The sequence below is a fragment of the Lupinus angustifolius genome, chromosome LG08 (genome assembly GCF_001865875.1).
Source record: "Lupinus angustifolius cultivar Tanjil chromosome LG08, LupAngTanjil_v1.0, whole genome shotgun sequence".
Lineage (NCBI taxonomy): Eukaryota > Viridiplantae > Streptophyta > Magnoliopsida > Fabales > Fabaceae > Lupinus > Lupinus angustifolius.
The window spans coordinates 7,743,668-7,815,756 of record NC_032016.1 but is presented as its reverse complement, the minus strand read 5'-3'; the positions used below and the strand labels follow the sequence as shown (position 1 = coordinate 7,815,756).

Below are 72,089 nucleotides of genomic sequence, written 5' to 3'. Positions count from 1 at the left end.
TTTGGTTGAATTTTCACCTTAGGTCCATATGATCTTGAGCAATTTTCCCACTCTTAGAAAAAAAAATGAACTTTATGCAATATAAAGATGATAAAAGATGCTGAATTATATACTACAGGTTCTGTTCATCAAATTTTTAAAACCTGCTTTGCATTCAAATACCTATGATACATGCAGTATCCATCAAAGAGGTGCCTCATATTTAATCCTGGTTATAAGGGGAAGAGGAAACCATAGAAGTAATTGCAATAAGAAGAGAAACACACATAACCTGACCCGATAACAACCTTTTTCCCAACCTCAAGAGAACCAAGTTCATCATCCCACAGTACCGACTTTGCACCATTAACTGTAGCCATTTTGAGAATAGTTTCTGCAGGCAATGCTGTTGGGTCTGTAGTTCCATTAGCATAAACTTCCCGTCCTTTGTTAATTAGAGAAGCTAGGTACATTTCATCAACTGCAAATATAACAGGACGCTGTTAACCTGTGTTCTTGGCACAGAACGTTAACAATTAATTTTTTTTATAGTTTATGAATATTCAATATATTGAATGCATCTTACTTTTCATATATCAATTTCTGTTTTTGATTCTTTAACATGTGCAGTAAAGACACACATTAACAAAATCCTATACTTTTTTTATTTATGAATCTATTCAGCCAGTAAACTGTACCTAGCATTTTCAAATGTGTATTGCCCTAAAGGCCTAAAGAAAGAATTCAAAACTTTTGAGTTAAGATGAACCAATGCTCATGCGGTTGTTTGATGGGGCCCCATCAGTTCCCAAAGAGACACAGACGTCAGCATCAAGCATCTCCCTTACAGGTGAAAATCCAAGCATTCGCATTGCAGCAGCAGGACAGTGAGACACTTTGACCTCTGCCCTTGAAAGAAGAGATATCTGAAAATATTGTGAAATAGTAACCACTGTTCATCACACTGATTTCAGGATTAATAACCATTCCAGTAAAATAATTAATATAGTCCAGGAATGGTCAGTCTATCCCTTGGTATATATTGATACTTGTCATTTTTCCACTTCATTCCTTATACCTAACATTTTTAGTCTCTTTTGTTTTTGGTAAAAATATAATTTTACCGATAAAGGCACACTCCTCAAGAAGCTTTGCTTATTCTTGATATAGACTAAACTACCATTTAAAGCTAAAGAAAAATGGCAGAGGGGCCAAAAGCTCATGTTCAGCAGCATGCTGCAGTTTCAAGGGAAAGAAAAAAAGTATGAAATGGCAAAAAATAAAGGGCCATATTCAGAGTTTGAAAATATTGTTCCATAAACCTATACCTAGTTACACCAGCAGAAAAATAATGTACGAGTATCAGCAGTTATCAACAAGAAACACTGCTTTAATGAATCAAGCATATCTATTAATTGTACATGTAAAAATGTGCCAAATTTAAGAGGTGAAAGCATTATTTGGAATAAAATAGGTAGTTAGATCCACTAATCGACAAAGGCCATGTCTACAAATAAACTTTTACACTTGTTTGAGTGTATACCATATCATTATTACCATTAATTAAGTATAAGACGGTAAGGAGTTTCGTAACTGAACTAAGTCTCGTTGAAAGGATAGAGTCATGGTTACAAAGGCCAAAATTTACCTCATTATTATCAATCCAAACTGAGTGAGCTGCTAACAGATTGCTTTGAAGGAAATCTATCTTGTCCAAGTATGTAACAGTTCCATGATTTACTTTATGAACATCCATGACTAGCTGGTTCTCATATGGTATTTCTGCAACATGCTAACGACAAATTAAACTCAATATGTTTCAAACATCACCAAACAGACATGCAAATTATGTAATATAAGATGAAAGTATACAAAAGTTTTATTTTAAACTAAAGGACGTATGAAAAATCTCAAAATGTATTCAATAAGCATATCTTAGTTTGCTTTAAGATGATGTAGTTTGAGTTAAGATGCCAAAATATTCTCATATAGTAACATGAAATATTTGAGGGCATAAAACATAATATCAGATGATTACATAAATAGGTGGGTATGTAGTGCAGTGCTTAGTTTAACATACATATCCTATATCTTGAGTATGAAATATGAATGGCCGCTAATAATTACAGCTTGTCCTGCTCCCCTTATATATGTCACTTTGAACTGTCCAACTAAAATTCACTGTCTGAGAAGTCAATACCTTGTAGTTTTAACATTTTATGTTCCACAAAGGCCCAAACTACTTTGGATCACCAGTTCTATATGATTTAAACAGTGATGAGAACAAAACTGTTGGTCTAAATTTATGTGAACCAATTCCAAAACATGCATTTAGTAAAAAAGTCATAACACAATGACGAAGGGGTAAAAAAGGTGGGGAAAAGGGTAGATGCTTTTGTGTACCATAGATAGCTTATGCTCCGGAAAATAGAAGAAATAGGAGTTGTGCGATAGGTGTTTCACGAAATCTTTGTTACCTTAAAGTCTTAAACTACGTCCAGTTGTTCTAATTAATGGATGTTATTTTTATTTAACCATAAACAATTGTGATATATGGTACTCCATTGATGGGAATAAACACAGCGAAAGGAAGAGCTGAGTAGTGTAATGAGTACCATGTGTATTCCTGTTTTGAGTTGTCTGGCAGCATCTCTAGTTTCAAGTAGTAAGCGTTCAGTGGAGTTCATGATTTGCCTGATTCCAAACCATACTCTGATGCGCCCTTGGGATGTATTGTGGAACTTCTCATAATTATCCTTTTGGGACTGCATCAAAATATATAATTTGTGGAAAAAAATCAATTATTTTTGGTTTCCACCTATAGGTAAGAGACTAATATGTTGAAGTAAGATCATGCACCCAAACGAGGGTGGCGCCTACGTGAGGACACGCCCAACAGTTATAAGAGCGCATTTATGAAACTAACCAAATCAATCACTTATTCATTATGCTTCTACGAAACAATGGATCCCTTCATATATTCATTGAAGCTAGAAAGAGCTTATTTCCCTAAGCTTCTATGATAAGTTTAATGAAATATGTGTGTATACCAGAAATAGTTATTCCTGTAATCTTAAATAAATTCTCTAGTGGATGGTAAGCTACAAGCCTACAATAATAAGGTTGGTGCTTATTAACCATGAGGTAAGAGGTTCAAATCCTGAAAACACTCTCTCAGCTTACTTGTCGGGTAAAGGTTTCCTACATCTACCATCCACGTACCCCACTACCTGAACTGAGAGTATCGTGCACTGGACCGCCCTATATAAACTTTGAAAACGCCCCTTAATTAGATTAATAGATACTAGAGGGACACCTGAAGACAATCATGAGTAGTTCTTGTAGCCCATGAAGATGGCAAACCATGGCCATAATCCATAGTTGACTGAGCTAAACAAGCTCGCAAACCCAATAACTCAACCGCTCTAGCCATCCCTGAAACATGTTGGCCACCAGCTTCAGCAAAACAAGTAACCTGAACAAATATTCAAAAAATTCAAAATTAGAAAACTGAAAATGCAATTAATTCCAAAAATGAAAACACAAACGCAGAGAGACACATACACCAGAATGAATAAGTTCAATTCCACAAAGCAAAGTAGAAAGATAAGAATCATGTTCGTTCATGTTCGATTCATAAGGCCAGATACGATCATGAAGCCACGTCATCAAGTCCACGTCATCAGCTATACCTCTAGCAAGTTGTTGTGAAGTATGAACATGAGTGTTGATTAGACCAGGGAGTAAGATATGGCCAGTGAGATCTAGAATGTGAAGTGCGAGATGAGAAAATTGAGAGAGAATTGAACGAGATTGGTCAATGGCTTTGATTCGATCTTGTTCGATGACGATTGCGCCATTCTTAAACACTCGTTTATCTTTGTCCATTGTTATGATTACTGCACCATGGAGTATAGTCAACACTTTCTTTTCTTTCTCTTCCTCCATTTTCAACACTTGTTTTGTTTCTTTCTCTGATGAGAATGAAAAGGTGAGGAAATTATACTACTACTTGATAACTACTTCATTGCTTCAGAATTTTGGATTATTGAGTAGAAAACTTTTTGTAAGAGTACCCCTCTTCATTCTTTGTTTTTGTTTTATATTTTCAATAGAAAAATGTGATTTCATGCCAAACAAACTAATAAAAGTGTTATTACATGTTGGCCTTTGTGTATTATTGAGTGGTATTTGCCTCTCAATTAACAAGAGGATCCTTACTTGGAACCAATACATCTCAGCTTCATGATTGTCCCGGATAATAAGTATTATTTTTTTCAGAAATTAAACTTTTGACATTTTAATACGTTCACTAGACCAACATCTTTTTGGTGAGTAGAGAACTTTTTTTGTTGTTGAAAGTTTTTGAATAGGTCTTCCTTTTTGTAAAATAAAATAGGTAAAACTAGTGGATTAAGAATATATATTTTTTAAATAAATCTTGACTTTGTCATTCTCATTTGTTCTAACTACATTATTAAAGAACATTTAAATTTTATTCAATGCTATTATTTTTCCTTCTCTTATCTTTTTCTTCTCACTCATTTTCTCCTATGACAAGCTTTTTTACAACAATCATTGCTCCAACTTTCACTTTTGACACACTTTCATCCCTATCTTGTTTTCACAATGGTGATTCTGTGTGGTGGTTTATGGTGGTAATAAAAGTAATGTTTGTGTTTGTGAGATATAGCACAAAACTTGCATGGTCATTGCTGATTATTAATGTTGATTTTGTTCTTTATCTTCCTCCCTATATCTCTAGGCTTTGAGCATGATGTATGGGTTTATGGATTAAATTTACTCCATAATATCTATTAGTATATGTGAAGTTCCAGTTTTCCATCAGTAAAATGTATACGCTAATAACATATGAATTTTATATATTATTATTACATTATTAATTGTTTATATACTGTTAGGAATTTTGATTTGTTAGAGAATAACAGTAGAAAATAACTAAGGAATTGGAAATAACAATAGAATAATCTGGAAATTCTTCATACTCATTCCGCATTCAGGTTCTCTTAATAAAGGCAAAAACAGAAATAATAAAAGATCTAGACCTTACAACTGGCCAAATCCTAGCAACACAAAAGGAAAGATATTTTTAGAGGAGTTCTAATCCTCTACATAGTCTATCATCCAAGGGGGCTTTTGTGTAGCCCTTTTGGGCCTCTCAACAATCTGGGCCTTAACAATACTCTCCTCATCAAGCCAAACCTTGTCCTCAAGGTTAGAAGAAGGGATCCCTAGTGGAATAAAGCCCACAACATCATTATCCAATGCAGCTCCTCCTGTTACTGAACGTGAAGGACACACGTCTTTGACTATGGGAGAGTGGTTGACAGCTGGATGGCATGGAGGGGAAAACTGTGCTGCAGCAGGACGCGTGGCGCACGGAGAGGACGCCAACACCTTTCCTCGAGATACATCCAACGACAGTCCTGGTTGCCGTGTTGGGACCGTGTCCAGTCTATGTGGGGGGCAGGAAACTTTAATGCCATTTCTTGGGTTTGGTGTGTAGCATGTGTCCTGCGGTCCAGATTTGAGATAGGCCAGAGGATCCAACGGTGCCAAAGTGTGTGGCAGATGTAGAGCAGAAACATTATTGTTAGGTGGGAAACCCAACGGTGCTGCAACTTGTCCCTTGGATGAATTTTTTTTTTTAAATTTGGACGGTGTAGAAAGGGCCTTGGTACCAGCCACATGGGAACAAGATATTTGCTTATTTGAAAATTGAACACCCTTATGTGTGTTAGTTGGACCCGTGAGCAGATGTGGAGGTACTTCTATCTCTGTGTTCTCCCCCTTTTTATTTTTTGTTAGTCGTGGATCTCCATTGAGAGACTGAGTGTGAGTTACCTTCTCATCTTCTTTAAACACTGCAGAAGGTAATGTAATAAATTGTGTATGAGGGTCCCCATGGAAACGCCGGAGTAGTGAGACGTGAAACACTGGGTGGACCTTAGCCGTGGGTGGAAGTGTAAGTTCATATGCCACCGTCCCTATGCGACGGGAAACCTGGTATGGACCGAAGTACTTCGGGCCAAGCTTTTGAGAAGGACGTCGAGCCACGGTGACTTGACGGTACGGTTGGAGTTTAAGGAGCACCCAATCACCCTCCGAAAAGGTAACATCTCTTCTTCCGGTATTACTTTGAGCCTGCATTCTTTGTTGCGCACGCAAGAGGTTTTGTTTTAAAACCGTGAACATGTCCTCCCTGTTTTTCAAATTAAAAGCCAAGGTTGGAAGGGGAGATATAGAGGTTGTATAATGTTTAAGAATGGGTGGTTGACGCCCATACAACGCTTTAAATGGAGACACACCGGTAGCCGAGTGTCTATTGGTATTATACCAATATTCAGCCAAAGGAAGATGATGGAACCACCGTGACGGTTGTGCACCACTGAAACAGTGAAGGTAAGTTTGTAAACATCGATTAACTACCTCTGTTTGTCCATCACTTTGAGGATGATAAGCTGAGCTGAAACATAATGTGGTGCCCAGGAGACGAAAAAATTCCTTCCAAAAAGAGCTAAGGAAGATTCTGTCATGGTCCGACACTATGGAGCGTGGGACACCATGAAGCCGGACAATCTCCATCAAAAAACGGTGGGCCAGAGTTTCCGCCGTGAACTTGGAAGGAAGTCCCACAAAGTGAGCATATTTCGAGAGGCGGTCCACCACTACCCAAATAACCGTGTGTCCGTGAGATGGAGGTAAGTGTGTGATAAAATCCATCGAAATATCATCCCAAACATGCTGAGGAATTTTTAAAGGTTGTAACAAACCTTGCTGTTTGGCAGGGATATATTTATTGTACTGACATGTGAGACATCGTCGGATGAACTCCTTAGTGTGTTTGTAGAGCCCGGGCCAATAACATGAACCCGCCAGCCTGGCCAAAGTAGGCTTGAGACCATAATGTCCCGATGTAGGAGTGGAATGATATTCGGTGATCAACACATCCCGAAGGCTTTGGACATCAGGTATATATGTTCTGTTTTCAAACAGTAGTAAGCCATTGGAAAAGGAAAATTGTTGTTTCATATGCTCATCTGATTCTGCTTTTTTGATGAATGCCAGACCCGCAGGAGTGGTGTAGTAGAGCCGGAGTTGGTCCAGCACCGACGGTACTGGTGAAGATAGAGCAAAGAAGATAGCCACATCATCACTTTGGCATCTAGATAAGGCATCAGCTACCCGGTTAGAGGTACTAGTTCTATATTTGATCTCATATTGAAACCCAATAAGTTTAGTAGTCCATTTTTGTTGTTCTGGTGTATGTAATGCCTGGGTCATTAGATATTTCAAACTTTGTTGATCGGTTAGAATACAAATTTTTCTACCAATCAAATATTGACGCCATTTTTTTACTGCCTCTGTCACAGCAAACATTTCACGGACATAGGCGGAGGCGTGCTGCATCCAGGAAGACATTTTCCGACTGAAGTAAGCTAAAGGGTGACCATTCTGAGTCAACACTGCACCAATGGCCACTGCTGATGCATCAGTCTCTACCTCAAAGGGTTGGGAGAAATCTGGAAGACGCAATACCGGAGTTTTTATCATTGCTGATTTTAAGTCTGTAAAGGCCAGCTGAGCCTCTTTATGCCATGTAAATTTATTGTGTTTTAGTAATTCGGTGAGAGGAGCGGCGAGTGTGGCATAGCCGTTAACAAATTTGCGGTAGAAACCAGTGAGGCCTAAAAATCCTCTGAGTGCCGTGAGAGAACGTGGCGGAGGTCAGTCAACCATAGCTTGAATTTTCTCGGGGTCTGGTTGTACCCCCCCAGCAGAGATAATGTGACTCAGATAACCAACAGAGGCAACTCCAAAAATGCATTTAGATAATTTGGCATAAAATTGATTAGTAACTAATAAGTCCAACACAATCTGTAAATGTTGTAAATGAGATTCCAAATCATCACTATAAACTAGGATATCATCAAAGAAAACCAGAACAAACCTTCGTAAGTGCGGCCTCAACAAATCATTCATGGCTGCTTGAAAGGTTGATGGGGCATTTGTAAGCCCAAAGGGCATTACCAGGAACTCGTAATGTCTATCGAATGTGTGGAACGCAGTCTTATGAGTATCATCAGGCTTTAACCTGATTTGATGATAACAAGAACGTATATCAATTTTTGAAAAAATAGTAGCATGTCCAAGTTCGTCCAACAACTCATCGATAGTTGGAATAGGGAAGCGATCCGGTACAGTGATTGCATTAAGGGCACGATAATCAACACAAAATCTCCATGTGCCATCTTTTTTTTGAACCAATAAAACCGGAGATGAAAATGGGCTAGTGCTTGGGATTACAATCCCAGCCTGCAACATCTCCTGAAGTAGGGAGGTCATCGCCTCCTTTTGAGAATGGGGGTAGCGGTATGGTTTGATATTCACTGATGCTGAATTAGGTAGGAGAGGGATGGCATGGTCATGGTGTCTGGGTGGGGGTAATGTGGTGTTGGGGGAAAAGATAGAGTTATAATTATGGAGTAATGTTTGTATGTCTGGGTGGGGGGTATGAGAGGTGGGCATAGGGTCAAGTGGTAAGATAGAGATGGCGTGGTAAGTAGCAATGCTATCTGTATGGAAAAGGCGTGTGAGTTGATGAAGGGAAGAAGAGTGTAAGTTATAGGAACATTCACCAATGAGGGTTATGGTAGTGGTACCAACTGTGAATTTCATGGATGGAACAGAAAAGTCGGAAACAATCGGCCCAAGAGTGCGAAGCCACTCGATACCCAAAACAACATTCGCGCCTTTAATGGGAAGTAAATAGAAGGGAATGACGAATTCCTGATTTTGTAGAGGGGTATCATTGCACAATCCGTTGCAGAAAATATGAGCTTCATTCCCCACCATGACTGGGAAATTGGTGGTTTGAGTGATGGGCAGATGTAGAAAACTCGCAATTCGCGGTTGGAGAATATTGTGAGAACTGCCTGTGTCCACCAAAACTGTCACCTGGTGGCCTCGAATGGAACCAGCGAACTTCAGAGTTTTAGGGGATAAATGACCACCCAAAGCTTGATCCGAAATATGAAAATGCAATAAGTCGTCACTCGGATGAATTGGCTGAGGTTCCTCTGAAAGTTCAGCATCTTCAATAGTCACTAGGTCTTGGTCCCAAAATGGTGAGGAATCATTTTCCAACATTAACAAAAATTTCTTGGGTTGACAACGGTGACCTGGATGATATTTCTCATCACAATGGTAACAAAGTCCCTATGCACGTTGTTCCTGCATTTGGGACAAGGACAGACGACGTATAGGCAATGGTGTCGATTGAGGTGCAACCGGTTGTGAGGGTTTCTGAAAAGTAGGCGAATTGGCAGAATGTGGAAACTTCGTGGGTTTAGGGTATGGGCGACCCACATCCAGTAACTTTGCCTCCACCAGTTTTGCCAAACCCAAGGCTTCAGAAATGGACCGAGGGTGCAATATAGCCAATTCGCGGTGAATCTCATTAGAAAGGCCAGAGATAAAACAATTTAATATTACCTCAGGTGATAAACCCCAGATTCTGTTACACAGCTTCTCGAATCTATGTTGATAGTCTGCCACCGTGCCCATTTGTTTAAGTTTAAACAGTTCGGCTTGATGATTGGTATATGTAGATGGTCCAAAGCGAATTTCCAAAGCACGAGTAAATGAATTCCAATCTGTGAGTTGAGAATTGTGAAACATCCATTGGAACCAATTAGAGCATCTCCTTGCATGTAAAAAGCAATCATAGTAAGGCGCTGGTCAAGGGGCACCATATAGAAATGAAAAAACTGTTCTGCCTGAAAAATCCAGCTAAGAGGATCAGATCCATCAAATGGTATAAGTTGAAGTTTAGGGGGGCGTGGTTGTGAGGGAAGGTGGGACTGGGTTGGGAAAGGAATTGTAGTCTGTGGGTAAGGTGGTGGTGAGTTAATGTTGGGTGTAGGGAATGGGGGGAAAGGGACGTGAGGTTGGGGTTGAGGTTGGGGCTGTTGTGGGGTATTGTGTAGCTGAGAAGAAGATGCTTGAAAGGGGGAACCATGAGGGGGATCAGGTGGTATAGGAGGTAGAATACGACATTCAGTGAGTTTTTCTGTAATTGTGTGGAGAACAGTAGTGATGGCAGCGTGTCTTGCATCTTGCTGTTCTTGATTTTCCTTTAGTTGCTCAATGAGCAATTGAGTGATGGATTCATCTGGTTCTTTGTGAGTGGATTTGGGAGGCATTAGAGAAGAAATGAAAGCACCAAAATGTTAGGAATTTGGATTTGTTAGAGAATAACAGTAGAAAATAACTAAGGAATTGGAAATAACAATAAAATAATCTGGAAATTCTTCATACTCATTCCTCATTCATGTTATCTTAATAAAGGCAAAAACAGAAATAATAAAAGATCTAGACCTTACAACTGGCCAGATCCTAGCAACACAAAAGGAAAGATATTTTTAGAGGAGTTCTAATCCTCTACATAGTCTATCATCCAGGAGGGCTTTTGTGTAGCCCTTTTGGGTCTCTCAACAATCTGGGCCTTAACATATACTACGTATATATAAATATTTACGGTGATAATACATAGATGTTATAGTGTAATAATTAACATGCAATTCATGCCCTCAAATTGTCCTTATAAGAAGCTCAAAGTTGCACCACAATGATTAGTATTGTCCTTGAGAAGGGAACATTTATTAATCTATTTGATTTCTGTCTGCAACAACAATGTTATTTTAGTCTCAAATTTATACTTCAACATGTAAACATTCCTCTTATAAAAAGAAAGTAGAGTCCATGGTTTTCTCTCTTCTTATTTCTAGTTGCCATTTTTCAAAGTTGTCCAAATTTCATGATTAAATAGGATATTCACTAACATTTAAAATAAAAATATATATCACCTTTGAAACAATATAGTAACTACTTTTAGACCATTAACACTTTCTATTATAAGCCGGGCTCTTAAGTCATAACCCACCACACCGGATAGCCTCGTAATATCTAGTTTAAAAATGAACGAAATATTCAAAAATGGTTCTATGGTGTAGTGGTTAGCACTCTGGACTTTGAATCCAGCGACCTGGGTTCGACTCCCGGTAGGACCTTTTTTAATATCTTATTATTTTTTATTAATGTCTAATTACTTTTTTATTAATTTATAATCATTATTTATTTATTAGAATAAATTTCACTAACACTCGTGAGTTTTAGTGAAATTACACAAATTATCCCTCACTTTTTTACACTTACACAAACTTCCCTTAGTTTTTATACTTACTTTCATTACACTGACCAATATATCTTGTTTTGTTTAACTCAATTGCGTTTATCACATTTTTTGTTTAAAATATTATACTTATTTCTTACGTAGGGGGTCAATGTAATGAAAGTATAAAAATTAGGGGAGGTTTGTGTAGGTGTAAAATAGTGAAGGATAGTTTGTGCAATTTCACTAAAACTCAGGGATGTCATTGTAATTTCCTCTATTTATTTATGATTATAAAGTGGTGTTCTTGTCTCTTTCGTCATTATCTATACCCAGAGCTATCTTATATTCACGTAACTTTTGATTCCTCAATCATAATCACCCAAAATTATTGTTGACAATGGCAGAGAATTACAAAACCCTAATAATTGAGCAGAAAACCCCAAATTCAGGTGTATTCTACCTTTACCTCAACAATCCCAAACAACGCAATGCTCTTACTCGTGATTTCTTCTCCGAGTTCCCCAAAGCCCTTAACGCACTCGATCACAACCCTGACGTCAGCGTCATCATCTTAACCGCCGTCGGAGACCACTTCTGTTCCGGCATCGAACTCTCCGCTTTGAATTCCACCGCCACCGACGCCCCCTCCGGCGAGAGTCTCCGCCGAAATATCCTCGCTATGCAAGATTCCATCACCGCTCTCGAACGGTGCCGGAAGCCTGTGATTGCTAGTATTCAAGGAGCGTGTATTGGTGGTGCGATTGATATTATAACCGCTTGTGATATTAGGTATTGTAGTAAGGATGCTTTCTTTTCAGTGAAAGAGGTGGATTTGGCACTTGCGGCTGATCTTGGAAGTCTTCAGAGGTTGCCGAGTATTGTAGGGTTTGGTAATGCTATGGAGTTGGCTTTGACTGCTAGGAGGTTTAATGGTTTGGAGGCTAAGGAATTGGGTCTGGTTTCTCGCGCTTTCGATTCGAAAGATGAGCTTAATAAGGCTGTATGGAATGTAGCACAGGGTTAGTTAATTCAATTTTCAGTTTCATTGGATGAATTTTGGTAGATGTGATAAAATGAGACTGAACAACATATAAGTTATGTTTTATGATCTATAATTTATATAGGCTTTGTTTGGAAGTTGAAAACTAATTAGCTAGTTGATTGAAATGATATTAGTTGATAAACTAGCGGATAGGTGTAAAGTGACATTAGTTGCATCAATTAACTTAAATAGGGGCTTAAAACCTTGTAGATTATTCTGTACCAAACATTAACAGCTAGCTTATTTTTGGTCACTTGGGTGGTATTGTCGAACACCCCTGATTCATGAATTGAATAGGAGAGTAGGGATTAAGAAGTAAGACATTTTTGGTTCCACGGCTAGAGTAACCAAAGATAACAAAATCGGACACAATGTTATTATGTTTTGTTTTGTTTGCAAACCAAATGGTAGCCTAACAGTGACAAATCATACTTCTTTTAGTGGAACCAAAAGAACAAGACACTCTATTATGTTAGGGTGTATTTGCAAGTTGTTTTTTGGAGGATAATGAAGAGAAGGGTATGATTGGGAAGCCAAGAAATACACTCGTGACTTGACTCTCAAGTTTTCCATTCCTTTGCCTTCAAAATACAACACATTAACAGACCCTTAAGGTCTGCCTCCCAACCAAACGCTACCAAACAATATCAACTGATGTAAATGCAATTGATTCTTCCCACTCATCATACACTCTTTTACTCTATTTACTTTAACTTTACCATGTAAATGCAATTGTCATTTTATTGTTGCTACCATTAGTCCCTACTATTTGCCTTATTTATGCCTGTGACTGATTTTTTCTGCACACTACTGAAATGCATTTTCTTTCATTATATCATTATGGGTAGAGATCTATATGGATTAAATGTCTATAAGATTGACCCACATCCAGTAACTTTGCCTCCACCAGTTTTGCCAAACCCAAGGCTTCAGAAATGGACCGAGGGTGCAATATAGCCAATTCGCGGTGAATCTCATTAGAAAGGCCAGAGATAAAACAATTTAATATTACCTCAGGTGATAAACCCCAGATTCTGTTACACAGCTTCTCGAATCTATGTTGATAGTCTGCCACCGTGCCCATTTGTTTAAGTTTAAACAGTTCGGCTTGATGATTGGTATATGTAGATGGTCCAAAGCGAATTTCCAAAGCACGAGTAAATGAATTCCAATCTGTGAGTTGAGAATTGTGAAACATCCATTGGAACCAATTAGAGCATCTCCTTGCATGTAAAAAGCAATCATAGTAAGGCGCTGGTCAAGGGGCACCATATAGAAATGAAAAAACTGTTCTGCCTGAAAAATCCAGCTAAGAGGATCAGATCCATCAAATGGTATAAGTTGAAGTTTAGGGGGGCGTGGTTGTGAGGGAAGGTGGGACTGGGTTGGGAAAGGAATTGTAGTCTGTGGGTAAGGTGGTGGTGAGTTAATGTTGGGTGTAGGGAATGGGGGGAAAGGGACGTGAGGTTGGGGTTGAGGTTGGGGCTGTTGTGGGGTATTGTGTAGCTGAGAAGAAGATGCTTGAAAGGGGGAACCATGAGGGGGATCAGGTGGTATAGGAGGTAGAATACGACATTCAGTGAGTTTTTCTGTAATTGTGTGGAGAACAGTAGTGATGGCAGCGTGTCTTGCATCTTGCTGTTCTTGATTTTCCTTTAGTTGCTCAATGAGCAATTGAGTGATGGATTCATCTGGTTCTTTGTGAGTGGATTTGGGAGGCATTAGAGAAGAAATGAAAGCACCAAAATGTTAGGAATTTGGATTTGTTAGAGAATAACAGTAGAAAATAACTAAGGAATTGGAAATAACAATAAAATAATCTGGAAATTCTTCATACTCATTCCTCATTCATGTTATCTTAATAAAGGCAAAAACAGAAATAATAAAAGATCTAGACCTTACAACTGGCCAGATCCTAGCAACACAAAAGGAAAGATATTTTTAGAGGAGTTCTAATCCTCTACATAGTCTATCATCCAGGAGGGCTTTTGTGTAGCCCTTTTGGGTCTCTCAACAATCTGGGCCTTAACATATACTACGTATATATAAATATTTACGGTGATAATACATAGATGTTATAGTGTAATAATTAACATGCAATTCATGCCCTCAAATTGTCCTTATAAGAAGCTCAAAGTTGCACCACAATGATTAGTATTGTCCTTGAGAAGGGAACATTTATTAATCTATTTGATTTCTGTCTGCAACAACAATGTTATTTTAGTCTCAAATTTATACTTCAACATGTAAACATTCCTCTTATAAAAAGAAAGTAGAGTCCATGGTTTTCTCTCTTCTTATTTCTAGTTGCCATTTTTCAAAGTTGTCCAAATTTCATGATTAAATAGGATATTCACTAACATTTAAAATAAAAATATATATCACCTTTGAAACAATATAGTAACTACTTTTAGACCATTAACACTTTCTATTATAAGCCGGGCTCTTAAGTCATAACCCACCACACCGGATAGCCTCGTAATATCTAGTTTAAAAATGAACGAAATATTCAAAAATGGTTCTATGGTGTAGTGGTTAGCACTCTGGACTTTGAATCCAGCGACCTGGGTTCGACTCCCGGTAGGACCTTTTTTAATATCTTATTATTTTTTATTAATGTCTAATTACTTTTTTATTAATTTATAATCATTATTTATTTATTAGAATAAATTTCACTAACACTCGTGAGTTTTAGTGAAATTACACAAATTATCCCTCACTTTTTTACACTTACACAAACTTCCCTTAGTTTTTATACTTACTTTCATTACACTGACCAATATATCTTGTTTTGTTTAACTCAATTGCGTTTATCACATTTTTTGTTTAAAATATTATACTTATTTCTTACGTAGGGGGTCAATGTAATGAAAGTATAAAAATTAGGGGAGGTTTGTGTAGGTGTAAAATAGTGAAGGATAGTTTGTGCAATTTCACTAAAACTCAGGGATGTCATTGTAATTTCCTCTATTTATTTATGATTATAAAGTGGTGTTCTTGTCTCTTTCGTCATTATCTATACCCAGAGCTATCTTATATTCACGTAACTTTTGATTCCTCAATCATAATCACCCAAAATTATTGTTGACAATGGCAGAGAATTACAAAACCCTAATAATTGAGCAGAAAACCCCAAATTCAGGTGTATTCTACCTTTACCTCAACAATCCCAAACAACGCAATGCTCTTACTCGTGATTTCTTCTCCGAGTTCCCCAAAGCCCTTAACGCACTCGATCACAACCCTGACGTCAGCGTCATCATCTTAACCGCCGTCGGAGACCACTTCTGTTCCGGCATCGAACTCTCCGCTTTGAATTCCACCGCCACCGACGCCCCCTCCGGCGAGAGTCTCCGCCGAAATATCCTCGCTATGCAAGATTCCATCACCGCTCTCGAACGGTGCCGGAAGCCTGTGATTGCTAGTATTCAAGGAGCGTGTATTGGTGGTGCGATTGATATTATAACCGCTTGTGATATTAGGTATTGTAGTAAGGATGCTTTCTTTTCAGTGAAAGAGGTGGATTTGGCACTTGCGGCTGATCTTGGAAGTCTTCAGAGGTTGCCGAGTATTGTAGGGTTTGGTAATGCTATGGAGTTGGCTTTGACTGCTAGGAGGTTTAATGGTTTGGAGGCTAAGGAATTGGGTCTGGTTTCTCGCGCTTTCGATTCGAAAGATGAGCTTAATAAGGCTGTATGGAATGTAGCACAGGGTTAGTTAATTCAATTTTCAGTTTCATTGGATGAATTTTGGTAGATGTGATAAAATGAGACTGAACAACATATAAGTTATGTTTTATGATCTATAATTTATATAGGCTTTGTTTGGAAGTTGAAAACTAATTAGCTAGTTGATTGAAATGATATTAGTTGATAAACTAGCGGATAGGTGTAAAGTGACATTAGTTGCATCAATTAACTTAAATAGGGGCTTAAAACCTTGTAGATTATTCTGTACCAAACATTAACAGCTAGCTTATTTTTGGTCACTTGGGTGGTATTGTCGAACACCCCTGATTCATGAATTGAATAGGAGAGTAGGGATTAAGAAGTAAGACATTTTTGGTTCCACGGCTAGAGTAACCAAAGATAACAAAATCGGACACAATGTTATTATGTTTTGTTTTGTTTGCAAACCAAATGGTAGCCTAACAGTGACAAATCATACTTCTTTTAGTGGAACCAAAAGAACAAGACACTCTATTATGTTAGGGTGTATTTGCAAGTTGTTTTTTGGAGGATAATGAAGAGAAGGGTATGATTGGGAAGCCAAGAAATACACTCGTGACTTGACTCTCAAGTTTTCCATTCCTTTGCCTTCAAAATACAACACATTAACAGACCCTTAAGGTCTGCCTCCCAACCAAACGCTACCAAACAATATCAACTGATGTAAATGCAATTGATTCTTCCCACTCATCATACACTCTTTTACTCTATTTACTTTAACTTTACCATGTAAATGCAATTGTCATTTTATTGTTGCTACCATTAGTCCCTACTATTTGCCTTATTTATGCCTGTGACTGATTTTTTCTGCACACTACTGAAATGCATTTTCTTTCATTATATCATTATGGGTAGAGATCTATATGGATTAAATGTCTATAAGATTGTCTTCCCTTGCTAGTTCTTCCTCCACTCTGTTCCTCCCCTTCCTCTTCTTTTCTCATTCTGTCCTTATTTGTTATAATTCTGACTTGTGGTTTTTACACTTGACAGCAATTGCTGCAAAATCTCCCCTTGCAGTTGTTGGGACAAAAACAGTGTTGCTTAAAAGTAGGGACTTAACTGTGGATCAAGGGTTGGATTATGTTGCAACCATGAATGCTGCCAGATTGTTTTCCGGTGACTTAACTGAAGCAGTGGCAGCTCATATTCAGAAACGCAAACCCGTTTATTCGAAACTATGATTATGTTAGAGTGCAATTCATTTGGCTGTTACTAAATATTCTGGAATACAACTGTGTAAGGCCATATACTGGACTAATAATTAGGGACTTGCATGCTTCTTCTATTGCTGCTTATACATAGCATGCTGATAAATAAAAGAGAGATACGGTGTTTGTGGAATACAAAGGTACTTGTTATCATTAATATTATAATTGTCATTGTACAATTTTTGCATAGTTCATACCATTTCTTACCAATTCTCTTCCGGTGAAGACATATAAGATACATCACTACTGGAATAATATACTTTCCTTGACTTTATTTCAACAACAACCTTCCACTCATTTAAATGATAGAGTAACATTTTGAAAAGCATAATATAGTTTTGTTTGCAATTCTAAACTTACGTGTTTTTTATCCTTTGCATCAAGATATGGAGTGGTTCTTTTAGAATTAGTGAACTGAGGAGGATGATTGAAGTTTAGGTGTGTGGGATGAGAGAAAGTTAATTTACAAAAATGCCTCTTTCATTTAAACATCTTTCAACAATGCCATAGAAGGTTTTTTAGTCCAAATCTTTTGGTACACATTGCTAACATCTACTTAACTGAAAAAACATCTTCCTCATATTAGCAAACCCCTATATATATACAGTAAAATATTTTTTATATTGTTAGTAAATCTTTACCATTCATATGTTAATCATTATTAACTATGAAATAAAATTAATACAAATTAATGATAGATGATATATTAACAATGTAAAAAAATTCACACTGGCGATATATAGATTTTAAACTCTTTTATAAACTTTAAAAGCCACCAAAATATTTATGAACTAAAATGTATCTTTACTCTTTACAAATCTATCTACTATATTTTTATTTATTATCTACTACACAATATTGATTAAAGGAATCTATTTGTAAGAACTTATATCCAGATCAAATGAAACTAGTGTATTTGTTATTTATTTAACCTAGAAGTAAATATGAATAGACTAAAATATAAAACCTATATGAAATAATACTTTAAAAACATAGGTGAAGATCAATCTGTTATTTCTTTAGCAGCAATGTAAAATGAAGAGAACATACAGCAAAATGATTTAGAAATAATAGGAATCAAACGTAAAAATCAATAAAATATTTACCAGACTCTTTTACCTAATAAATTAATTTTTTGGTTACTTTTTTCTTATATATTTAATCATTAACTTTTAAAAAAAAAGCAACAGTGCATAATATAGATTTTGGGTTAGTTTTTTCTGACATAAACTGCCTAATTATCTACTTGGAATAAGTAGCCATAGTGATATTGGGGTTTGGGTAATGCGATTATAAAAGGTGTTTCAGAATCTGATCCATTCATTGATGTTGGTGAATAACTGTGATTGCGCCACTTTCTAATTCTTCATCTGAAAGAACACCAACATTCTCGAACCTCTTCTCTTCTCTCTTCTCAGTAAGTTCCTTCATTCCAATCTCACATTTTCAAACTCTCATCTCTTTTCTCTTAATCTTTCCATTTTCCAGATCTCACCTTATCCATGGATTTCGACGGCAAATTTTTCAACACCGCTCTTCTTTTCGTCGCAACACTTTTCGTCGCTAAACTCATTTACGCTTTTCTCATACCTAAATCTACCAAACGTCTTCCTCCTGTCGTGAAATCGTTACCGATCATCGGCGGTTTATTCAGGTTCTTGAAAGGACCGATCGTGTTGCTTCGCGATGAATTCCCTAAGCTTGGAACTGTTTTCACTTTGAAAATATTCCATAAGAACATTACGTTCTTGATTGGACCTGAAGTTTCTCCTCATTTTTTTAAAGCATCTGAATCTGATCTTAGTCAGCAAGAGGTTTATCAGTTCAATGTTCCTACGTTTGGACCTGGAGTTGTGTTTGATGTTGATTATTCAGTGCGACAGGAACAGTTTCGGTTCTTCACTGAGTCTCTCAGAGTTACTAAACTTAAAGGTTATGTAGATCAGATGGTTACAGAAGCTGAGGTGATGAGGATCTCTATCTCTTTGGTTTTTGTGTAAATGATTGAATATAAGCTTTTTGATTGTGGAATTTTGTTAATGGTTCTTTGTTTTTGCTTCATTTTTTAGTTGATTTGTTAATTCATGTTTGGCGTCAAAGTTGGAGAGGATCATGCTTAATTACACTTGGAAGATAGTAAATAGGACTGATACAAGTAGTTTGCGAAGACACAGTTTATGTCGTAAAATTTGACACTTTATATTCTCTATCTTAAGAAAACATGGCCCTTTTGAAGATATTGTTTATGCAGCAACACAACGATGACATTTGATCCCTTTAGTCGACTCTATTTAAAAGGCCTTGTTTGTTGTTATTGCCTTAATGCTGTTTATGTGTCGTCCAATTTAGAGAAGTTGTTGTATTTAATTGTTGTTATTGTTAACTCTTAAAATTTTGTGATGCGAGTTATTTTGGTCAAGAAGGAAAAAAAACGCTCAAAAAGACCAACTTGCACGTTTTAATCATTTCAAATAGGAAGTAAAAGCTCATGCTAGTTCTTACGTCCATTTTATGTTTGATGTTTTGGTGAGTATGACTTAGAATACTTAAACCATGTAATGAAACTGATAGTGTCAGAAGTTGCATACCTGGAGGATATTGTGTTTACTGTTTAGGTTGAACTTGTTAAGGCCTTTCTAAATCTGCACAGCATTTGTTTATGTGGCAACTTATTGCTTTCTTTTGAATCTAGCACATTTAGCCCTTGTTTGGTAAAGCTTATAGATTGCAGTTTTTGCTTATTTTTTCAAAAGTAAACTTAAAGTTGGAGCCCTTGTTTGTTTGACTATTGAGATGGATTATAGACTCAGCTTTTATTTATGAAAAAGGAAGCAAAAAGTTACCTCTCTTTAATGGCGGGTTTTTTTTTTGGATTGCTTATTTTTTCCAACTAATTTCACTTCCTATTTTACCCCTCAAATTGCAATAGCACTTTCATCTTTTTTGGATTGACCTCTCCTTGGATTCCTTATTTTATGATTTGTGCACTATTTATTTTGTGGATTATCTAATTCAAGTATAGCAACTTTTATTTATTTGTGTGTCATGTTGGTAATTGTCTACCTCACCGCTGTTTCCAATGTCATTGTATTTGGAATAGTGTCTTCTACTGTAGCCTATTTGCTGTTCCATGTATATTAGTAATTAGTTAATAATAAATTATTTGGTTTCTTAATTTTACACAACATTGATATTCAGGACCATTTTTTCTCTGGCACACATATTGCAGGACTACTTCTCAAAGTGGGGATCTAGTGGTGAGGTAGATTTGAAGTATGAGCTTGAGCATCTGATTATCTTGACTGCTAGTAGATGTCTCTTAGGTAGAGAAGTTCGTGATAAGCTCTTTGATGATGTTTCCGCTCTGTTTCATGACCTTGACAATGGGATGCTTCCAATTAGTGTTCTCTTTCCATATTTGCCCATCCCTGCTCACCGACGCCGTGATCAGGCACGTAAGAAGCTTGCTGAAATCTTTGCAAAAATTATAGCTTCTCGCAAAAGCACTGGGAAATCAGAGGATGACATGTTGCAGTGCTTCATTGAATCAAAATACAAAGATGGTCGCCCAACAACAGAAGCTGAAGTCACTGGGTTGCTCATTGCTGCTCTTTTTGCAGGACAGCACACTAGCTCAATTACCTCTACATGGACTGGCGCATATCTCCTCAGTCACCAAAAGTATCTCTCAGCTGTGTTGGAGGAGCAGAAGAATTTAATGGAAAAGCATGGGAACAGGGTTGATCATGATATTTTGGCTGAGATGGATGTCCTGTATCGGTGCATAAAAGAAGCATTGAGACTCCACCCTCCACTTATTATGCTGCTGCGAAGCTCACACAGTGATTTTAGTGTCACAACAAGAGATGGAAAGGAATTTGACATTCCACAGGGTCATATAGTTGCCACATCACCTGCTTTTGCTAATCGGCTACCTTATATTTACAAGAATCCTGACAGTTATGATCCTGATAGGTTTGCTGTCGGCAGAGAAGAAGACAAGGTGGCCGGGGCATTCTCGTACATTTCATTTGGAGGTGGTCGACACGGATGCCTTGGGGAGCCCTTTGCATATCTGCAGATTAAGGCAATTTGGAGTCATTTGCTGAGGAATTTTGAGTTGGAGCTGATATCACCTTTTCCTGAGATTGATTGGAATGCCATGGTTGTGGGTGTGAAAGGAAAAGTGATGGTTCGGTACAAGCGTAGGGATCTTTCTGTTAATTAATTGGACGACATGAGTCATTGTTTCCATCGCCTGGTTTTTGATCATTTCTCTTAAAACAATGTTGCTGCACCTCCTGTGTGTCTGATATCAGTTTAGTAGCACTGCGACTGGTTGTTTGTGATTGAAAATATTTTTTTACTGGATTTTAGTCTTTGCTCAAAATTTCGCCACCATTTTCACTTTTAATAGAGTGAAGTAGTGGTTTGCTTCTATTACAATCGTAGACTAGAGAATTGAACTTGGGTAGCATTTGAATTGAGCATTGTATGGGAGAATTGTACAAGTGGAGATAATTTGAAATCCCTCATCAGAGAATTCTGTGTTTGGACGACTCAAGGATTTTTAAAATTTCTGGTAATTTTAGTCGTGCAATTTTCTTATCTCCATATATGTGGGACTCTAATATCTCTTTAGCTATGGCTTATTTTCCTTTCATGGTTACCTTCAGAATCATAACTTTGCCTCCCATGCATCTCTCCTCTTCGAAGTTTGAGTGATGAGGAGAATTTTTGGTTTTTCACAATTAAATTGGGGATGATCTCTCATGAATAATTTTCATCTCACCAGACACAATTGTTGCTATTCAATGATGGTTGTAAGGTCCTTTTAAAGGTACTTGATTTTAATCTAATCAATGTTTTAGCTCACATTTATAACTGGCCACACGCTGGACAATTTCATAGGTAAAATAGTTTATCATAAGCCTACAAATTTACGGCCAGGGATTAAAACCCCCTAACGAGTTATAATTTATAAAGACAGTCAAATTTGACACATCCAAAAGCTCATGCAGCGACAAATTTTACACCATCAAGGGAATTATGAGCTCAGTTCTCAACTAGACAAGAGACAGAAAAACAGTCTGAAATACTGTCAATTGGTCACTACATAAGACTCTCAACTTTGGTACATGTAAGGAGGAACATCAAACTTCATGGAAAATTACTAAGATTCTGACTGTGGACCCAACATTAAGGACTTCTCAAAATCTTCACTCTACTCCTGCAAAATATGCAATGAAAATTGAAGCATAAGATACAGAATTTCCTAGCATGAGAAATGGGATAATGGTGGTTGGAAACATAAACAGGTCTACAGAAAGATAAGACAACACAAACAGCTATACTATTTTTAACCGGGCATACAATTCATAGGCAACTGCAAGAGCTAAACTTCAGAAATACATTCTTGTCCAGTAGCTTAATTAACCGAGCCTCACTCTGATCATATAATGGAACAAAATTCTTGCAAAATATTAGATTATATCCCTAGGAATAAAATATTTTCCCCTTGAAGATAGGATCCCTAAAATAAAATAAAACTTCTTAATATATTATGCATCATTCTCCCCCTTGAAGATATTTTGTAAAAATTCCAACAACCCTTGATTTGTGCTTCATTAAGTAGGCTACAACCCTTTAAGATATTATGCATCATTCTTACTTGGTTTGTACTTCATTGAGTAGGCGACAACCCTTGAAATTTTAACTTGGTTTGACTAAAATTGTAATATGAAATGGTGCTAGAGTTCATTTTGATACATTACAAGACAACTGCAAGATAAACTTATGATAAATCAATGGTTATGTCTTGGGCAGCAGCTGTTTCATGGTTGTGCTCATACAGTATAAGAGATAACTACAGCAACTAAGCCAAACAGAATAAATAAGTATCATGGACGAACTAACGATTTGTCATGAGATGCAAAAAAGGAAGTTTCACAGATACATGACAAAGTGGACTAATACCTGTTCCATTGGAGTAGAATTAGTATTCTTCTGCTCCTGTGTATCATTAGATTCATCATCTGCTTGACCTTTGCCATCATGAACCGTGTCCCCATGCTTTTCTGGAACATTGTCCAACACCATATTATCAGCTATGCCTTTTAAATCTTCAGGAAGCTGGCCAGACTTCAGTGCCTGTGGTAATGTACCCCAATTAAATTTACTGCATTAATATCAATCTTTTTATAGTGGAAAGTAAATTTCAATTAGTCACACACGCGAGTATTTTATGTCAGAAGATATCCTCAACAAAAAATAGCCAGAGAAGATATCATAACAAGGCTCCCAATACACCAAATTGTAGCAAGAACCTCAACAGTTCCCTTCCATCATGTCCAAAGCACCGCCAGATAATTGAAGAGGTATTCCTGAATTTATGGCAAAGCAAATCCATTCGTCGCCACTTGGCAAACAATTCAGTCTACATACTCTAAGCCAGAAAATGCATGGAAAACTGAGTGTGTTCTAAACTACAATGAGAGATGAAATTTTATTGCAGAGCCTATCAGATCAATCATCTCTGTAACAACAGGTCTTTAGTAATAATCATATCATCATTTTATGCAGACTAATTTCAATATTATGTTAAGCACAAGTGTGGAAAACAAAATTTAAAATCCAAGAAGAGATTGCCGGATTTAAAAAAACAAGCACCTTTTCAAGTCTTGCAACTTCTTCAAGAGTCTGTGAATTCACAATGGCAGCCTGCACATAACAGAAACATGTGAAACCATAGGTAACCAGAAGGCACCATGATGCACAAGCCTTTAAGAGATGGTACAGTTCAAGAAGGCGATTATTTGCTAGAATACAGAATGGAGTTGATTTCTTAGCTCCAGCAATTTATTTTATAAGACTTATCTCAAATAATATCACTTGAACATGCAAGGTGGTTTATTACAAAACGATTAACCAGTAAAGAATTTATCCCATGGGCCAATCTAACAACAATCACAAGCACAAGCATCTTACAGTATAATTCTAGCTTACAGCATAAAAATAAGCCACGTCAAATTAAGGCACTCTAAAATGCAGTTAACTTTGGAGCTCCTAATATGTATCTTAGAGTTGGGTTAATGTTAATCTAATTACCAGAAGCACTACATTACACTACACAAATAATCATGACAGTATACACAAGAAACCGAGCAGGACAGGTGCCTTATTCTTTCACATTAATATGTAAAATTCTGTAGTCCTATTTATTCGACAACTTAAATTAAAGCACATTGATCAAGAAGCTGAATACTTATTGGGATTAATACATATGACATGTTGCTATATTTGTAGACAGCATCAGAAGTACTAGTTCAGAAATAGTAGACCATTTATTTCGTAAGGTGATTACTTTTTCTATGGTGGCAACCTTTATTGGCTTTTTGGTTATCACTGGTTGAGGCCATTTAGATTGGAGCATCTTTTGAGGGTTTTCCGGTTAAAGGCAAGTAGGTGATCTTCACATCAACTGTAACTTTTAAGACATTTTAAAGGCTTAAAACAGAGAGTGCATTGATCATAAATCTGAATTGAACATAAAATGCATGTCACATGGTCTCACCTATGAGATAAGCCCTAAATGGGCTGGTAATTTCAGTTAACATCATACCTTTATAGCAATAATTTGCTCAGGTGTAGGAGCAACCACTTTGGGCGTCTGTTGTTCCTCGGTAGCTTCTGAAACATTTGGAGTTTTAACCGGTGAAGATGTTTTCACTGGTGCCTTTTGAACTTCTTCTATAGCTTCTTTTGAAGCAAACAAGTTTTTGGCTTCCAACCGTTCCTATTATTATTCAAAAAACTATCATAAGATGGCCATATATATTCAAGAGGATGCAAAAGTAGTAATAAGAAATAGAACCAATAATAAATCATCATTCTCATTAATGAATATTTCAAAAGCTAGTATTATAAAGAAACAAACCCCTCATGCATCCACAATAATGAGTATAAGACAAAATCTTCGCAACCAGTTTCTGGTTTGAAATTGAAGTCATTCAGCCTATGAAAGCTTAAGCGAAGAAACAAGTTTTCCAGCAGCCTAATGAAAAATTAGCCCATAGTCTCCCGTTATATGCAGTAAAAGTTCCAATTAGTATTCATGTTCACTGTTCAGTTCGAAGTGCTTATACTAAACATAGATATTATCAGAACATCCTAACTTACATGTTTTAAACAGCAGGCAAAGGAAAAGATACAAACAGGTGGTGAAAAAGAAAACCTTACCTTACTTTTCACTTTCTTGAAATCTAAAACTCGAAGGGACTTCAGCGTGTGAATAACATAAAGCCTATAATTTGGTTTCTTTGTAACGTTGTTGTCTAGCAGACTAAGGAATTGCAGCTTTGGAAGGGATGCTAAAGGATCAATTTCTACAAGGTTAACAATCCTGTTGTTTGTGAGAACCAATGTGTGTAATTTTGGCAAGAACTCTGCAATACAAATAACAAAGTAAGCCACAAAAACACACCGTGGATTATAGTTATAAATAAAACAAAAAGTAGTATGCCATGTTTTTCGGTGTTAACCAAGGGTATCCAACTATCCCTCACTCTATGGTTGTCCCTCCCAGCAAGTGTTGCTCTCAGGGATTGAACCTTAGCCGAATGTGATGTAACGAAAATTACGAGATATAGTTAAAAGTTAAAATTGTACCTCCAATGTTAGGATTAATTCTAGTAATTCTGTTATTATTTATGAGCAGAGTACCCAACCGGTTAAGGTAAGGTAAGTTTTCCAGCTTGACAATCTCATTGTCAGACAAATCAACAGTGTCAAATTGGTCCTGCACAAAGGCATTACCAATAAATTCAAATTGAGGAATATAAGTATATAATAATAATAATAACAATGAGTTTATTCAAAAAATGAAAATGAAAATGAAAAAAAGAAGAAGAAATAAAATTGCATACCTCGGTAGCACCCAAGTTTTCGATTACAGGTATCTTGTTACCTCTGAGATCTAACTCACGGTCTTTGATTGCATTGAAAAAATGAGGGCTTTTCCATATCAAATCAGCACTCAGCCTCACCATCGAACTTCTTAGGGTTCGCTTTCTTAACAATAAAATCTTACTTTTCTGCTTTCTATTTTATTTATACTTTTCTCACTCTTATATTCGGTTTTTATACCATCTTTTGTAGCTTATGGTAAGAATTTACGCATTTATATACAATTGAAAGTTAAAACATAGGACAATATTTATTATTTATTTATATTAAGTCAATAATAAAAATATATATAACTCATATTAGTGATGCATACATTTTTTCTTCATAAGATAATATGTTATAAGTGTAATATATATTGAACTTTAATATTTATACACATGTTATATTATGCATTATTTATTCATTTCTATTATTATTTTTTTAAAATTGAGTGTTAATTGACATAATAATAATAATATAAGCAACTCGTTCTTTGTTGGAGAAATAAAGTAAGAAGAAAGAAATGTGTGGGAAATATAAAGAGAAAGAAATAGGTGAGAAATTGAATGAATTTTTATATTGTTTGGTACGAGAGAAAGATAATAGAAATTGATAGTTTCTTTCGTCTCTCTTTTATTTGGTTGAATAAAAAGTGTGAACAAATAAATGATATATATTTTAAAAGACAAAAATACCCCTAAAATAAAAAATAATATTTTCTAAAATGAATGGTTTTCAAATGATTAATTTGCCACAACCCAACCTTCTTCTCTCATCTCTCCTCAAATGATTAATTTGCCCATATATCAACTAAATGGGTGAAAATTCTACTTTCATATTACTACTTTCCCTTCGTCTTCTTTAGAATCAAAGGAAGGCATACAATTTGGTGCATACATTTTTTTAATGTATTATAACACAAAATATGTTATCACCCGTTATTCCTTTATATGAGTTATACTTAAAATAAAAAGAGTTTGATATCAATATTTATAGTATTTATAAAGTTAAAATATAACCTAACTATCATTTGCATTTGACATTCTTTTATTTCTAAAAAAACATATAATCTTAAGGTAATGGCAACAAAATAATAATAGAGAATCAAAATTACACACTATAATTATCTCTTAAATTTGTATACTAATGTGATCACTCATGTAAGTTGAAATCATTTATCTCCACAAATAGGCATTGGTCTAACAGTAAGACACACATAGATCTCATAATGATCAAAATATCAATGGTTTGATTTGTGTTAGCGACAATTATTAGGAGAGATAATTACACACCCAGAAGAATTAATTCTTTACCATAGAATGAAAAAATACCCTTAATAATACCAAAAAGATCATTTATTCCACAATAAAAATTAGTATGTATTATACCATAACCATTGTCGATATATTAATTGTAAATGGGAACCATGTATTCTACTTTAAATTAGACATTTAAAAAATGACAAAAGTTATAATATAAATTACACTGAATATATAAAATTTAATATTTAATACCATGAAGTAAAAATGTGTGTCGACATGCACGAAGTGTCTTTCAACACACTAGAACATAAAAATAATAATAATAATATAAATGAATGATAAATTATATATTGACACTTATAGTAATATTAAATTCTTAAACAAAATAGTAAAAGACATTATTGTATGTATCATGAGAGAAAACTTCACTCTGTTATCATTGACAATTAGGACAAAGTTCATGGGGTCTCGCTGCACTTATTGGATGGGTAGAGCATGAAAAATATGTACATCCGTCCTAAAATACTCGTTCGACATGCCTTATTCGCCTGCAGCTATTTCCAACGGGCATAACATACATCCTGCGTGCATTATTGAGAAAATACTGAACATCAAATATGCAAATATATAGATGTATTTTGCTATAATGAGAAAGTGTGTTACACTTTTTGTATATAAAATGTGATAAAGCATTGTCATTTTCTTATTATATATGCATTTGTATTTTGTATATTATAGATATGCATATGTATTATTCCTTTTATATTTTGTATGCAAAGTAGTGTATTATACATATTTTGTATTATATATATATAGGTGTATTTTTTGTGTTGTCTCATGTGTATGATTATTTATTATGGTAAATACATTTTTATATAAATTAAGTAATGTTTATTTTGTATGACTAGTGTATATACCTTTATATATATATATATATATATATATATATCCATATATATATATTAATTTTATTTAGAACAACCTACAAACCTGCTTTACTTATGCCCTATTTAATTAGGGCGGACATGATATAATATTTCACATCCTACTTAAAAAAGACATACTCATGTTCGCCATAATTTAGATGGTCATTACATAAGTACGAGTATGGTGGATAAGGTTATCCTAATTGTCATGGCTTATGGTTTGAACTCACATCTTAATAAATGTCTTTTAGTTGTATTCCTTCATTTAAAAAACGGTAAATTAGTTTAATGTATTTTAGTTGCCACATATTTTTGGAATAAAATATACGTATTAAATTTTGTTATCGGATGATTGCTCAAATATCTCTCTTATTTTATTGTACCATATATATATATATATCGTTATCATATCAATCAGAATATTAGTAACTTGATATAGTGATTCATGAGTGAACTACATATTTTTTATTCTACCAAAAAATATCTCTCTTCTTTTGAATAAAATTGTGTTATTAATATTATCCTCGTTATCATATCAATGAGAATGTTGATAAAATGATATAGTGGCTCAAAAGTTAAACTTCATGACAATTTAAACTGAAACCCGTGAGTACTTGCTCAAACCCAATCCAAATTTAACGGGGAAAACTCGATGTGACTGAATTCAGGTTTTACCCAAGTTTAACTTACAGGTTTGATATTGTTGATATCTTACCCCAAACTCGTCTCAAACCTGATTAATATATAAAATTACAATTTTACATATAAATACATATACATAACATATATATATATATATATATATATAAATACATGTTTAACTTACAGGTTTGATATTGTTGATATCTTACCCCAAACTCGTCTCAAACCCGATTAATATATAAAATTACAATTTTACATATAAATACATATACAGAACCTATATATATATATATAAATACATGTTTCGGGCGGATTCCTATTGATTTCAGCCCCACTTAATTATATATATCATTATTTTCAGCCTCACTTAATTCGGGTTCGGGTTTTAGATTTCAGGTTCAGGGTTGGGTAAGCACAAATCTGATCAGTTGACCCCGACCCGCCCCATCGTCATTCCTAATTTTAGTTAAATTGTTAATATTATAAAAAATATAATACATTCATAAATATAAATATCATTATTTGTAACATTCTATTATTAAAATGGTTCATTCAAAAATTATACCAAAAGTAAGTATTAAGTTCAAGGTTTGAATTATTAATAAGTCATTTTGAAAAATATTATTTTTCTTCATATATAAATCAATTTAGAACTATACAATACAATTTGAGAGTATTTTCTAGTTTTGACTAATTTAATTGTATAGCTAATATAATTGTCATATCATATATGTATGTTCAATGTGACTTTTTCACTTATAAACTCTAACGCTCTTCCCCACATATACAATGTCTCACTTCAGACTTAAATAAACCTAACAATTTTCGCTTAATGCTCCCTTTTAACTACACCATGTCCCAGCTGAACCATCAGCTCTGATACCACTTGTTAGACGAGACCGTGATCAGAGAGCCTCCAACCATTGGGAGTTCCATTATTACTAGAGTATGAGACGAATGGATTAACATAATGATTTTGTGAGCATTCTTCCTTACAAAACTCTAATACTCTCCCTTCATATCCAATATGAGAGACTTCACACTTGAGTAAATTAAACAATGAACATGTTCTAATTTCACATTTTATAATCTTACAGATTATAAACTAAAAATATAATCTATAGCAAATACACGTTCTAATATTTGATTATATATACTCTCTATAAAAAGATTATACATGATAAAAATATATAATAAGTAAGGCAAGTAAATAATTTAGGAAGTAATGAATTTGATAATTTATAATAATTAAATGTTATAAACAAGTTTGGTAGGAAATTTAAAAGTTTACATATAAATAAATGAAAATTACATATATTCAATAATATTTTTTAATGCCTTGCATTATATAAGCTGCACAACTGCCTTTGTATTAATCACTTTTACATTTTCATGAGATATGATCAAGTATTTTGAAAAGGTAAGTTTATTAATTATTTAAGATGAAAATATTGCATATTAGACAATAAATAGATTAATTCCCATTGTTTTCTCACTAGCCACATTTGAAAGATTATTTCAAGGACAGAAAAATCTGAAAATATATGCATTCAATACATGTTTCCACCCTTCTTTTAATACTTCTCACAAGTGTCTCCAACCCATGTTTCTTATTAGCATTTATCCTTTTTATAAAAATATGAAAAAAAATTCCATCTCTCATTCTTTTGATCACCTAACATGTTTAATGCACAATAATGTTATCAACTAGATAAATTCTTTATCAATCTAAATTATTGAATATTTAATTTCAATTTTTTTTACTTACAACAAAACAGGAAAGCAAACTACCAGCATATTAAATAAAAATATAGCAACATAAATATAAGAACCAGTACTAGGAATATATATTCCAAACCAATCTAACAATAAAATTGAAAACAAGTCCAAAATAAACTGAAATGTAAAAATCTAATGTAGTTGGACTATGCTAGATTGAATTTTTAAAAACCAAATGGTCCAATTTGGTTTTTTGATCCAACTCTATAAATCAAATTGATCTACCATGGACTGCACTAGTTAATTTGGTTTATTAGGAATATGTACAAACAAAGTTATGCGTTCCAATGTTTAACACTTCAGTGTAATAATATTCTGAAATAAACTAGAATGCAAATTTAACAATCAATTAATCATACTTTAGTTTCACTAATGCTTATTTGATATGATTAAAAATATGTGTTTGTTAAGTAAATATTCTCACACATATGTAATTTTTTTACGGTATATAAATGATATTTCTTTTAATTAATACAATTAAGTTGTAGATTAATTTGATTTCTTTTAATATACAATATAATCACAATAAAAGAAGAAATTAGTGTCAATTATCATTATATCCAATTGTTTTTTAATAAGAAGGTATTGTTATAAATATAATATTCTTACTCTAATTTTATAACTTTTTTATTTTATACAATACTTGTTTGTTTATTTAAATTAGCATGATGGTGGTAGGTACAAAGTTGTGAATTGTGACATTATGTTTTTATAGTGTATGTAAATAGTAGGGGTGAACATGGGCCATGTTGAGACGGACCACTTTTTTGAACCCGACCCTAAATATTGGTTGGGTCAATTTTTTGAACCTGGACCCGATCCTAGACCCAAAGCTAACCCGACCCTAAATATCGTTCGGGTTAGCCTTTAAACCCGACCCGATCCTAGACCCAATAAAATATAATGCACGGTCATTTTAGATAAAGATTTCTCAATATTATTTATTATTATGAATATATAATTTGACATATAAAATGATATATGTATATATGTTATTAATAATGTATATATGATAAAAATTAGATAATCAATGATACTTTCGACCAAGATATATAATTACTATGTACACATTTGAGTAGAAACATATACACATATGATAAGTGAGTGAACATGGGGTGAGACAGGTCGGGTCATGATTGATCTCTACCCGACCCTAAACATTGATCGGGTCTATTTTTTGAACCTGACTCTAGACCCAATTAGACCTGACCCTATTCGGGTCCGATTATGATCGCGTCGTACCGAGTGAATGGGTAGGGTCAGGTCCTACTCACCCCTTGTAAACTGTCTTATAACAAGATTGTGGCAATATTAACATGAATACATATAAACTTGTCATTTTAAAGTGTACTATACTTAATATTTTAGTCATGTTTATAATTTTAAAAGTGTATAGGTAGAGTTTCAATCTTTTATAAAAAAACTAATCTAAACCGTATATACTATTTGGATTAGATGTCTTAATACAATGAAACCAGATGTACCACATGTCAAAATATGTGTTTGGATTGTATGATTTATTTTGCCTAAAAAGTGATCCAAATTGATCATGAACGCCCGTAAATAATTAAATGAGCGATTAAGATCAAATATTTGACCCATTAAGACAATATTTTGTACTCCTAATTTTAATTTTAATTTAAACCTTCCCAAACTAAAACATTAATAATTACACTAAAAAATAGTCTCGCATTTTTTTAAGCAAAGGTGCAAAGGCACCACACAAATATATTGATTAAAAAGTTTAGGAACAAAGAGAATTACAAGTCATAGAATCTATAGTTGGAAAGACCCAACTTATTCCTATTGAAGTCTTCCACAATGAATTGATGAATATCACTTCACCAAGAAAAAATTTTAGAAGATATGCCATAGTTTGCCAACTTATCCGCACAAAAATTCTCCTCTCTACATATGTGTGAAATTGAGAAATTCATTATCTACAAAAGGTCCATACATATGTTTCATTTCGACCAAAGCTGCCAAGGCACCCTGACTTTGGCATTGAAGATATATAATAAGTAAGGCAAGTAAGTAATTTAGGAATTAATCAATGTTATAATCTATAATAATTAAAATTTATAAATAATTTTGGAAGGAAATTTAAAAGTTTACATATAAATATATAAAAAATTACATATGTTCAATAATATTTTTTTGGTACAGTGCATTCTATAAGCTGCTTTACTGCCTTTCCATTAATGCTTTTTTTTTTTACATTTTAATGAGATATAAATCATATGATCAATTATCTTGAAAAAATGTAAATTAATTAATGCTGTTAATTATTTAAGAAGATAATATTGTATATTTGACAATAAATAGATTAATTCCTATTGTTTTCTCACCAGCCATTTTTTAAAAGATCATTTGAATGAAATAAAAATCTAAAAATATATGCATTCAATACAATCAACCTTTCTTTTAAAAGTAGTTCATGTTTTTTAGGAAAAATGAAAATTCCTTCATCTCTTATTCTTTTGACCACCCAACATGTTTAATGCATAATAATGTTATCAATCTAAACTAATGAATATTTAAGTTTCAAATTTTTTATTACAACAGAACAGGAAAACAATCTATCAGCGTATTAAATAAAAATATAGCAACACAAACATAATAACCAATACGTTGAGCAATTAATATCAAATATTTGACCTATTAAGACAATATTTTCTACTCCTAATTTTAACTTTGAATTTTAAAATTCCTAAACTAAACAATAATTATATAAAACTACAAAATCAATAATTATACTAAAACTACAAAATCAATAATTCTTCTTCATTTCATCTTAAATATATCTATGCACCATTTCTCACTTTCTTTCTTCTTGAGAGACATATTTGGACCATCTCTCTTCCATTCTTCTTCAATGTTAGTTAGGCTACTCAAAGATATCTTTCTCTCCAACCTACTAAAAAGTATTGTTATGGTAACTGATGTTTACGCCTTTTCATTGATATCATAGATTTAAATAGTTTAATTTTTAATTTTTTTTTCCACTTTTTGCATGTTCACTAAACCTGCATGTATGATATCATAGATTCATTTTTTACATACATTATATTTCCCCTCACAATTTTGTACACATCAAACCATCGACTAAGTTATAATGTTACTATTTGTGTTTTATGTATTTTTATTACACACTGAACCAATCGATTAAATTATAATGTTATTATGTGCACTCTATGTATTTTCATTATGAGAAAATACATTTTATTTAAAAAGTAATCTTTTAACTCTGTGGATGTTACTAAACCTCCTTGATATCATATATTTCATTTTTTTAAAATAATAATAATATTTTCACTCTTTCTATATTCATTGAACTACATCTCCTAGTACAATATATACATGGTCTTCATAGTCTTTAATTGCTTATTTTTAAATTACATTAGGTTAGAATTTATGATGATATTTTATGAATATCAATTTGTTATTTTTACACCATTTGTTATGATTATTTGATAATTTAGATCACAATGTATAAATTTCAATCAACCAAAATACAATTTTTCATTCTCCATGATCCAAAAAAACGATTAAAATCAATTAGTAGTTGAAATTGATATTATATTTTGAACCAGACTTTAAACTTTTTATTATATGATAAGGGCTAACAATTTAATCTACATTGCTAAAGTTATGGTGTCATTATACATAATTTACCGTTTAAGTTACTCTTCTATTTATTATTAAAGTCATGTAACATAAGTTAAATTGCTTAGTGCGTGTATTATTTTAATTTACTAATATTACAAGCAACCATAAAATAAATTTTTAATCATCATAACCGGAAAAAAATAATATCAATTAGTGGTTAAAATTGATATTATATTTTCAACCAGAATTTAGACTTTTTATTATATAATAAGGGCTGACACTTTAATTTCAAATTTTGGTTGGTATTATTTATTACCTTACAACCACTAAATATTGCTAAATTGCTAAATTTATGGCATTATTATGCATAATTTAACTTTTTATCTTACTATTTTAATTCTTATTAAAATGGTGTAATGTATGTTAAATTGTTTAGCACATGTATTAATTTAATTTACTACACATTATCATTTCAGAAACAGTTCAGTTTTGTAGTAGTTTGAAAATAGATATCATTTCACTAAAAAATGAGAATTAAAAACTTTGTTTGTCATTCAATGTTATACAACAATTTGAAATATAATATCAATTTGAAAAGTCAAACAAAGATTTATTAAGGCACATCCATTAATTTTTGTTATTATATATATTATATATATATATATATATAATATAGAGGAGAGATATGTTTACACCCAATTTAAGTTACACTAATTACACTCAATTTCAGTCATTCATTTTCTTAAATCCAACGAACTAAATGGGTGATAGAAATAAATGATGAGAGAGAAAAAGAAAAATCTTAAATAATTTTGAAGTTTCACCCATTGGTTCATTGGTTTTAAGAAAATAAATGACTGAGATTGAGTGTAATTAGTGTAACTTAGATTGAGTGTAAACATATTTCTTCTCTTAAATAAAATAAAGTAATATATAAATAATAAATGATGTGTTGGTTCAAGTGACACATATTTGATCCCCTTAAGCAAAGTATTGGGTTCGAGTCTTGTGGATGAAAAAAATATCTGCTAGGAGAGTTAGCCTCACATACCTAAGAATATTCTCGGTTCGGACAAAATTGCCTCAAGTGCAAAGATAAATGTGAGAAACTAAAAAAAATAAATGATGGGTTGACAATTAATTAATTGCGTAAATATACATACAAGTCTAATTATAAAATTTAAGAATAATCAAAGTAATATAATGACATTGACAATTTAGTGGATTAAGACTCCCCCATATTCCAGAAAAACTAAAAGTTAAATAGTTTGATTATTTAGACTGACACTGGTTAGGAGGGACAATCACGTACCCAAAAGAGATTAGTTTGTTACCAAGTGAGACCCTACAAAAAAAAAAGTAATACAATGGCACGCATAAACATGGATTATTCTAAACAATACTTTTCACAAGATTAATCTCAATACCTAGCTCATATTTACAAAGTTGTTGTAATGATGGTGTGATGCTAATTTTTTGAGATTATAGAAAAGTATCAATAATTTTTTGAGATTATAGAAAAGTATCAATAATTTTTTGAGATTATAGAAAAGTATCAATAATTTTTTATTTCCTTATAATTAAGAGCATTAACAAATTGACTTTTTCAAACGATTTATCACATCCTCGTAAAAACAAAAAAATGTTAAAGTCTTATAATTTTAAAAAGGTACAAGAAAAAAATACAAGGGGATATCAAATACGTACTTAAATAGCTTTTGATATGGTAAGGCTCGAGTGGTTATTTTTTTAATCATTAACCAGTAGTATACAGGTGTTCGTATTGGTCATTCCATATTATATTATTGAAGTTAAATTAATACAATACAAAGGCATGCAATAATTCATGTTGAACAATTTGAAAGGATAAAATTAAATGACAAAACCAACATTTTTTTATGTTCTATCTCATTATTAAAAATGAATGGGGAAGTTGTATGGAAGGAAAATTTTACCTATGAAAAATTAAATATTAAGAAATAGTGAGACATATAGTTAAAATGTTAACTTGTGACCAAAAATAAAATGAGTTAAAAAAGGAAGAAAAAAATGTTACCATTGATAAAGTTCAAGGATGTTTAAATCTGAAATTTGATTAAATTGGAGAAGGACACTTGAGAATGTAAGAGATGGAAGGTGGAAAGAAAAAGAAAAAATATGTGGATCTTCAATTTTTTTTTTTATTACCAAGAGTATTTCTTGTCCTTTTGAGTTAGAAATTAATTTTCTTCGGGGTTCTTAACTTTTTGGTTATCATAAGAATTTAGTGGAGTCTTACACAATTGTGGATTTTCAATTAACAAAATACGTATTAATTATGATTTAATTTTAAATAAAATTAATAAGCATCACCACCTCTAAAAGTAATTTTTAAATCCTCTGGGTTGTATCTAAAACATGTGCCTAACAACTATTATATCTAAAAATAAAGATACATGTATGTCCAATTTGTATGATGAGAACATTATGCAATAAATATAAAAATCAAGAAAGAGGAATAATAAAAGTTGACCAATAAACAAGCCCAATGAACATTAGGTAAATAAGATATTAACAATATAAAAAATGGGTAATATAACTTAGATGGAGTATAAATGGATCCTCCTCTTTATTTAAAAGTGACATATGAAAATGGGTAAATAAGATATTAACAATATAAAAAATTCTTAGATATGTATTAAATTGTGGATTACATCACGTGATGTGATTGCAATATTGTGGTTGATGTGACTACTGCAATCGCAACACACCGCATTGGTATCAAAAATATTTTTTATTCACAAAATAATTCACACTGCAACAGTCACAATCCACCTCACAATAACTGTAATGACCACATTTAACCATAACCACAACTATAATTGCAACTGCAACCATAATTTAAAACAAGCTATAACAATACATACAATATTACCAAACATTGAAACCCCTTCCATATTTTCTTGTAGGTTCATTCAAATGAGAATGTCTTGTTTGTTGGTCAGGTATCTATTATAAATGTTAGATCTCCAAGCCAAAGAAAATTCATGCCATCCCTAAGAAAAATATTTAACATCCATTTATGTTTTTGTGCCTTGAATAATGGAAATAAGTTCCTCACAACGCACCATCGTCAAAGAAATAAATCACAAGTCCTTTATCTATATCAGAATTTACAATGATGGCACTGTCGAAAGACCATCAGAATCAAAGTATGTGCCACCAATACTTGATGATTCACATCCTATACTCAATTCCAAAGACATCACTATCTCACAAAATCCCCTTGTTACTGCTCGCATCTACCTTCCAAAACTCACCAAATCCAATGATCAAAACCAACTTCAGAAACTTCCTATATTGGTGTACTTTCATGGTGGTGGATTCATCTTCGAATCTGCTTTCTCTCAAGTATTTGATAATTATTTCAAAACCTTTGTCCCTCTAGCAAATGTTATAGTTGTTTCTGTTGAATATAGGAGGGCTCCAGAATATCATCTTCCTGCATGCTATCATGATGCATGGTATGCACTCAACTGGGTCTGTTCTCATTCTACCGCTAACAAAAACCCTAATTATGTTGAGCCATGGTTGATCAACTATGGTGACTTCAACAGAGTTTTCATTGGTGGGGATAGTGCTGGTGGTAATATTACACATAACATTGCCCTTCGTGCTGGGGTTGAGGCTTTACCTGGTGGTGTTAAAATCTCAGGAGCTATTTTATCTCACCCATTCTTCTATAGTTCTTACCCAGTTGGATCTGATCATGACTATGGAGATGATGATCTTGCTTATGCAGTTTGGGACTTGATTTACCCATCTGCACCAGGTGGGATTGATAACCCTGTGTCTAACCCAGTGGATCCAGGTGCACCTAACTTAGCCACACTTGGGTGTTCTAAAATGATTGTATGTGTTGCTGGCAAAGATGATCTTAGAGGTAGAGGGGTTTGGTATTATGAGTGTGTGAAGAAAAGTGGCTGGCAAGGGAAAATTGAATTATTCGATGAGGAAAAAGAGGGTCATGATTATCATATCTTGAAACCAAAATCTAAGAATGCCCAGAAATTAATGAAGCTTTTAGTGTCTTTTCTAAATGAGTAGAACCAATCATTTTCACACATAGCAGCAAGTCGTTTTTAGTGGAAAAATAAGCACAAACGAATTATTGTACTCTGTGTGCTAGCATGGGCAAGCTATTCTACCAAATGTATCACAAAATTATCATCAAATAATCACAAGATATGAGCTTCTATGAAAGAATGTCTTTTCACACATATTTAAAAATTCATATATATTTATCTTTTAATTTTTATTATTCAAATAAAATTTAATAGTTTATATTAATTGTTCTTATTATTTAAAATTGCAACCAAGTGTTCTTACTGAATTGGTATATATGTATATATATTCGCCAATATTCATATTATTCGTCTTGAACCGACATATGTTGATTCAATTGGTATATATTTGATTCTCCTTAAGTAAAATCTCGGATTCGAGTCATGTGGATAAAAAATACTCGTTGGGAGAGAGTTAGCCCCACATACTTATGGATATTCTCAGCTCGAACAAAATTACCTCTAGTGCAATGATAACTCTCGAAAACCAAAAATATATTATCCACCTCCAAACTTCATGAGTCACAACCCATGATTATATATATATATATATATGAAGTGACTAAGATAAGAATTTTATAAATTTTTTACGAACAATAAATTTGAATCTTATAATTAAGATTAAAAAATAGTTAATGGTCATAATCATTTCTTTTACTATTGAGAGCTCAAATAAGATATAATTGTCTATATTAATCATTTTCATTTCTCACCGATAACAATTGTTTTTACATAATTCATTTCCTATATATATAAGATGAATTTTTTTATATAAAGTAATTTATTGTAATTCTTATATTGTTAAAAAAAATTAATCAAATAAATGGTTGAATTGAGTACATTCAATGAACTTATTAAATATATCTATCAAAGTACACTAGATCCTAGAGAAAAATATGTATGTAAGAATGATGTAAAAGTTTTTTAGGTTGTAGATATTATATTTCATTCATTTTCCATCATAATTGACTCTTAAATAAAAGTAATATAAATAGACGGTGAATAATATATTGATTGTGTATGAATTTTTATATTGTCGGTAGATAGATATTACAATTATATAAATATAAAATACATTCAATACTGCATTGACTATATAGAATAAAATAATTTCATGATAAACTACATTAGTACTCATTGAATATTAAAAGATAAAAATATATATCAACAGTATATAAGATTTATACATTATCACTACATAATCTACCATTCATATTTAATGATTTAATATCATTGTTTATTCAATAAAATAATACAAATAAATAATTAATGACAACTAAATGTGTAAAATGTTTATACTAAAAGTGTATAGATAATACATTAACATTAAAATTAGCCTAAAAGGGAGAAATACAGTTATTTAAGAGAATATTGAAACGCCCATACTTTATCTCTCATAATTTTATCAATTGTGTTAATTGATGGGAGGGAGAAATATACTATTGAGTTATTAACTATTTTTTACCCATGTTTTTTTGTATATATTTTTTACGCACATCTTCTCTCCTATAATTTATGTCATATCATGTACTATAAGTTATGATTGGTCAAAAAATACTTAATAATAAATTTAATTTAAAAACATTTTTCAACTAATTACAATCTCATGACACTCATTTGGATGAGTATATCTGTTGTCCCACACTTTATGTCACTCCATCTACTATGAGCTTATGATTGGTTAGAAAAATATTTAATAATTAAATTTTAACTTAAACATATTTTTTCTGACCAATCACATGCCCATGGGACATGGAGTGGCACAAAGTGTGGGACAACAGATGTGTATCTCTCATTCGGGTACAACAAATGTGCACCCGTTAATACTAATGTTGTGAAATCTAAGCCAAACGTCAAACCGGAAAAAAGTCCAGTATTAGGTTCTACTGTTTAAACAGTTAAATCGTCCAGTCAGACCGTGTCATTTCATATATAATTAATAACTTTAATATAAATATATAAATGTAAAATTTTATATAATTATATAATTATACTGAAGTAATATATTTGTATCTTTTTAGACTAGAGTATAACAAAAGATTAAAGTAGTGCTTCATTTTTAAAATTTTAAGTAACCATCCCATTTACTTCTCAGATTATTCTGGTTTAATCGGATTTAACACGATCAGACTGAAATTTCACTATTTAAAAGCGGTCCAACACTTGTTCGGTTAAGACTACAAACCAGAATTGTTTTCGATTCCATTCAGTGGTTGAACCAGTTGGACTGTTCGGCCCGTTCCCACAATGCTGGTTAATATATGAGTTTAAGTTTGTAAAAATATTTTTCATGTATTTTATGTTATAAATATATTCATATTTAATTATACAGTTTAATTGACATACATTTAGAAATATATAATTTTAGTTTCCTAAAACACATAGTTTTAGTTTTTAATATTTTTTTAGGGTAGAAATCTACCTACTTACTCTCCATAATACCCATAAATTATAGGAAAATCCAATGGTTTGAATTAGTGAGTATACCTAAATTATTAACTATCCATAAAATTTGTGGTTAGGATGATGAATAAATTTAAAAAACTTATTCTTGAAGTAAGTGAATTCTCATCCACGAAATGGAGCCGTGGATAGTCAAGTGAAATCCACGAAAAAATTTGATCTATAAACAACATCATTGTGGTAAAGGCTATAATGCCAAAGAAATCATTATCGCAGAGCATAGAGGAGAAGTCATAAGTGTCTATACTGTAAAATCGACTTTGGTAATACCATGAATAACACATAGTAGGGCAGCCCAATACACCAACAACTCCCATCATGTGAAATGGGTTCAATGTCTAATTATGAAACTCTTAGATGGAGGATAATGATATAGACGTGTCATACTGTCATTTCTTGACATATCATCAAGATTTTTATATTTAATTTATTCCAATTGTTGAATGAATATATGTTCATAGACAAGTCATATTATAACACGAGTCCATAGTTAAAAAATATTCCTTTATAGTAAAATAAATAATAATATATAATACATTTTTAATTATATCATATAAGTCAAGAACAATAATGCAATAGTTAAAAATTAACCATGTCTCTGTATTCTTTTTTTGAATTATTTATAGAATATTTTTAATCTTTGTTAAAACATGCATTATATAAGTTTAGTATCAACTTTTTTTTTAAGTAAAAAGATGATTGCTACTTTTTTTGAATTTCTTATGCAAGTAAAAAATTAAATATTAAGATTTTATTTATAAAAAATCCTTAAATCACTCTAGTGAAGAGGAGCTCTTTAAAATTCCTATGTTCAAGAAAAAGTGAAGATTAATGTGATTGTAAAATTTGAATTTGAAATCAATGTTATTAATAGATTATCGGTTATGAATTTGGTTAGAGTATTGGTATAGTGGTAAAGTAGTTTAATTAATGGTTCATTGATTAAATCATCTATCAATGAAGTTAAATATACATATTTTATACTAACATTAATGTTGAAAAATCAATAAAGAACACAACAACTTTTATTTATACAATTTGTTAAAACAAAAATTGTATTACTTGATAGTATAATGTGTTTTAGAAGTATAATAAAAATGTATTAGTTGTGTGATTGATCCTCATATTAACATTTTGGTAAAATAAGTCATTTTTATTAAGAAATAATTTGAAATAAAACTCACTGATATGACTGGTACAGTTCAACTGAAAATCAGTTAATATAATAGTTAGTTTTTAACATATATAATTGGATGATTAATATAATTGTTATAATATACATGTATTAAAGTTGATTCATCAGTAGAATAGACCAATATGAAACGTTTTTTATAACACTGAATGAAATTATATATGTAGGTTTAATTTGGTTACTTATTGAGTTTACTTTAAAGAGTGGTATCAACTATCAAGTTTGAACCTGTCAGTTCATCAGTTTTTCCATCCGGTGGTAGTGACGTCAAGCTCAATTATTATGGAGGGCAAATAAGTAAATTGTGTGAATTTAGATTTGGATATTAATAAATGAATAAATAATAATTCACCAACTCATATAAATTTATCAAATTATATTTTAAATTGTCCATGAATCTATTTTTAATTTGACCTAAAAATACATTCGAAGAAAATCATCATTTTAAAGGTCACAACTTTAATAAAGCATTTTGTAAATTACTTTTAAAACAATTTAAAAAATATTTTTTTTAAATACTTTTAAAAAATGTTTTTGAACTTTAAAAAATATAATTTTTGCAGCATGTTATAAGCATTCGTTGTTTAAAGTTCTAGGTGTAAAGTTTTTAACGTGTATATTTATATGTGTTATGTATTTAAGAACAATATTTTCATGTTAACTTTGTTTGCCTGCCCTATCATCAATCTTACCATCATATGAGCAATTAAATCCATTAATTTTAATGGGCGATTTAATTTTTTTTATTTTGCTGGATAATTTTGCCACCTCAAATTAGGGGTAGGTAAAGAGGACCCGCCTCTACCCACTTAACATTTGATCTAGGTTCATATTCAAAAAATAATTCGACCAACATTTAAGATTGAGTAAAGAACAACCCTTATCTAACCTATGCTCACCCTAACCTATAATAATTGTCTGTATATAATGTAAATGTAGTCCTACAAAGAAAAATGATACATGTTCTAATGGAGGAAATTTGAGGCTTAATGTCAAAATATGAGATTTGTTTATAATACATTTCTTAATAATAAAAAATATGTTATATTTAAAATTCTATATGCAAAAATATATTATTAATGTATCATTCATCATTCATATATTAAATTAGACTTGTAATTAAAAATCGTACATTGATGGTGCAAGATTCTTTACTTTCTCACAAGATATGAATTTTTTTGATTTATGTGTATAATCCCATCACCTTAATAGTTGTGGACGCTTGTGGCAGGTGGCAATATTGCACATAACATTGCCATACGTGCTGCGGGCGAGCCTTTACATGGCCGTGTTAAAATACTAATGCTAAATGATGATTTTTTGTATTTCAAATCAATTAAAATATGTTATTTAATTAATTTTTATAAAAATAAAAATTAATATTTTTATATTACTTAATATAATTTTATTAAATAAAAACATAAAACAATATTTTTTTTGGGACAAACAATGGGTTCTTCTGACCCACCCTTACTTCATTGGTTCATACCCAGTTGGGACTGACAATGTTGAAGGGCATGCTACTAATTCTTCCCATAAGGCTTGGAAGTTTGTCTACCCTAGGTGGCAGTGACGAATCTAACACTTAGAGATAGAGTGCATAACATAAATTAAAATTAAAATAATAAATATTATCAATTATAAAAAAATGAAAATATTGATATCAAAATTACAAAATTTAAATATATTTAGTCAAATAAAGTATATATTTCATAACTAATCACTATGTGATTTCACATTTTGAAATTATTGAAAGATATTTACTTCTTTGTCAATGTTGTTGTATACTTCTCACTAAATATAAGTCATTAGATAGTTATTCTCATTCATGCATCTTCCATTCGATTAGACACTCTATTTTTTATAATTTTCATAGTTGAAAAAACTCTTTTTAAAATTGTATTGTTAACTTCAAAAGAAGATAAATTAATGGGGAAACAATGTGTCTTTCACCTCCAACCAACTTATCTTAAGATTATTTATTCATTTCAAACAAGCATATTCAACAATGTTATGCATATCAATGATGTAAATCTCAAGTTGTTTATCAAACATCATAAAATCAATTGAACAAGAAAATCATGTTGAGAAAACTTTACAAATTCAATCAGTTTTGTCTTATCAAAACTAGAGAAAAAAGTCAGATAGACTCAAACAAGACATACAAAGAAGCAATTGAGTATTTCTCTTGGATATCCGATTGTGAAGTTCCTCGATTGTATATCTATAATATTATAAAATAATTCAATACAATAATGATTATTTATTTTTCATCAAGCATGTCATGTCATTTACTAAAAAATAAATTTTGAGCTTGTAGAAGTATAAGTAAGAGTGTAATATAAATGCAATGCTTAAATATTTATATACAGTCACCAAATAATCTAACATTTATTTAAATTACTTTTATTTTAAGAGTGAATGATAATTAAATATAAATGATAAATAATGTAATAATAATGTATAGAACTCATAAACTTTCAAGATATATATTATTTCTCTATAAATAATATAGATTTTTTTTTCAAAAAAGTTTCAAGGTGTGCATTGTCAAGAATAGTGAGTGGCAAGGGAAATTTGAATACCATGAAGACCAAGAAGAGGGTCATGTTTATCATTTGTTCGATCCACAATGTGAGATTGCTTATAAATTGATCAAACGCATTGCTTCTTTTATTCGAGAGTAGAACAACTTCTTTTGCTTCATTATTCTGTTTTTCGTTCTTTCTTTTTTTGAACAATAATACAACTATGTTATTTTGCATGTAGCGTGAAGAGGTTAAATAGACGACCATGCAAGTCTTTGTTTTGATGTAAAAAAAATTAGACACCAAATGTCTTACTTCATGTTTTACTATATGCACAAGGGATTTATGATTGACTAAAATTAGACATCAAATTGCTATTAGAGTGCCACTTTGTTTGGATATTTAATTTGTGAAAAAACTTGTTTCAAAATTTAAAAAACAAGAGATGATTTCTTACACTATGATAGACTAATATAATCCAAACATGTGGCTATAATAACCTGAATGTAACATAGAAAATCTGTTTTGGTTGGATTTGAATTTCCTTAATTTCAAATAATGGATTCAAGCTCCTATTTGGTATAAGTGATATACAAACTTGATAAATTTTAGAATTATCTTATATATAAAAGATGTACAACACTAAAAGGCAAATAACTCATATAAATGTTAAGAAGATATTTTTGAATCGAGGTTGATACAAATTTAGGATACCCATAATCTAATAGGTTCATTTTTAAAACTATTGCATTTGAGATGAGATTCAGGATTGAGTAAGCAAAAACCCGATTACCATTCACCCATTCTTATTACTAGACCTAAATTTTTCAATATAAAAATTTCACTATTTAAATTTATATACACACCACACTAGGTAGATGGAAGATGAATATCATTCCACTAACTAAAACAAATGTAACATTAGAGAGATAAAACATGATAAATATATATGGGTAATATTAATATAATTTACTCTTTTAATTAATATTTAATACTTATTGAATTAAAGTAGACACTTGGAGTAACTTCATCCTATAACATGTAAGAGTAAAGACTTTATTAATGGAGAGACAAATACCATACAATAACACATAAAACATAATATATAATAAAATTTTATTATTTTATTTATTATGAAATCATTTTTTTTTGTTATTGAAAATATGAGAAAAAATAACCACTTGCATTTCCATTAACAGAGACGATCCTTATTCGAGAGATAAGGTCAAGAAAACCCAGCAAAAAAATGTCCAACTTTATTTTTGATTAATAAATAAAATAAATTTGTTCATTTAATTTAATAAATAAATAATGGCAATAATCATTCCACAAAATACAAAGGCCTTAAATAAAAGAGGAGAATACATTACCACAAAGTGTGCCACTCCATTTAACACATATTGTAATTGATTGAAAAAATATATTTAAATTACAAAATTAAATATTTGACCAATCATAAATAGTGGTATACTCAGGTACACTCTTTTATGGGACAGTAGATGTCCATCCATAAAAGAGCCGTTGTACCTAAAAAAAGAAAAGCACTTTTATAGTTTTATTTTTGTTTATTGTTTATTTTAATTTTGATTCATTGCTGTTTTCAGATTTTGCCTCCACAATCCAAATTCTGTGTATACTGAGCCAGTTAGCAGTTACCATTATATGTATTCCGTTTAGTGCAAACTGCAGAGTATATCAACATTCAATTAGAGGTACCCTTTCTCATTTCTAGGGTTTTATCTTTTTCACTCTCTCGTTTATTAATTTTGTCTCTATTGCCTTTTAACTTTTCGTTTAAAGTTGTTGACTTTGCGTTCTTTCATAAGATCTGTTGCATTTTAAGGTTAAAGCTAAGATCTTTTGTTGGCATTGTTTTGATTCGTGACTGAAACAAATTATTTGTAATACATGAAATGTTTTGCTATGCTGTTTTTGTAGATTCCTTAACCCTTACTTGTCTTTTCATCATGCTGTGTAGTTTCACTTTGTTTAATTTAGTTTTTTTATTTGTTACAAGAACATGTTATGATTGAAATGGAAATAAATATACCCTACTTTATGATTAATGTATTGTGTATATATGACATTTGTTATAGCAATTACTTCTTGGATTAGGTTTCTGTTGTCCTTTTTCCGTCTCCTATTTCATGTCATGCTTTGCAGAATATTCCTTTTTTATACATTCAATTCAATATTCATCTGTTAAATTTATATTTATGCCCTCAAGAATAGCTTTCATTAGTGTTACATTTGGAGAGAGGAAGCTTTAATAACATTAACAAGTGACTTGAATGATGTAGATATAGTTCTTTCCCTCCACTCTAATTTTTCCATTTTCACTTTGCATGGCTTGAAAAATGTTTTTATTGTCTGTTTGTATAAGCATAAAATGTGAATCTCAAAAAGTTATTTTTTGTGAAAGCTGAATTTCGGTTATCCCTTTATATAAATGTTTAGTAAACGCCAAACAGATAAGCATATAAATATCAGAAAATTTGTAACTTATTTACTTATAAAAAAAGTGTATTTTTAAGAAGAAAAAAATCTCTCTTTGACAATAGCTAATGCCATGATTGGAGATACCAATCCATGGATGCCTCTGCATTACATTTGCTTTGTGTAATACATTTGCATGAACTAATTCTGTACTCTTATTCTCTCAAAATATTCCATGTATAGGAACTACTTACATGATAGTTCTTGTAGGTTTCATTGCAATGGAGCTGAATTCACAGCACAAACCTTTTTCAATCAAATTATGGCCTCCTAGTCAGAACACTAGACAGACGCTTGTGGAGAGAATTACCAACAATCTGACAACTAAATCTATTTTCGCAGAGAAGTATGGAACTTTGGACAAGGAGGAGGCTGAAGAGAATGCTAAAAGAATTGAAGATGTGGCTTTTGATGCTGCAAACCTATTCTATGATAAAGAGCCAGATGGTGATGGAGGTTCTGCAGTCCAGCTTTATGCCAAAGAATGTAGTAAGCTCCTTCTAGAAGTTCTTAAAAGAGGACCAAGTAAAAAGGATAACGGAGAAGTGGTGGCGACATCCGATGATACCACTGCACCCCATGTATCTATTTTTGATATATCTAAAGGTCAAAGGGCCTTCATTGAAGCAGATGAGGCACATGAACTTTTAAAGCCATTAAAGGAGCCAGGAAATACTTTCACCAAGATATGCTTCAGCAACAGAAGTTTTGGAGTAGGAGCAGCGCTAGTTGCTCAGACTATTCTCGTTTCTCTAAAGGACCAGCTGAAAGAAGTAGATCTATCAGATTTTATTGCTGGAAGACCAGAAGCAGAAGCTCTTGATGTCATGAATATATTCTCAGCTGCTCTTGAGGGTAGTGCCTTGAAGTATTTAAACCTTTCTGACAATGCTTTAGGTGAGAAAGGTGTTAGAGCATTTGGAGCACTGTTGAAATCACAGAATTGCTTGGAGGAGCTTTATTTGATGAATGATGGAATCTCAAAGGAAGCTGCTAGAGCAGTTAGCGACTTGATTCCTTCCACAGAAAAGCTCAAAGTTCTTCATTTTCATAATAATATGACTGGAGATGAAGGGGCACTAGCTATTGCCGAGGTTGTTAAGCGTTCTCATTTTTTGGAGGATTTTCGTTGTTCCTCCACAAGGATAGGTGCTGAAGGTGGAGTTGCCTTGTCCGATGCTTTAGGGAATTGTGCCGGTATCAAGAAGCTTGATTTGCGAGACAACATGTTTGGTGTAGAGGGTGGGATTTCTCTGAGTAAAGCTCTTACCAAGCACGCAGAGTTAAGAGAGATATACCTGAGCTACCTGAACTTGGAAGATGAAGGCATAATTGCCATAGTCAATGCTCTTAAGGAATCAGCTCCTCACCTCGAAGTCTTGGAGATGAATGGAAATGACATTACAGCTGATGCTGTTCCTGCAATAGCAGCATGCCTAGAAGCAAAGCAATCTCTTGTGAAGTTGATTCTTGCTGAAAATGAACTCAAAGATGAAGGCACCATTCAATTAAGTAAGGTTCTAGAAGGACGTATCCAGTTAAAGGAAATTGATCTAAGTTCCAACCAAATAAGTTGGGAAGGGGCTCAAAAATTGGCTCTGTCTGTGGTGCAGAAGGCTGGTTTCAAATTTCTGAATATTAATGGGAACTTTATTTCCGATGAGGGCATTGATGAGTTGGTGGATATATTTAAGAACTCTCCTGACAGGCTTGGTCCATTGGATGATAATGACCCTGATGGAAAAGACGATGATGAAGCAGAAGGTAGTGAGGATGAACTGGAATCCAAAATGAAGAACCTTGCCGTTGATGATTGAACCGGAGCAGTTGCAATCTACTTTCACCTTCTGTTGTACAAACAGCAGTGAAATAGATGTCTAGACCATTTTATTCCTAGTGGTTATATGCATTTTAGGCACAGCATCCAATCATTTAGGGTATGAACTGTCTGGATTAGGTATGATAATCTTGTTTTCAATGTAATAGACCTTGTAACCTATGCTGTTTGTTTTTTATGCTTTAGACTTTTACCTATGATTCTGCTTCTAGGATTTATACTCAGCCATCTACATGTAATGGATCTTTCCCTTCTGGCTTCAATATGAACGATGGAGCTAAATTCCATTTGTATTTTCGCGTGTTCTTCTCAAGGCAACCTGATTACTCGAATATAACCCATTCCACTGTCTGTCTTCATCCTCATTCCACTTCTCATAATCATCATGTTTCCTTCATTTTATGATGACTATAAGTCTCACATCTTGGTTCATTTATGCAAGTCTCAGTGATAATGCTATCTCATTTTAACAGAAGTTTTGAAGAAAATTATGCTTGTCTAAAGTTTCAAAATTTCAGATTATCTTCATTACAACTATAACATGTATTGGTCCGAGTGGAAGAGTGTAGATTCATGTGTAAGAAAAAACATGGTTGTGGGGCTCCCCAATCTAATGTTTGATAATATTTGAAGAGATTAGTTTTTAGTCAAAAGAGAATAATAGCATAACAATAGATCCAAGCCGTTTTAATATTTTAATGAAGAGGTAAATCACCAACACATACAAACCAATAGTTTGAAATGGTTTAGAATGGATGTAAAGTATGTATACTATTGTTAATTATCCATGGAGCTCCATTGCTTAATCAACTAGAAGGAAGCATGTAAATGAACCAGTACTATAATAAGTTCGCCAGTATAATCATTTTTCAATGATAGCAAATCTACCAACGGCTCCCGACAAGCTCGCAACTACAAGCAGAATACAATATCAACAGTTCTGTGCAGAAATCTAGCAGCCATGATTTAATAGTTTGAACTCAGATCAGTTCCAGTTTGCTCTTCCATTTGAATTCTGCCCTCTACTATCAGATGATGAACCTTGGCCAAGATAGTTTGATCTCTTCTTTTTGTGAGTATTCCAAGATAACATGTTCTGATTCAGACCATTTCCTCTGACATCATCGTACGCATGAGAACTTGTTCCTTCATGCTTGAGTCTCTTTGAAGCTGGCATCACATAAGAACTATCTTCACTTGTTCTCTCCTCTGCCATGGGGCCGAAACTTTCCGTCCTTAACTCTAAAAACCTTTCTTCTGCCCCTGAATTATCGCTGGCTTGTACAATGCTGTCAGATCGGAATTGATCTCTTCTTTTCCCTTTAACCGAAAGATTTGATATGTCTACCCCACTCTCCACAGCTTTCGCCCATTGTAGATCACTTAATGTATCTGCATATACCACATCTTTTCTTTTCCGCTTTCCAGTAACACTAGTACTGTTGAAAGCTTTGGCCTTATCATCGTTATTAAGTGGAGAGTACACCCAATCTGGCAATTCATGCTCATCCATGAGACGGGATCTGTACTTCTCCTTTTGCCTTCTATCTTCATCCATTTTTTCAAACAGCCAAAATTCCTCGTCTGATCGGGCTGCAAGGCGGTTAATTTCTCTCTCACTAGGTACATCTGTACCAAGTGAGTTGGTACCTCTACGCATAATCTCCTCTAACATTTCTCTCCTGTCTTGGGCTGCACAAATAAAATTACCCCGTGTTCAAAAGTATTCATTTTTTAGAAAATATGACCTAAGGAGATTACATGTTTGATCATCACAGTGGCATGGAAAACTGTAAAGAGTCAAGTTAAAATTTTAAATGCTAACTTGGACATGATTCCTTTTTTGAATTGTCCATTCTTCATGGAATGTTTTTGCGATACATGCTTTGGAAATTCTAATCTCTTACCGCAATCTCAAAGCAATCCGAAAATTTGAAGTTAATACTATTACGAACACAAGAGTCATCTCAACTAGTTGACTAATTCTAATAACAAATACTCAAAATGATGATAATGAAAAAAATGGAAGTTTAGAGGAGAATTCAGTAAAAATGGGTGTGGCGGGTTTTCAGTACACATTTACAAATAAAATGGGTCTGAATTTTTCACCCCCATTTTAACCCTTTACCATAAAAGATAGCATTTTATGACACTAAGGATGTAACTTTCATATTGACATGTAATGGGATGGGACTGTCAAATAGACAGAATATATAATTTAAGGATAATTTGTCCATAAGATTAAGAGTCCGCTACAAGCACCAATAATGAAACCTGTGACTGAGATACCACTTCCAAATTTTGTTTATAGCTTAGGTCACAGTTTATCACACAAAAGTAATACTATGCATGAGAGTTGTTAAAGGAAAGTTTCAAAGAACAAACAGCAATTTGTTGGCATAATGCATGCACTGAAGCTGTGAATAAAATAACCCTTTTTGTTTCAACATGCAAAAGAAATATCCATCTTTTACCAAAACATAGCTATATTAATAGATATTCCCAGGACTAAGCACAAGCATCAAGAACTACAAACCTGTTGAGGTTGTGTTGAAAAGTCCTGCCTGAATGACTTTGGCATCAATGCCCATCTTTTGTTTTGCCCGCTCCAAAATCACCTCTTCAATTGATCCTACGCTAACCAACACAAATACCCTAACTTCCTTTTTTTGTCCAATACGATGTGCTCGATCCTCAGCTTGTTGATCCATCTGGGGATTCCAATCGCTGTCAAAGATTATAACGGTATCTGCTGTTTGTAAGTTCAAACCAAGACCTCCAGCACGGGTGCTCAAGAGAAACATAAAGTACGGGGAGTCAGGAGCATTAAATTGCCGTAGTAGAGAGCCTCTTTCCTCAGTTTTTGTTGAGCCATCAAGTCTAAGATACTTAAAATCATGAAGTTGCAAGTATATTTCAAGAACGTCCATGAGTCGAGTCATTTGTGAGAAAAGGAGGACTCTGTGGCCAGCTCTACGAAGTTTTGGGAGCAGACGGTCAAGAAGTTCAAACTTGCCTGATGCTCTGACAATCTCTTCCTTACGTCTATACATATCATAATCTCCCACGAAGAGGTAGGGATGGTTACAACATTTTCTAAGTTGCATTGTTAAGTTCTGTAGACTTTTTGATCTTCTAGAACCTACAAATTGTTCCATATTTAGTAAAAAGTTTGTAACTCAAGTTCTACAAAATCAGGTAAACGTACAAGGATCTAAAAATAAGTTGATGTAGAAAGATAAACAACAACCAAGCCTTAATCCCAGCAGGTGGGGTCAACTACATGAAGTTAGAAAGAAGGGTTGTTGTCCTTCTTAATGAAAGGAAGACACAATGACACATGACATAAACAACACTTGATTGCAAACCATATGTTGGACTAATAAATAATCATAGTTTGCCAATTCATAACAAAGTTGCCTTAAGGAATGGATCCTCTCGTGTATTTTCTTGTCAAATGGATATTATCATGTGGGGGAGAGAGATAGACACAAAGATCATAAGAGAAATTTCACAAATCTTTACTGGGCCTACTAATAAAATCTGTTTCTATCTCTCTCTTCCACATAAAAAATGAATAAGAGGATCCTTTGTCATTGCAAACCGATAAGGGATGGATCACCTCATATAGTTCTTCAAATGACAATGACAATATCATATGAAGAACTGAAGACAGGCACAAAGAGTTCCACAAAATTTGTCAGGGTTGCATCACTGTTGCTCAGTTTAGCCTTTTTATGGAAAAAAGTTACATAACAGGACTCATTCCCCAACTGGTAAAACATAACAATAAGGAATTAATATGCAACCAAAGGGATAATAGGCTTTGTTTACTACCCAAAAGATGGGATAAACTGATTCATAATCATATTGAAAATACAACCAAGTTCATGGGTTTTGTGAACCAACCAACAGCGGTGTGAACTGGGAAATAGATACAATCAAAAGTATTTTAGGTAAAAACTGCATTTCTATGAGGTTAAAGGGAGAAGTGGGTTAAAGTATAATAGGAAAACAAGTAGTAGATACAAACCATTGTCTAAGCCAACTCTGCCTACATCAGTAACTTGTTGATAATATACTTTTTGCCAGGCTGACATATCACATTTGAGTATCACCTGAGATTTCTGAGGAAGATATTTTTCCACCTCATCCTTTTTCCTTCTTAGTATGAAGGGCCTTATTACCTAAGTAAATGAAAACACATCAGAAAGAAGTTGAAAAGATAAGAACTCAAAACTAGAAGATAGAAGCCAACCTGATGTAAACGCCGAATGATCAATAGCTGTTCTTCATCTGTAAGAGACACATCAACTCGGTCTGAAAAGGGTGCATTAAACCACTCCTCAAAATTCTGAACTGAGTTAAAAATGTTTGGAAGGAGAAAATTAAGCAGGGACCACAATTCCTGCAAACTGTTCTGAATTGGGGTACCAGTCAACAGAAGTCTGCGTTGGATGTGATAGCTGCACACAAGTAAACTATAAATTAGAGAAGAGAAGAGCTAAATCACCAGAAGGGTGGTAACACACTGTCAGGTAATGAATTTTGTTGACTATTGACTGTACTATGCACATCCTTTTAAGGCTACTCCAATTTGCTTTCATCATATATTTTCTTTAGTTCAGTACAGCCATCAGGCTGTCTAGTATTTTTCTGAATAAAATAGAAGGATACCATAACCAAGAGTTTAGGGAAGTAAACATATTAAAAATCAGTGGGTCATCAGTATTGGTCACGTCGAATCATACCCCCCAGAGTCCAGGGTTCTTGCTAGAGCAGACTCATGATTCTTCAACCGATGCCCTTCATCCACAATCAAGTAGTGCCAGTGAATTTTCTTGAGAACAGCTTTATCTCTCATTATAAGATCATAGTGTGTTAACAGAACATTAAACTTCCCCTCCCCCAACAATTCTTCCTTCATTGCTTTCCTCTCTTCAAGCCGTCCATCATAAAGAATGGCTTTAATGCTGAATCAGAACGAAAACAAATAATGTGAAAGTGAAAATGATGGCAGAATTCACATATAAAGAGAAAATTCTTCCCCTTCGCCCTGCCAGGAGAGCTGTGGAGGAAATAATTTACAACGTCTGTGTGGGACATACCTAGGAGCCCATGTCGCGAATTCATGGACCCAATTTGGCAAAACAGCCTTTGGAGCAACAATCATGTGGGGACCTGCCACACCTTTGTATTCGATAAGATATGCTATCAGCGAAATAGTTTGTATGGTCTTCCCAAGCCCCATTTCATCAGCCAAAATTCCATTTAAGTTGTTATTAAACAAAGAAAGCATCCACTGGAGCCCTTCTATCTGGTATTGTCTTAACTCTCCACCTTGAAGAGAAGATGGTTGCTCAGTTACCTATAAACAATTTTGTTATATTTCTGGGACACGACATTCCAGAAGCAACTAATGAAGAATGCTTTTATTTTCTCTAAATAAAATAAGAAACTGAGTAAGACAAAGAGAGAAGATTACAATGAATTTGGAGGATAAGGAATCCCCCTAAACATAAGAGCTTGACACAAAAAGGAAAAGAAAACAGAAAATATCAATGGAGCAAGGCTGCCAAATCCCTCAACATATTGTAATGATCTCCCCTTAAAAAGACCATGTAATTTACACAAATGTCTAACCTTATCCCAAATCAGATGTTACAGAAAATGAACAATAAATAAAAACTTTATCAGAGTCAACAATTTGTGAAGAAAAACCTCGGTGCATTTAAGTCCGGGAAACAAATTAAAGTGATTCAAGGTACCTACCTTTTCTTCAATTGAATGTATGGCAGAAATATATTGCCGCTGACCTTCAAGTAAATCACTAGAATCGTCGTTATGATCAGAATCTATCACATCTTCATCTAGAGGAGATTCCTTAGAAATCCCATTCTTTGAAGTGTCTGACTCAGGTAATTCAGCTTCAGAATCTTCCAAGGGTTCAATACCATCTGAACGTTTGGAGTCCTTTTGACGTTGAACAGCTGCTCCTAAATTTACAAGTAGTTTATTTGTTTCTTCAAGAAGCAAAGTTAATCTTTCATTCTTGCTCTCTTTCACCATTCTCATGTAAGCTTCTTGATCATCAGCCTTTAAGGCTTGGAATCTCAATTTCTCTGCTCGTGATGCCCGTTGTCTTTGCCTTCCATGCCATGCCTGCAAAATTATTTATTAAAATTCATAAGCCATACTCAATCAATGATAAATTATCTTTCAAAACACAAAGATGAGCAACAATATAAACTAAAATTACACATAAACTGTCTAGGAAATTAATAAGACACTCAAATTCTAATATTCTTCATATTTTGCAAATAAACAAAGGTCTAACGAGAAAGAGTAAGAACTCCATCAACTAACCAGTACAATCATTAACCATTGAGGCATATATACCCTCTATTATTGAAAGAACATAAACATTCACTTCAGAGTTGAAAATACTCTGATTATATATAATTACAGCCCTTGAAATTTACTTCTGTGAGACTGCAACCCTCGTTTATCTCTTTTTCTTTCCCTATCTTAACCTCATTCCTTTAAAAATCCTTCATGCATATTAGTTACTAGCATTTTCAACTCATATCATTATGTCCAAATCATAAGTTGCCTTGAATGTTCTCTATGCCCCTTGCTTCTTCTTTGAGAACTCCCCTTGACTTATCTCTCTCTCATGACATGTTTATGCCTCTCATCTATCCACATCATTGAACTGCGTTCCACCACTACGGTACTAGCTCAATGAATTCTAACAATCAAAAACCATTTGGTTGAGACTTCAGAATATAACACAACACTAATGTCATGGAAACAGAACAACTTAGGAGACACTAAGGGAGAGAGAGAGAGAGAGAGCTATATCAAGTATGAAACTACTACTTTTAATGAAATTTACTGGGTTCAATTAAATAAAAAGCTCTTGAAGTCCATATATAAGTTATACAAGCATACCACCAGCGTACTTAATTCTCTTTGAGAAGTTAATAAGAACTTCTAATTCTAACAGGCCAAAACTTGTTTACAAATTTATAAATCTGTTTCCCACATACCTGGACACCGTCGTTCCTTTGTTTTCTCCGCTTCAAAGAAGCTTGGATTTGTAGTTGGAACTCACGGACAGTATTAAGTATTTCTGCAAAAAATCTTCTTTTTCTAGTCTCTATGTGATTTTTTTCCTCCTCTTCTAATCTTGATAATCTCTGCATATGAGGATTGTATGAGTTAAGCAGTACAGAGAACTTCATTCCATATTCAGATACTGTAAAGTCATGCATAGACCATGAAAACGAAATGGACCACTGCACTAGATATTTGCCAGTCCAGCTACAACAGTTGAAATTCTAAATAAATTTACATTCCCTTATCCCTTCTTATAATGCACACGTGAAAATGTGTGCATGTCATGTTGTTCATTTTCCTTTCTTTCAAGAAAGATTGATAAATAACTTCCAAAGTATGAGATATTGAATACAAGAAAGACTGTTGCATCCTTTCTATGACTTACAAACAGATAATAATGGATTTTTCTAGCCAAAGAATATGAGAAAACCATTGTCTGAGCCTAAAACCAATTAAAAGACTTGATCTATAAGTGAAGGGCAGTAATTGATTAATAAAAAATAGAAAATCACCTCAGCGTCCCGTTTCTTCCTTAGTTGATCATCAGCATCCGTAGCAAATGGATCTCCAACGCCATACAGAGGACGTTGTAATCTCATCATGCCCCAATCAAACAATTGTTTGTCAGAATATGCACATTTCACATTGAGCCAGTACTCAGAACTCACAGAAGACCGAACTTTCGACTGCAACTCTGCTAGCTGCCAGAAAAGAGTCCTTGCCAACAAGGACACAATTCATGTCATTTCTCAGTAGCAAATGATCCAAGCGAACATAAAAGTTCAACTAATTTCCACACTAGAAGTTATTCTTTTGTCACTTTCATATAATAATGAGGAAACAACAAAGGTTATGCATCTCTAGAATGTTTGCTTTATTATACTTGGTCAAACTTCAGGGGTAAATAAAAAACAGAATAATACCTTTCTGTTTTATATCTACAGAAAACAATTCTGTCCAGTGTCTAATATAATAGTAAAACCTATTGATGAAAATATTTCATCTCCCATAAGGGAAGGATAATTAAGTGTCATACTAACACTAAAGACAATTCATAGTTCAACTTGTGAAAGTTAGAAATGACCTGAAGTTCGCTAAGCATTAAATTTAGACATGACTCATAATACACTAATCGTTAAGGTAAGATTTAGGGAATCAGGTGTCAATTTTACCTTTAGTCCATAAAGTTCAAGGAGGCATTTCGTCTGCAGGTCCTCTCCTCTGCTTGAAGGCAATTCTGGTTTAACATAGTAACAGAATTCTTCAGAAAAATAGTCAACACTCATACATAAAGAGCACTCTCATTAAATGGATATGTTCATGTGAAGAGACAGCATATTCAGAAATATCTCAAAGATGATTTTTGTCACTTTAATGCAGTTTCCAGACTGATTACTTGGTTTCAAAAGGATACTCCCTCCAATTAATAGTCCAACAACGTTACCAAAATATAAGGGGGTTAGGAGAAATATAAAGTGTTGTCTTGTGATGCCTGATACAATTGCAAAGGCGTTGAAGTGGGCTGAGTTGATTAATGATGCAGTGAAGCGGCCATTTCTTCTTGAAATGGATGATGTACTGAAGCAACTGATTCAACCGTGTCATTAAAGTTTCTATAAAAATCCAGTGATGGAGATGAGAGAAGTAATTATAAAAATGAGATATAGTGATGATCTGAGTTGCTTTGCTAGTAGTTGGGACCTAATAGACTTAGGAGACTTGTTTCATTATTTAGACATGTGCCTTTATGACTTAACTAGCAATTAATTGGGATTGGAATTATATTATTGTGTTTCTGTTATTGTCTGCTAGAGTCCGTCTTAAAATCAATTGACATTCAGTGAGTAGGCCAACAAGTATATAAGCCACACTCCAAGAATTGAGGTAGGTAATGTGAAACTTCCAACATCCCCTCTCCACAGGAACCTGCTGGACCAAGCGATACACAAAGGAAATGATGAAAATCCTGGAATAGCAGAAATGGACTATATAGGCTCTAATATGAACTTGAAACTAAATAATGAATGACTTGGTTTTTATTGATGGTTTGTAAATGTATTTATATACATCACCGGAGAATCAATAACCTAATGTTTAGGGATAAGAATAAGATAAGCAAACTAATGTACAACATAATCATATCAAATCATAATTATATCATGATGGTAATATCCGATATATATCTCAACTTTGTTTATTTGGATACCTTATGTTTTTAATCCATTGTCAATATTGTCAATATACCATTACTTAATCTGTATTTAAATCTTCTTTTTAGATGAATTTTTATTATACGAATCATTTTAGACTTTTTTTTAAATACCACATCATTTCAATGATAGGGCCACATTGCCTCATTGCACCAAGTGATGTGACTCGAGGGCTTGCTTGACACCTCAAACCACTTTTGGCCTCTTAATACAAATATAAACAAGCAGCCATTCTCACCCTTTACCACATAATATTTTTGAAACATGCTGTAATTCAAGCTACTTCAGTATACGGGCTTGCACAAGCTATGCCTGAAAAGATCATTAGTCGTGGAACAACATTATGCAAGCATATCAATCAATGGAACAAATATGACAGATGCATATACAAATTAAACCTAACTTATATACCATGTTTACATTATGACAAGCATAAATAAATCTATAGAATACATAAGGAGGCATTTCTTTTGTACTAAATTTTGTTAACCTTCAAGTTGTTTTAGTCGATGTTGAATCTGACTTTGATAACGGTTTTCCCTTGCTTTCGCCAGTTTGAAACCTGATGCACAATTTGGGCGTTGCTTTGATAGTGCATCTTCAAGATCTGTAATTAAATCATCTTTAGAATCTCCTACTTTGTCCTGCACAATGATTAATGAACAATAGCAACATCATTGTAACAGTTTTGATCAGAACTTTTAGATTATATGCAAAAACTGTGGTGGCATACAAATGACAAAAAGGATAATCTAGAATCAAACAACAATAAAATGTGCAGTAAGGTAGACAACAACATCAGGTGTAATTGAACATAAGTACTAGCTGGCAATTGCACGAGGAAGAGTACAAAACGTGAGAAAACACACTTATCCATTGAATTGGAACAACAAAACAATCCTAAGCTTTAACATACATAAAAAAAACCTCATGTACCATATGGACATAGGATCCAATCAGTAAAATAAACATAAAAATCCTGAATTTTCTACATGTAATAAGCCACAAAAAGTGAAGGAAATTAGCAAAATCGACAGAAAAATAGAAATAAAAAAGGAAATTGAATAGAACCCATGAAACCCAATTAGCCAAAAACAATGAGCAACATAAAATTAAGCGGAGAAATTGAGAGAATGAAGAAAAAGAGGTACAGTGAGTGGTGTATTGTGATAGATGGTTGAAACGGAGTTAAGGAGATGAGGTGGAAGAGGGAGATTTCGAGAGAGGAAATTAACGGCAGAGATGAGAGTCTTAGCTTCATGGATGTAGCCATTGTTATCACCATCGTTGTTTTCATGTTCATTCTTCTCTTGTTGCTCGATTACCATGGCGGGAGAGAATGAAAACGTGGCAACGGTCCCTTTTATTCTTAATATTTGATTTGATTTGAAACGAAGGAGAAATTGAATTGAATTGATTTGTGAATTGTGATAGATAGTTAGTAGTACTTGGTGCAGCCACACGAACCAAACCAGTTCTCTCTCTTCTCTTCCCTTAGATTTATTGGGGATCCTTCATTTATTTATTATTATGCTTATATAATATTTATACTTATTTTTAAAGATTTATACATGATCAATAAATTATTTAATAGATGACACAATAATGTATATAAAGTCATATATTGTTACTATATAGTATTAAATATTTAATTTTTATATATTAGGACTAAAAACAAAAATTGATGTTATATGAGGAAGTACTCAAACTTGGGTACATATCTGATGTGCCACACTTTGTGCCATGAGTTTGTGATTGGTCAGAAAAATAGAAAAAATATATTTAAGTTAAAATTTAATTATTAAATATTTTTCTGACCAATCACAAGCGCATGGCACATGGAATGGCACAAAGTGTGGGACAGCAAATGTGCTCCCCTCAAACTTACAATTAACCCCCTTTTCTTCTCCATGTTTATGTATATTTTGCACTAACAACAAATAGACGTGAATGTGGAGATAAGAGAAACAAGGTGGAATGTCCAATTTTAAGTTGAAAAATGTGGTTTCAAGTTGCATTAATGTATTAGTGCTGATTACTACATAACACATATTTCTTACAATTTTAAGAAGTAATTTATAATGTGTAAATTTTCATTACTCTTATTATTTTATTGTCATTATCTACTACTAGTATGGTTATATACAAAAGTGTCTATTCCCCACATTCTTTTTTATGATGTAAAATATTCAAGTTTTATATATTTTATTTTGAAGAATTATAATATATTTTTGTATTGAGTGTACTTTATATTATATTTTTTAGATATAATTTTTATTTTATTATAATGTTCAACTTAAAGTGAGAGAGATGTTTAATATGTTGGTGATGATTACATACATATGAGTATTTGATTTTTTTGTATAAATTAAAAAATTGTTAAGGACAAAATAAGAAAGTGAAATTACACCATAGTAGTAGTTATACCATATTATATCTATACAATATATTAAGGGAAAACATGGTGTAACCACCATGATGTAATTTAACTTTCTTATTTTGCCATTAAACTTTTTAATTTATACAAAAAAATCATATAATCATTTATAACCATCACTAATATATTAATCACCACTCTAACATTAAAATAAAACAAAAAATATATAATATAAAATATCTACAATAAAAAATACAATATAAAGTATAATTAATATAAAGAATATTCTAATTCTTCAAAATAAAATATATAAAATTTGAATAATTGACATCGTAAAAATACGAATCTAGACTATCAACACCAATATGTATAAATAAATATATATAGTATAGATTATACAATAACTTAAAAAAACATTATGATTGTACATAGCAAGAAATTAGGTTGTTGTTATTTTGTTAATACTTATAAAATATTTCATTTTTCTTCTTCAACTTATTAAAAATTAATATGACAAAGTATAAAATATTATCTATTTAAAATTAAAATCCAAATTGTGATACGATTATACATGAAATTGATTAACTTATTTCTTAATCAGCGTTTTTAAAATTCAAAACAATAAATAGACTAATAATTTTTATTTAAAAATAATTAATGTTATTCAATTAAATTTTATTTTATGAATTAAATTGGCAACGTAAATTATCCTTTCTTACATGTTATTTGCTAATAATATATATTTTTAGTTTAATATTCTTACAAAAAAATCTAAACTACTCAATATCCGTGCAATGAATGAGTATTTCTAATAAAATAAACAAACAAGTATAAAATATATATTCAATTTGTAAATAATATGTCAATATGGAATTTGAATAATGATTACAAGTATCCTTCAGTAATCATCAACTTAATTTTAATGATAAAATGAGTACTATGTATGGATGAGCATAAGTTGGATAGTATTTGGGTAAGGGTTGTACCTGTTGGGTATTCTAAGTGTGAATGAAGAAGTCTCATACTGGACAAAAATGGATGAGTTAAAGAGCATAAAAGTGGAAGGACTCATAGACCTAATGTCTTAAGGTTTTGGTCAAGATGTGATATCAAACTCACTTCTATGTTTCTTTTACTTAGCCCATGGAGGAATGTTGTATCTCATGGACGAAGATCTCCCAACAAATGGTATCAGAGCTGATGGTTCGATGGCTCAATGGAGTATTAAAGCGACAAGTGGTCGGTAGATCCTTGAGGGATCTTTGTGTCGAAAGTCTTCCTAATGAGAGGTCAAGGCGACGTGTTCCGTTGATGAAAGGATAAGCCAACGACGATGCAAGTAGATAGAGAACTGAGCTCTGGTGTACCCAATACTCGAAGGAGAATTCACACTTGAGAGGGAGATGTTGGGTATTCCAAGTGTGAATGAAGAAGTCTCATATTGAAAAAAAATGGATGAGCTAAAGAGCATATAGATGGATGAACCCATAGACCTAATCCCTTAAGGTTGTGGGTCAAGATGTGGTGTCAAACCCACTTCTATGTTGAATTCAATTGAAGCCGAATTCGACCCTAGAGCCAAAGCTAACCCGACTCTAAATGTTAATCGAGTCAACCTATGAATTTGACCATAAATCCGATTAAAAGTAATTAATAATTTTTTATAGATAAAGTTATCTCAATATTATTTAGTATTATGGATAAATATGAAATGATATGTATATATATTTTTAATCATGTATATATGATCAAAAAAACTAGAGAATCAATAATATTTTTGATCAAACAAATATCATTACTTTGTACGAACATGATGGACAAGTAACATGAGACAGGTTATACTTGTCTCATATCCAGCCCTAAATATTGACTAGTTCTAAATTTTAAACCGAATCTGATCATAGACCCGACCCTATTTAAGCCTGATCACAATTGGACCAAACTGAGTGAGCGAATAGGATCGCGTCCTCCTCACCCCTAGTACTATGTGTGCAGACTCATGGATTATTTCCCATTTCAAAGCTAATGATAACTTATTTATATAAGACAAAAAGAAAACTTATAAACTAAACTACTAATCAAAATAGTTATAAACCAAACTAGCTAGCTAGTAACTTTCTAATCACCTAACAATCTTCTAAAATAATCTCTCAAATATCTTCAATATTCTTGATTTGGGCACCATTGTCATCTTGTTATTTTGTTATAAAAGTATGGACACTGTAAAACTGTAACACATCCATCATTATAAATTCAGTGTTTTATCCATTAAGACGACGCTTGTAAAGTCCTGATGTAAACTAACTAAATAGAGATAATTACTACATGTTTACACACGAGTAGTATTTCCCAATATACGTGTGAGAAATATCAGTATTCTATTCTATTAAATTAAATCAATGCTGAAAAGGTTGTGTGATGCAAATATAACTATTTATGTGATGCAACATTAACTATTTATGTGATGAAAAGGTGGTGATGCAACATAACTATTTATGTGACTGTAACATCACTCTTATGTGTACTATCACACACATCACCCCTATGTGGTTGAATACTTAAATCAATACGACAAAGTCAGAAACTACTATATACGTCAAATAATGTGTAAATCAAGAGTGGGTAACCTGCAAAAGAAATTGACACTCATTTTAAACTGGTTAATAAAAGAGAATACAGTATAAAAATTTATATATCATCATTATATCACTTTTAAGAATTAGTAAAAAATAAATAATAAATAGTACAGTAACAATTAGTATATACATCTTTTATCACAAAATAAGCGTTCATGTTTGTATTGGTTTAACTCAAGATTTCATCGACTTCTAGCCAAGACTATTACTTCTTCTTTTGTGTTTTTTTTAATTTTTATTTTTTTCATTTCATTTTTTATCATTGATGTTTAAATATAACTATATATAGATATTACTATATATGTTTTTGGAAAACATGAAACATATCAATCCATGTAAGAAGCAAAAATAAGCCTAACACATACATATAATTACTATTATATGTTTATGCATTCAACTCTATTATTCATATACAACTAGCATCAGCATTTGAGAGACATCCACAGTTACATTTCTCTACAATATGTTACTATACTTCAATTTGAAATACAAGATAATATTTATTTACAATTACATTAATGTTTTTAATCATATAAATAATTGTTAGACCAATATTATATGGTATACTAGTATTCTCCTTCAGTTGTTTCCTGTATCATTTATTGTTATTTCATCTTCCCACTTTATCATGACTAGTGTGAACAGGCACTTCGTGCATGTTGGTGAATATTGTGTAATACTACATATTCAAATTTTATATATTATATTTTTTGTGTGTTGTGTGTTTATGATAATGTTTAATATAATGTGAGATATGTGGTTAATTAATATATTGGTGGTAGATGCTTAGGATTATATAGCTTTTTTTTGTAAAAATTAAATAATGTTAAGGGTAATACAGGAAATGGAAATTACACCATGATGGAAGTTATTTCAAGTTTTGACTTTATATATAGTATAGATATGATACTCAATATATTCTTTTTCAAGTGTCGATATAAATGGAATATTTTTAAAGTTCAAAATAATATAATAAACATTAAATTAGACTTTAAAAACAATATAAATAAAGACAAAAAATTTATATGAAACAGACACCTAGAAAGAAATGTAGATAATACCTAACTAGCTGTACTGCAGTGTACTGAATTCATTTTTTAAGAACATTGTTATTCCTTTGAAGATTTAAACATGAGATATATCATATTTTCATAGGGACCAGATGCTAAAAATCCGGAAAGATGCTGTACTATGATCAGAAAATGGCTACTTTTGTGACCAAAAAAAGTGATTATTGTGGAAGTTACGTTGTTATGCTAATGTTTAAGGATTAAAGCGATTTTGATATATACGTCAATGAATATGTAAGGCTGCAAAATAGCCACCTTGTAACAGTACACATATTCCTCGGACACCTTGTAACAATAGCTTTTTAACATTAATGTATAGTATCTTATTATTTCACTCAAATTCTAAGTTGACCTAATTGTGTGCATGGCCACTTAGACAAATATGTAGTGTGGGAACCATATTTTATCTAATAGGTGTAAACTAAAGGCTATGAAACTTAAAAATAATGTATTTTTTTATTAACATGTACATATTATATGAAATAAACTTGAAAATAATATAATATGAACTACTTTAAATGTATTATAGATATGAGAGAAGAAGATCAAAAGGAAAAAAAATACTATTAAGACTCTTTTAACTTTCATAAATATACTATTAATACAAAAAATTAAAATCAAGGGTAATTTACAAGTATCAATCTAAACTATTTGGTACCAACGAGCGTTGGTTCAAGTGGTACATGCTCGATTCCCCTTAAGTAAGAATCCGGGTTCGAATCTTGTGGATGGAAAAAATGCCCGTTGGGAGAGTTAGTCCCACGTACCTGTGGATGTTCCCGGCTCGGACAGGATTGCCTCTAGTGCGAGGATACCTGTAGGAAACCAAAAACTATTTGGTTTAGAATATTATTCGCCACAAATTGATTTTGATCTATCCCATTTAAAAAAAAATGAAAATTTGGGTTTTCACCCGGTAAAGATTGAAATATGTAATTTTTGTTCCAAATGTTAGCTCCTATTTGTTTTTAATTCTATAAAATCTATTTTAATGTTTTTGTTTAGTCTAGATAGTGTTGTCTTGAATCTTGACCTTCAACTAACAAGTTTAATATTTGAAAGTTATGTGATGAAGAAATATATTATATTTGGAGACAAATGTATTTATGATTTTTAATACTATCATTTAAGATTAAACTTTTAATATATTCTCAAAATTTTATTGATTATTTTTAGATAGATATATCTCCGCACAAGTTTAATATTCAAGATTAAAAGTTCTCATTTGAAACTTCCAAAAGAAATATAAAAATGAATGATTTTCATGACAACATCCTAAATCAAAATAGGCATTACTTTATAAGTGATTTAAAGTTTTTGCTCCTTTAATTAAATTTTAGCATTATTACCTCATGTTGGCATTAGAGATTGGTCTGCAATGATGTTGATGTAACTGAATTGCTAGTTTTCCATATAATAATGAATTGTAACTATTCCATTTGCATGTTTAGTTTTATATATGATGCAGTGCATCTTCCTTATTTCATATAGAATAGTAATTAATAAAATATTTCAACAATAGTAGAAGTAACATGGCACGTAATAATACTACTAAATAATGATGCATGTAGATATGCCAGTTGAGATTCATTTTTCTATGTTTAGAGTTTTTTGCTGGTGGTTTATCTTTCGAGGCTTTTTTGTTTCAGGTTTATCTTTGGAGGTTTGTCATTTTATTTCTGTTTTATTGCTGGGAGTTTATCCTTGGAGCTTACAGGGATGGTTTCGGTTGGGAAGTAAGTCATACATCACTTAACTCATTGTTTCGGAAATGATTTAAATATTTATTGGATTACTCCTCTCATTGCCAATTTGTTGAGATAGACTTTAACATAATAAACACAACTTCTCTATATTGTCATGTGTCAAAAGATGTCTTTTAATAACGGATCAAAAATAACCCTTTGCTTGTTCGGGTAGACTTCTATGAGTAAAATATATTTGAAAATAAATCCTACATTACCTACTTCATTGTCTTGAGAATAATTTAAATATTTGTCAAACTATTTTTTTTTGTTTTGTGATGAAATGTTAATAATTGTTTTGTTTATGTGGTACTCTTATCTGATGTGAAGTGTTAGTGACTGTAAAGGTAATTCAGAATGTGGTTGATCTAATTTACAAGCCTTTTCTTGGGCTCAATGTACATAAAGTTTACTTCACTATTTTTGTAGCTGGCTAGCAATTTGATTCAATGACCATTAGTTAATTGACATGTTTGCATGGGTTACGTAGGCCTCTCATTAATAATATTTTTCTCAAGTTTAAAACTTTAGGGTATAAAAAATATAGAATTATTAGAAAGGTGTCATCACACATGGTCAAAAAGATAGGTAGGGGTGGGGAAATTTTTTGCTTATTTGCTTTGCTTGTTTAAGCCATGAACTAGATTCTCTTGTCATTCCCAATAAAAATTGTACAAATAAAGAGTATGAATATTTTATGGTGAAACAATTTGAAAGGCTAAGTAACCTTAGGCTTCACATAAGACCAAAACAAGAGACATTATGACGTAGACTTTGTCAAAGATTCTCCATTACTCAAAAACAAGGCTAAAGAACATTTACAATATGGATTCTGATACAAATAACATTATTTCTATGACTAATCAAGTGATCATATACCTACGCTATATATATACCTACCTATAGCCAATAAGCCTTTGACAGGAAAAGAATGGGATGACCCAAATTAGTAATGATGCAAAATGCCATCATGTTCTTCCTCTCCTTTTATTTCCATCATTTGCCACCCATTATTTATTCTAAAATGCACTCCTAAACTAGATAAGGATTATTGTCTTAAAATGTTTCAAACCATGTTAAATGTTAATTAAAAAAGTTAAATATTAAATGTTTTTTATTTTAATTTTATTGTTATTGATTTAGGATATATTTTAAGACAATATATTCTAATCCCTTTAATATTAGACAACATACTTAAATACACCTGCTAGTTTTAACGTTAGATCATTTCTTTCTAATTTTTTACTTGTTCATTAATCCACATCACTCATCCATAAGTAATGTTTGAAAATAAAAAGTCCCATTTATAAAAAATGAGAACTTGTAAATATCAATTATACCGAATCCAATTAATATATATAAAATTATATAAATATATATAAATTTAACATATATATAGAATATTTATATATAAATATATTTTTCGAGCATGTTCCTATTGGGTTTGGGTTACTCGAAATTCAACGGGTATGAGTAAGCACAAACTTTACCTCAATCCGTCTAGTTGTCATTCCTACTTTTAATCTTTCTGGACCATCTCTATACCAATGTATTGTTGTTTCATTAAGTTGGTTGAAGTTGAACTTGTATCCCCTAAGTTTGTTGGGGGCATACTATCATGAAGTTGTTAGAATTTGATGCACCATTAGACAGAACATGTCTTGCCGCGTATCACTCACTGTTTTGTATCATAAAGCCATGAGATCCTGTTTTTATGGCTTCAGATTTTCCCAACTAGCAATCATTCATGCATGTAGCAGAAAATCTTTCAAACATGTACCAAACACACCACTTCGGCGAGTCATAAATTCTTGACAGTAAATTGGTAGTTTTTTTAAGTGTTACTAGACACACATGTTAACAAAATAAGATAAAAAAATAAACTTACCTACAAGAAAGGTTTGTTTTATACTTCCAAATATGAATCCAAATTACAAGAACTTACTGGATCTCTATATACTATATTAGATTAAATGTCAAATATTTGATTTATAGAAACGACTCTTACTAAAAAGACAGTCACACGTTCTGAAATGGATTAATTATTTCATTACGTATCCGGTAAGAGAATAATCAGTTATAATAAAAAGTAAGAAGCAAGGAAATTTTTGAATAAAATTATTACCCTCTAACATTAGGACTGAAACAAAAGTTGTACCAACATGAAGATCTTCTTTTAGTTCCCTGCTTCCCCCATTTTTTGTTATTTTGAAAACATATATATCTTTATTCTACTTTGTATTGTATGTGGTGGACTTAGAATTGTATAATTCAAGTGGTGCAAAAGGCTACTATCCCTACCTCCCTACTATGACATACCCTATGGCACTTTTTTGGACTACAAATTTACTCCCACTTCCCTCACTTCTTCTCCATGCCAATTCCCACCATCTTTCATTCTCTCCTCAACAGAACAAACTCTGTTTTCCTCTGTTTTTTCCTCTGTTTTTTCCTGTCTCCACCACTTCCTTTTAAGCTTATTTTCATTCCAACTTCTTTGAACATCCCCACATGGCTGCAATTGTGTGCCATGGATTACAGTCACATCTTGAGTCCCAAATTTTGGAATCAAGAACACTCAGGTTGAGGTTACCTTCCTCAAAAATACTTCCTTCTAACTCTCAACAACCTATTGATTTAGCCCTCAAATCATGCTTAAGGGATTCAAACATCAAAACCCATCTTGAAGAAGAAAACAATAAGAAGAAAATAGAGACACAAACACCCTTATCTTCCAAGGCTAATGACATGAGTGGTTGGAACTTCCTTGAAGCACTTTCCAATGTCACCACTAAAGAACCATCATCACTATATGTTCACCCTCAACAGAACCGTTCCTCATTAGTTCTCAGCCCTAGGAGCCTTGAACTATGCACTGAGAACCTAGGAAGCGAAAGTGGCAGTGACATTGTTCATAATAACATTGATATAAACATGAACATGAACATGAACATGTTCTCTTCATTGGAATACTATGTTGGAGGGAACATAGAGGCAATGGAGCAAAGTAAACCTTGTAAAAATTTGGCACCAAAGAAAGGGAAAGCAATGAATTTTCCACCTCCTTTGACAACAATAGCAGGATCAGAATCTCTTAGTTTGAGGCCTCACCGTGAAGATGGAAGGCTTGTGATTGAAGTCACCAAGGCCCCACCAATGTTTGCTTCTTGTTTTCATGCTGAGAGAAGCCATGGCTGCCTTCGCCTCCGATTTTCGAATAATCACATCCCATGTTTTGACCCTGAAGAGGAAGAAGAAGAACATGAAGAAGAAAACGAACGTAAAGATGTTGATGATCTTAAGTATCAAAGAGATGAAGTGTTTGATGAAGAATCAGAGAATGAAATGAAGGGACAAATGCGAGATATTGAAGAAGAAGATAATAATGATGATGATGTTAATGTTGGATTTGAGTGTGAGATGAGAATGGAAAAGTATGAATGGCAAAGAAGGTGCAAAGATGGTGATGGAAATGAAAACAATGAAATGTTATTAAATTGGGTTGAGTCTCATTGGGTCGTTACTTCATAAACCAACCTAGTAGCTTTGAGATTTTCCATCACTATATCTATCTTAAGCTTGTGTCACTTGGGTAAGATGTTAGTAATATTTTGCATCAATATCACAAAACTTTCTTTATTGTTACTTGTTATGCAATATGATAAATGAATTCATTTAGTATGTAGTAGTAAAATGGAATAATTGTACCACTTCTTTACAATGATCTTATGATCTTGGTATGGGAATATATATGATAAATGTGATAATTATGTAACTGCTGACTATGGATATTAAAAAATATTGCATTTTCTCCTTTTCTAAATTCTCCTTTTTGTATGGTTTTGTTTAATGAATTCACAAGTTTCTCCATAAACAATAGTTTCTGGTCTGCAGTTATTATCGCTACTGTGTTTCTAAGAGATGAATAGAAATTCTCTACCTCAAAGTCTATCCTCTTCCATGCCCAATTCCAATTAGTTTTGAGCAAGTAATATGAAATGTAACTTTTTATTTTTTTAAAGTTTCATTTTATTTATGTGTCAAATTTTAATTGGTGGATACAGGGAACTGAGACACAGAGTTGGGAGCCCTGAAATTCACTTGTGAGATAACTTTAAAACCTCACTTTCCCTCCAAAATCCAATTCCCAAACAAACCTTAAAACACTCCCTCAAACTTATTATGATGGCAAAGTTAGTTTGCATTTTGCATCTTTGAGAACCCAAAAATTGAATGATTCTTCATAAATTCTGTTGGTATGATGAATTAGACAGAAGCATAAGTGGTTGTGGTAGATAATAGACAAGAAGACAAAATAGTTTACTTTTCTATCGTAGTAATAAGAAATGTTGGAACATGGTTTGTTAAAAAATGAGAATTTTTGGATGTGAAATATAAAAAACTCATACGTCCCACGTGAAAGAGTTTTGAAAAAAAAAACAACTCTCAAGTTCCATATTGGAGAGATGAAGAACTTGGAAAAAATTCTATGTTATAAATAGAGGTCTTTTCCTCTCATTATAATTTGCCTCAAGTTGAATGCGCTTTCATTCAATTTTTTCTTTCTCCCTCGTATTTCCTGCTGATACATTTCCGTCAAACTTCTCCCCATTTCTTTATGTGATACGTATTATTTTGTGTCATTCAGAATTATTACAAGATACAGTTACAACAATTTTAAAATCTTTCTACTGTAATGACATTATGACATTCATAGATAATATTATTGGACCGAACAACTATGACTTGAACAAACGATTTTAGTTTGATGGGACAAATTTCAAACGTTAGTAACATAAGATAAAATTTTTCCTCACTATGAGAAAAGTTGCACACGTTTTAAAAATCAATGTCGTGATGCTGCTGGAGAAAGCTGGAAAAAAAATGAAAAAAATAAACTAGCTATTAATATAGCTTTATAGAATGAAAATGATTACATATGTAATAATTTCATTCCGAATAAGTGGTGAGATGATTTCTATGATTATTATAGCCCATATAAGTCTTCCAAATTAATTTGGTATGCATTTGAGAAATAAAGAAAATATGATATTGAGGAAGTTAAGATAAAAAATATATATAATGTTACCACTACTTCAAGTATCAAATGACTGATAATAAATCACTAGAGTCTCAGTCCTATGAGATACATAAAATTGCTCATGAAATCATTTTTGATGGTATGACTATAGAGAGTTAAACTCACATAGTCTATGAATGTGTATTCTTTAGGTATGATGTAAACAACAAAGCGTACATGTTTTACGACCTTAACGCTCAAGTGATCATTGAGTCTAACGATGTTGATTTCAATGATGAGAAATTCCTTTTTAAATTGAGGAATAGTGAGGTCACATCAACTAGCCACATACTTGTGATTAGAGATAATGATATAAAATGAAAGGTTTGAAATATAACCTAGAAGAAGTAAGAGAGCAATAATTGTTAGAGAGTATACACTTGATTATATGGTCTATATGTTAGAGGATAATCCATCAACTCTCCAAGAAGTTTTGACTTCTTCGGATGTTGATTTGTGGTGAGAAGACATAAATGATGAGATGAAATATCTAGAGTCTAAAAAGAAACATATTATGTTAGCTCAATCCACTATGGAAGCTGAGATGATAGCATTAGCAACAACTAATGAAGAAACAACTAATGAAGAAACAAGTTAGCTGAGAAGTTTGCTTGCAGGGATTTCCCTATGGGAAAATTGATATTAGTTGTGTTGATCCATTGTGATAGTATCGCGACTATTGCAAAAATTGAGAACCTCTTTTGTAACGGTAAGAAACGACAAATTCTCGTAAGCACAACACCATTAGAGAGTTACTGTCTACATGAGCAGTTATAGTGAATCATGTACGCACTAAGAATAACTTAGCAGATCATTTGACGAAAGAACTAGCTAGAGAGAAAGTCCATAATAATTCTAAGAGTATGAGACTATTGCCCTTAGAACGATGATCACTTATGATGATAACCCGAC

At 32.6% G+C, this 72,089-nt stretch overlaps 8 protein-coding genes and 2 non-coding genes across 13 annotated transcripts in view; 7 read left to right on the top strand and 3 right to left on the bottom strand.

Annotated features, from left to right (window-relative positions):
• The window catches only part of LOC109354922 (5-methylthioadenosine/S-adenosylhomocysteine deaminase-like), a 5,424-nt gene extending 1,425 nt beyond the window's left edge, over nt 1-3,999 (bottom strand). Inside the window, exons 1-6 of the mRNA XM_019597743.1 lie at nt 3,544-3,999; nt 3,296-3,454; nt 2,595-2,744; nt 1,628-1,771; nt 749-905; nt 288-460 (exon numbers count right to left, since the gene is read on the bottom strand). Coding sequence (XP_019453288.1) covers nt 288-460; nt 749-905; nt 1,628-1,771; nt 2,595-2,744; nt 3,296-3,454; nt 3,544-3,927 — 1,167 coding nt within the window. The 5' untranslated portion in view covers nt 3,928-3,999. The remainder of the gene's footprint in view (nt 1-287; nt 461-748; nt 906-1,627; nt 1,772-2,594; nt 2,745-3,295; nt 3,455-3,543) is intronic.
• Nucleotides 11,001-11,072, top strand: TRNAQ-UUG. Its single transcript has one exon. It is a non-coding gene; the product is annotated as a tRNA-Gln (tRNA).
• Nucleotides 11,501-17,314, top strand: LOC109354784 (delta(3,5)-Delta(2,4)-dienoyl-CoA isomerase, peroxisomal). Of its 2 annotated transcripts, none has more exons than XM_019597507.1 (2): nt 11,501-12,195; nt 16,940-17,314. In XM_019597507.1, the coding sequence occupies exons 1-2, from the start codon at nt 11,574-11,576 to the stop codon at nt 17,128-17,130; spliced, it is 813 nt and encodes a 270-aa protein (XP_019453052.1). In that variant the 5' UTR covers nt 11,501-11,573; the 3' UTR covers nt 17,131-17,314. The 2 variants fall into 2 exon arrangements, with proteins under 2 accessions (XP_019453052.1, XP_019453051.1); XM_019597506.1 differs by lacking the exon at nt 11,501-12,195 and adding an exon at nt 15,240-15,930.
• Nucleotides 14,736-14,807, top strand: TRNAQ-UUG. Its single transcript has one exon. It is a non-coding gene; the product is annotated as a tRNA-Gln (tRNA).
• On the top strand, nt 18,456-21,729 carry LOC109354455 (obtusifoliol 14-alpha demethylase). The gene is made up of 3 exons (XM_019596960.1): nt 18,456-18,574; nt 18,646-19,121; nt 20,387-21,729. The coding sequence occupies exons 2-3, from the start codon at nt 18,660-18,662 to the stop codon at nt 21,383-21,385; spliced, it is 1,461 nt and encodes a 486-aa protein (XP_019452505.1). The 5' UTR covers nt 18,456-18,574; nt 18,646-18,659; the 3' UTR covers nt 21,386-21,729.
• On the bottom strand, nt 22,150-26,273 carry LOC109354456 (U2 small nuclear ribonucleoprotein A'-like). The gene is made up of 7 exons (XM_019596961.1): nt 26,082-26,273; nt 25,825-25,954; nt 25,396-25,601; nt 24,779-24,952; nt 23,827-23,877; nt 23,134-23,307; nt 22,150-22,387 (listed from the first exon to the last, which is right to left on the bottom strand). Exons 1-7 carry the CDS (start codon nt 26,202-26,204, stop codon nt 22,382-22,384), a joined length of 864 nt encoding a protein of 287 aa, XP_019452506.1. The 5' UTR covers nt 26,205-26,273; the 3' UTR covers nt 22,150-22,381.
• On the top strand, nt 37,372-38,407 carry LOC109354178 (2-hydroxyisoflavanone dehydratase-like). The gene has a single exon (XM_019596521.1). It carries the CDS (start codon nt 37,400-37,402, stop codon nt 38,402-38,404), a length of 1,005 nt encoding a protein of 334 aa, XP_019452066.1. The 5' UTR covers nt 37,372-37,399; the 3' UTR covers nt 38,405-38,407.
• LOC109354932 (RAN GTPase-activating protein 2-like) lies at nt 46,192-49,285 on the top strand. Of its 3 annotated transcripts, none has more exons than XM_019597763.1 (3): nt 46,192-46,316; nt 47,311-48,933; nt 48,977-49,285. In XM_019597763.1, the coding sequence occupies exon 2, from the start codon at nt 47,322-47,324 to the stop codon at nt 48,915-48,917; it is 1,596 nt and encodes a 531-aa protein (XP_019453308.1). In that variant the 5' UTR covers nt 46,192-46,316; nt 47,311-47,321; the 3' UTR covers nt 48,918-48,933; nt 48,977-49,285. The 3 variants fall into 3 exon arrangements, with proteins under 3 accessions (XP_019453308.1, XP_019453310.1, XP_019453309.1); XM_019597765.1 differs by having other exon boundaries at nt 46,253-46,316; nt 47,302-48,933; XM_019597764.1 differs by lacking the exon at nt 46,192-46,316 and adding an exon at nt 46,330-46,447.
• Nucleotides 49,624-59,732, bottom strand: LOC109355051 (probable ATP-dependent DNA helicase CHR12). The gene is made up of 13 exons (XM_019597961.1): nt 59,421-59,732; nt 58,760-58,913; nt 57,232-57,296; nt 56,572-56,760; nt 55,990-56,139; nt 54,710-55,099; nt 54,046-54,305; nt 53,689-53,910; nt 53,196-53,403; nt 52,971-53,124; nt 51,474-52,079; nt 49,922-50,629; nt 49,624-49,887 (listed from the first exon to the last, which is right to left on the bottom strand). Exons 1-12 carry the CDS (start codon nt 59,595-59,597, stop codon nt 49,923-49,925), a joined length of 3,282 nt encoding a protein of 1,093 aa, XP_019453506.1. The 5' UTR covers nt 59,598-59,732; the 3' UTR covers nt 49,624-49,887; nt 49,922.
• LOC109354086 (protein FANTASTIC FOUR 3-like) lies at nt 68,469-69,810 on the top strand. The gene is made up of 2 exons (XM_019596442.1): nt 68,469-68,529; nt 68,574-69,810. The coding sequence occupies exons 1-2, from the start codon at nt 68,472-68,474 to the stop codon at nt 69,626-69,628; spliced, it is 1,113 nt and encodes a 370-aa protein (XP_019451987.1). The 5' UTR covers nt 68,469-68,471; the 3' UTR covers nt 69,629-69,810.

Excerpts from the sequence above, each read along its gene's own strand:
- LOC109354456 (XM_019596961.1), bottom strand. The coding sequence starts at position 26,204 with ATGGTGAGGCTGAGTGCTGATTTGATATGGAAAAGCCCTCATTTTTTC. Across the intron at positions 25,602-25,824 it reads AATTAATCCTAACATTGGAG|AGTTCTTGCCAAAATTACAC; the intron begins GTACAATTTTAA and ends TTTGTATTGCAG. Across the intron at positions 23,308-23,826 it reads AAGTTGCAAGACTTGAAAAG|GCACTGAAGTCTGGCCAGCT; the intron begins GTGCTTGTTTTT and ends ACATTACCACAG.
- LOC109354086 (XM_019596442.1), top strand. The coding sequence starts at position 68,472 with ATGCCAATTCCCACCATCTTTCATTCTCTCCTCAACAGAACAAACTCT. Across the intron at positions 68,530-68,573 it reads AACAAACTCTGTTTTCCTCT|CTTATTTTCATTCCAACTTC; the intron begins GTTTTTTCCTCT and ends CTTCCTTTTAAG.
- LOC109354784 (XM_019597507.1), top strand. The coding sequence starts at position 11,574 with ATGGCAGAGAATTACAAAACCCTAATAATTGAGCAGAAAACCCCAAAT. Across the intron at positions 12,196-16,939 it reads TGTATGGAATGTAGCACAGG|CAATTGCTGCAAAATCTCCC; the intron begins GTTAGTTAATTC and ends TACACTTGACAG.
- LOC109354178 (XM_019596521.1), top strand. The coding sequence starts at position 37,400 with ATGGAAATAAGTTCCTCACAACGCACCATCGTCAAAGAAATAAATCAC.
- LOC109354455 (XM_019596960.1), top strand. The coding sequence starts at position 18,660 with ATGGATTTCGACGGCAAATTTTTCAACACCGCTCTTCTTTTCGTCGCA. Across the intron at positions 19,122-20,386 it reads AGATGGTTACAGAAGCTGAG|GACTACTTCTCAAAGTGGGG; the intron begins GTGATGAGGATC and ends CACATATTGCAG.
- LOC109355051 (XM_019597961.1), bottom strand. The coding sequence starts at position 59,597 with ATGGTAATCGAGCAACAAGAGAAGAATGAACATGAAAACAACGATGGT. Across the intron at positions 57,297-58,759 it reads TCGACTAAAACAACTTGAAG|AATTGCCTTCAAGCAGAGGA; the intron begins GTTAACAAAATT and ends ATGTTAAACCAG. Across the intron at positions 52,080-52,970 it reads CAGAGTTGGCTTAGACAATG|GTTCTAGAAGATCAAAAAGT; the intron begins GTTTGTATCTAC and ends AACAATTTGTAG.
- LOC109354932 (XM_019597763.1), top strand. The coding sequence starts at position 47,322 with ATGGAGCTGAATTCACAGCACAAACCTTTTTCAATCAAATTATGGCCT.